Source organism: Sarcophilus harrisii, chromosome 3, assembly GCF_902635505.1.
Source record: "Sarcophilus harrisii chromosome 3, mSarHar1.11, whole genome shotgun sequence".
Lineage (NCBI taxonomy): Eukaryota > Metazoa > Chordata > Mammalia > Dasyuromorphia > Dasyuridae > Sarcophilus > Sarcophilus harrisii.
Genome location: NC_045428.1, coordinates 518233354 through 518305442, shown reverse-complemented (window position 1 = coordinate 518305442; position 72089 = coordinate 518233354). Strand labels below are relative to the sequence as shown.

General features: G+C 35.7%; 1 protein-coding gene across 2 annotated transcripts; it reads left to right on the top strand.

Annotated features, from left to right (window-relative positions):
• The first annotated feature begins 29590 nt into the window (after positions 1–29590).
• On the top strand, positions 29591–70836 carry RUBCNL (rubicon like autophagy enhancer). 2 transcript variants are annotated; one of them, XM_012545295.3, is made up of 16 exons: positions 29591–29689; positions 36140–36245; positions 38313–38433; positions 44156–44839; positions 49863–49945; positions 50626–50836; positions 54689–54790; positions 56653–56713; positions 57314–57446; positions 57953–58098; positions 59727–59791; positions 63692–63930; positions 65304–65365; positions 67709–67862; positions 69070–69160; positions 69682–70836. In XM_012545295.3, exons 2-16 carry the CDS (start codon positions 36177–36179, stop codon positions 69792–69794), a joined length of 2334 nt encoding a protein of 777 aa, XP_012400749.1. In that variant the 5' UTR covers positions 29591–29689; positions 36140–36176; the 3' UTR covers positions 69795–70836. The 2 variants fall into 2 exon arrangements, with proteins under 2 accessions (XP_012400749.1, XP_031817776.1); XM_031961916.1 differs by lacking the exon at positions 29591–29689 and adding an exon at positions 31247–31310.
• Positions 70837–72089: the final 1253 nt, after the last annotated feature.

The following is a 72089-nucleotide window of genomic DNA, read 5'->3' as shown; positions in this document are numbered from 1 at the left end:
CCTGTGTTCAAACCTGTGTGATAATGAGTAAGTCATTTAACCCTGTTTACCTCAGTTCTTCAACTATAAAATACATTAGAGAAGGAAACAGAAAATCCTTACAGTGTCTTTGGAAAGAAAACTCCAATGGCATCACAGAGTCAGACATAATTGAACAGCAACAATGGGAAGACTTGAAACCAAGTTAAAGAAAGATTGATTGAAAGAACTGAGAATGTTTAACTGGAGAAAAGACTTTGGTGAGTGGGGTAGATTATACTAGCTATCTAGAATTTGAAGGATTGTTCTATCTAAAAAGAATCGGGCTTGCTTTGTTTAGCCTCAAAGTGAAAAAGATAAAAACCAAAGAGTGAAAGTTTCAGAGGCAGATTTCAGTTCAGGATAAGAAAAAATATCCTAACAATTAAAATACTTCAAAAATAGAGCGAATTGTCATTGAGAGCAATGAATACTCCATCATTGGAGGTTTTTAAAATGCTTATCAAGGATTGATCTATTATAAAATATTTTTTGTGGTTGCCCAGTCATTTCAGTCATGTGTGACTTTTCATGACTCTATATGGGGTTTCCTTGGCAGAGATATTTGAAGGATTTGCCATTTGCTCTTCTAGCTCATCTTACAGATGAGGAAACTGAAGCAAATAGAAATTAGAGGATCATAAAGGACCTTAGAAATCATCTAATTCAGCTCCTTCATTCTATAAATGAATAAACTGATTCTCAGAATGTCACTTCTCCAAGGTCACACATGTAGTCAGAGAAATAAAATCTGAATCAAGTACCCTGAAACCAAAGTCAGAGACTTCCACTTTAGCATGCTAACAGTATTAAGAAAATATTCAATGGTTGATCAAATACTTTATTACAATCATTTCTGTACCATAACAGGGAAGACAGGAAGAATTTTAAAATAATTCAATGGAGAACCACAAAGTTGACTGAAAGATTAAAACAATTAGACTTTTTCAAGATAAGAAGCCCTATTAATCACTTAGTAACTACTAAGTTACTTTAGACTTTCAGATTGTAAGTACTCTGCAGGCCAGGACTTTTCTGTTGTGTTCAGTTTTAAATTTCCCATTTTCCAGGCCAAGTAAAATTTATTATATTCAGCAACTTTTAGTAGTGATTTAGTTGAATTGAATGAAAAGCTTTCAAGCAAAGAAAAGAATTTCTTGCAGATAAGAGTGAGCAGCTGTTACTTGTCTTTACTTAAGTAATGCACAACTAAAGGAGGAGAAAGTAGCTTTATTTTTCTGCCTTTTCTTTGATATAAACAAGTTATTGCTGACCATAAACGTTTTTAACTGTGGGCAAAAAAAGTTGTGAATCTTGCCTGATGAGGTCTTAGAAAATGAAACTAATTCTCTCGTTTTGGGTGGTCTAAGGATGACCTTGCCTGAGTTCAAGGGAATATATTTGATGACTTCTCAGAATCTCTTTGAATCATGTGAGTGTGTGATCATAAGATGCTTGTATTGCATCATTTGCCACCCAAACAGGGAAGTTCAATACTGGTGTTTCAATAAATCCTAAATGTGTCGAATACTTTCAAAGTATCCCAAATTAAAAACCATTGAAAAAGTAATGCTCTACAGAATAGCATTCCCCCCTACCGTCAGGTGTTGTGAATAAAGTGCCTCGGCTGGAGTCAGGAAGATCAGAGTTTAAATCCCGCTTCAGATATCGCCTGGCTATATGATCCTAGGCAAGTCACTTAACCCTGTTTGCCTCAGTTACCTCTATTGAAAAATGGGGATAATAATAATAGCACTATCTTCCAGAGTTGCTATGAGGACTAAATGAGATGACTAAAGCAATTAACATAGTGACTGAAACATAAAAGTTCTATGTTAGCTATTATTATTATTAATAATGCAGTATTGCTATCCATTTAGGGTGTCTCACATCTATATGACAACTATAAATGGAATATATATCTTTTTACATTCCATTAATAGTACTTATAGCATGTGTATATATGTTTACATATATACACACATACATATTTGTGAGTGTTTCTTTTTGATACCTATGTAACATAGCATAATGGAAAGATTGTTGGATTTGGAATTAGAGAACTGATTCTGTTACTATTGGCAAATTGCTTAATGTCTCAGAGCCCAAGTATTATCATCTAAATGTTATCAATAGCTAAAATAATCCCTTTGCTGTTATTGAAAGTGAGGCTGACTCAGTGGGCCATTGCTCCTAACACTCCTTGTCATTAGTATTGAAGGAGTGTAAGGAATCTTAGTGAGTAAGGAATATTAAGTAAGTTTCAGTCATGTTTTTTATGTAACTTTTTGCTGAGAACATGAGAACCTGCTTGTAGCTATCTAATGGAATTCCAGGAAAAAGCATAAAGAAAGGTACGTCATCCTTTCTTGAGCATTAATCAATTAATGACTATCCTTTTCTTTCCTTTCCTTTTATTATAGCTTTTTATTTACAAGATATATGCATGGGTAATTTTTCAGCATTGACAGTTGCAAAACCTTTTGTTCCACTTTTTCCCCTCCTTCCTCCTACCCCTTCCCCCAGATGGCAGATTGACCAATACATATTAAATATATTAAAGTATATGTTAAATATAATATATGTATACATATCCATACAGTTATTTTGCTGCACAAGAAGAATCGGACTTTGAAATAATGTATAATTAACCTGTGAAAGAAATCAAAAATTCAGGTGGACAAAAACAGAGGGATTGGGAATTCTATGTAGTAATTCACACTCATTTCCTAGAGTTCTTTCTCTGGCTGTAGCTGGTTCTATTCATTATTGAACAAATGGAACTGATTTGGCTCATCTCATTGTTGAAGAGAGCCACGTCCATCAGAATTGATCATCATATAGTATTGTTGTTGAAGTATATAATGATCTCCTGGTCCTGCTCATTTTACTCAGCATCAGTTCATGTAAGTCTCTCCAGGCATTTCTGAAATCATCTTGCTGGTCATTTCTTACCAAACAATAACAATCCATAATATTCATATGCCACAAATTATTCAGCCTTTCTCCAGTTGATGGGCATCCATTCAGTTTCTGGCCACTACAAAGAGGGCTGCCACAAACATTCTTGCACATACAGGTCCCTTTTCTTTCTTTAAGATCTAATGAGTATCCTTTATTACAGCTCTGTGTTTACCCCCAGAAACCTGGCCAGAGTAAACACAGTCCTCCCAAAATAATGAATAAGTATTCTTCCTTGGTGAGCCTCTTACTATGAAGTATCCTGTACCTTGAAAGGTAGGGAGCTTCTTAGGTATAATTCTAGCTGTTACATCTATGACTCGCTAAGTGTAAGATAGATGATGGACAGTTTGAAGACTTTGGTGATATATTCTACAGGTTCTACCATTTCCTTATATAATCTAAGTCCAAATTCCTTGAACATAATTCATTTGTAAACTATGTCTGCAATGACCTGATCATGAATGGTGGTCATAAGCTCCTCCACTGTGACCAATAAACACAATTGATTCAGTCATTTGTTCATTGCTTCTTTGTTAATATATTGTACATTGAGTTCATGTTGATATAATTCATGGAAAGTCTTTTGTGTCTTAGCTATTTCATATATTCCATCTGGAGCACTTGAAACCATTTTTGGTTATATTTATCAAATCTAATGGAATGTCCTATTGCAACCCTTTCCTTGGAAAAATGACATTGGTGTATTCCAAAAGAAATTCTGTCTATTTAACCCAACTCTGATGATGATGATCATTAGTATCAACAGGACATCTATAAGTTCCAGAGATTTGGTCTAACTGAACTACAAAGTCTTGGAGCCAAGATTCAACTTTCTTATCAGTTCAGTTGTTGATAAAATGATGATTATTATTGTTGCAGCTCAGACTTTTTCTAGTACAAGGAAGGAGTATGTGGCACATAGATGAAGAAAACTAAAATGACTGATAAATCCAAATATATATCCCCTGAATGCCAAAGGAACATCACTAACCTTTCTGGTTATTCTTATCTAGATTACTCATGACTGGTTTATTCAAATGTATCTTTTTTCCAATTGATCCAGCTTCTTTTGGTTTCCTGAGTTTACAAGAAGGTGGAGCCCCAACTTTCTGAATTATTTGATTCCAGTCTGTGGTTAGTGGGAAGGAGCTCCTCTCTTTGAGAAAAGAATGCACTATTTGATAAAAATTGATAGGAAAACTGGAAAATATTCTGGCAGAAATTGGGTCAATCGATATTTCACACTATTTACCAAGATAAGTTCAAAATGGATACATAAAGGGAGATATCATAAGAAAATGAAAAGAACATGGAATATATCATCTCAGACTTATAGATTGGTGAACAGTTTATGAATTAACAAGAGATAGAGAGCATTGTGCGATTAAAAAATGGATTTTTTTTACATTAAGTTAAAAGGTTTTTAGAAATAAATGTAGCCAATGTAGGCCAGATTAGAAGGAAAATAGAAAATTGGGGGTAGGTAGTTTTTATTTATAGGTAGTTTTACAGATAAAAGTCTCATATTTCAAATATATAGAGAACTTTGTCAAATTTATAAGAATATATGTCATTCTCCAATTGGTAAATAATCAAAAAGATATGAACAGGACAATTTTCAATGAAGAAATCAAAACTATGTATAATCTTTTATATTTTTGAAAAAATGTTCTAAATCATTATTGATTTAAAATGCAAATTAAGACAAATTATAGATATCTCATATTTATCAGATTGGTTAAAATGATAGAAGGAGAAAATGAGAATTGGAGGAGATATGGGAAAATTGGGACATTAATACACTGTAGATGGAGCTGTGAACTGATTCAACCCTTTTGAATAGAAGTCTGGAATTATGAGCAAAGAATTACAAAACTGCATGCCCCATGATCCAGAAATACCACTGTTAGTCTTTTCCTCAAGGTGATCAGGGAAAAATGGAAAGAACCTATATAAAATATTTATAGCAACTCTCTGTGGTGGCATAGAACTAGAAATTAAGGGGATACTCATCAATTGGGGAATAGCTAAATAAATTTTTTTAAAAAGGGAAGACTTGAATGAAATGTTGAAAAGTAAAGTGAGCAAAATCAAGAGAATACTATATATAGTAACAGCAATATTTTTAAAGAGTAATTGTTAGCAACTTAGTGATTTTGAGTACTATAATATTCACATCAACTATAAAGGACCTCTGAAGAAAGATGTTATTACACTTTCAGAGAAAGAATTGATAAGTAGAAGTCCAAATAGTGTGGTTTTACATATATTTATAAATCTTCATCAAACAGTGACCTTCTCTGGCACAGAATAGGGAGGAAAGGGAGGAGACATTTTCCTACTTAAAATGTAACCCCCCAAAAATAAATAAATAAGGGATAATGACTCAGTTCTCAGGAAAACAAAATAAAACAAAATAAGAACAACAATAAAGTTAACTGGGGTGGCAGCACAGTCTCTGGGCACATTTACCATTAGTATTTTTTTGTTTATCAGATCAGTTTGTATTATCAATCAACTAATTAGAACAGAGTGAGAAATTCTAGAGAAAAAATAGAAAAGTTGATCAACAGAACAGACTTGGTAAATAAGGAGAAGCTACTAAACAAAGTGACCTAATGTTTAATAAACTCAAGGATACTAAATACTGTGATTATGACTTTCTATTCAACAGGAGCTGCTAGAAAATAGAAATAAATTTGGCTGAAATTAAGTTGAGGTAAATACCTTTACTATGCCATAAAAAGCTCCAAGTGGGCATACAGCTTAAATTATAAAATGGCATGTCTTAAATTATTAGAGAAAAATAGGAGATATCTTGCAAAAAATGCTGCATAATAATGGGAAAAACATTTTTTTTTGCTGACTTACCCAGGGTCACACAGCTAGGAAGTGTTAAGTGTCTGAAACCAGATTTGAACTCAGGTCCTTCTGACTCCAGGGCTGGTGCTCTATCCATTGAGCCACCTAGCTGCCCCTAGTTTAGTTTAGTTCTTAAATAAACAGTGATAATGATCATGAAAGATAAAACTTTCAATTTTAAGTACACAAATTAAAAGATTTTATATAAACAAAATCAAGGAAGAATCACAAGAGAAGTAGTTAATTAGAAAAGATCTTCACAGAAAACATTTCTGATTGAGAATAAGTTGGAAATGAGGCATACATTGTCAGATGTCAATGCATTGATTGATTTTGCTGCATTATATTTGTTACAAGGGAGGGTTCTGTTGGGGGTGATTGATGGAATGTTTCTGGCTTCATAATTGGTCCATTTTCTTTTTCTGTATGTAATACATGCCTTTTAATGTTATTTTCCATACATGAACCTTCATGGGTAATAAGCTGCAGCCATCTATCATCCATTACACAACTTTGCATTGCATTTTCATCATTTAAAAACAAAACAAAACATAGAAGTCAGTGAGTACTTATCAAAATGAAAATACAGTTTCCAAAATACCATCATTCACCTGAAGAAGAAAATTAAAAACATGCTACACCAAAGAATTTATATTCCAAACTTTGTTTTAATTCAATATCTTTATCTCTTAAATAGAGCTTTTGGAACCATAAAAGCCTTAACTTGAGCTCTTTCAGACAAAAGTCAAACACCTTTTCTCAAATCTAAAAACCACTGAATTGAAAATGAATGATAATATCTGGGCATCATAAGCAATATTTCAAATATTAGCAAGAAAAGAAAACGTAGCTTGTCTTACTTCTTCTGTAAACTAGTTTGGAAAAAAAGAGATTTTAGTGTACTTTGAAATAATTGTGAACATTGGTAAAAATAATAAATATTATTTTGGTTATAGTTAATAATTACAGAAATGGAAAATTAATAATAACAGCTGGAAAAGGAATTTTTAAAGAAATAAGATCTTGGCAAGAGTGAGGTAGCCAATTTTACAAGACAAATTAAATGTTCATGTGTTTCTCTACTTTAATGTTGTTAGTTAAAGTTAAGGTTTCATCTACAGAGAGCAGTGGTTAGGGTGTTTGATGCTGAAGAAAGATTTTGTTTTTTCATTTAAAAAATTTAGTTCTCAGGACTAAAAATGAAATCATAGAAAGAGAGTACACAAAGACTATCATCTCTTCTCTAATTCTTTTTCATTATTGACCAACTATTTTGATCATAGAAATTTTCTTTAATTTTTTTTCTTTCTTTTCAATTGACATGCATTTATTTTTTTTTATTTTTTCCCCCTCATGGACCAAGAGTTGGAAACTTGTAACAAATATACAAAGCCATGCAAAAACAAATTCCCATATCAGCCACCCGCAAAAAATATATGTCTCATTTTGTATCTTAAATCTATCACTTGTCAGTTCACGGGTAACATTCTTCATTATTGGTTATCTGAGATAATGGTAGGTCATTGCATTGATTAGCATAATTAAGTCTTTCAAAGTTGTTTGCCTTTACATTGCTGTTGCTATTCACTTCACTTTGCCATCAATTCACCTAAGTTTTTCCAGGTTTTTCTGAAACCATCACTTTTATCATTTCTTTTTTTTTCTTTTTCTTTTCTTTTTTCCCCCTGAGACGATTGGGGTAAAGTGATTTACCCAAGGTTACCCAGGTAGGAAACGTTAAATGTCTGAGATCACATTTGAACTCAGGTCCTCCTGACTTCAGGGCTGGTTTTCTATCCATAGTGCCATCTTGCTGCTCCCTTTTTGTCATTTCTTAAGGCAAATTAATAATCCATTATATTCATGAACCTTAATTTGTTCAGCCATTCCAAAATTAAGACATTCCTTAAATTCCTAATTCTTTATCATAATAAAAGAGCTTTTATAAATACATTCATATATATGTATATATATATATATATATATGTTTTTTTCCTCTTTCTTTAATCTCTTTGAAGTATAATCCCATTGCTGAAATGGTTGGATTTTCAAAAGGTATGAACACATTAATAACTTTGAGGCACAGAATTTTTCAAGTATTTTCTACTAAATTATAGAGATGTGATATATAGGGCATGTTCATCCAAATGAAATGGTTAATCCTTCAAGTATTGAACTAACATTCTGTTTTTAAACAAAAAGAACTTAGCATTTGGGTAGTATATACATAATGCATAATAAATATATTATGTTAGATATGAATGCTACATATTACATAAATATGTAATATATAGTATGTTATATATAAATTCACCAATATTTTCTCAGGTTTTGAAACAAAGTGCTATTTGATAATGCTGATAAGTTCTGAAGCTTTTATATCATATATCTTCAAAAGATACATGTTAAGTGGTTTCTTGGCATTGATATGCAAGGAGATACAGTATGAGTTATGAAGATTATAGGGTCATGGATTTAGAATTAGAAGGAACCCCAGAACACTCTCTCATACAACCTCTTACTTTTTTCAGATAAGGAAAATGTGGCCAAGGGAGGATAAATGTCTTGTCCACAATTTATGATTGGTAAACATCAGAGATTGTACATTATGGGGTGAGAAAATCATGGGAACAGTTGGATATTCTAAGGCTAGAAGGCCATAAGATGTTTAGAGAAGTTTCAGGATGAGACAATGTAGTTTTAAAGTTTGAAAAGTCAGGAGCAAAGATTAAAAGGGGATGAAAGATTGGCTGCCCTGGATCCCTTCCTAAAATAAAGATTCCCAAAGAAATTTATCAATGGAAAAAGAACGCTAGCCTGACCGAGGGATGTTTCTAAGTGAGAAGACTTGAGTTAGCCATAGATGGGATGTATAATAATTAATTATAATTAATTGCTAGTATTATTTTGAATTTATTAATACATTTTTTATTCTAACACTCAAAACCCCTACCTTACAAAGTATATTGCCTGAGGGAAAATAAATTGTTGAAAGAAAGGAATAACTTCTCCTTTAGATTTGATTTTATAATACTACCATTGATCCTAACCTTTGATCATAATTTCGTTGCTTCTCAATACACACTTTAAATACACACTATATAGTAGCAGAGGGAGGAAGCAGCCAAAGCACAATAACAAAGTTCAGAGTATGAACAAAACTGATCTTGACCCTTTCTTAAATGGAAGTTCCCATAAGAACTCACCAATGGGAGGAGATGACTGAAGGAGTAGAGGGAAGAGAGAGGGAATCAATTACTTCAAACTTTTATTATAAAAATTAAGTGTCCTTATAAAGCAAATAAAATTCTGCTTTTTAAGATATACTGAAAATTTTATATACTACAGTATTTATATTCCACTGAGCCAAAATTTTAAAATAAAAATAACTTAGTCTTATTATCTTGGTTTATTTTTCAGCAGAAAGTTATGTAGAAAACTGTTGGCAAATAACAACTTATACAACAATTTCTGTCCCCTAGTGGAGTATGTTAACGTGAAGTAATATGATTCTTGCTAAGCCCTCCTACCAAATTCAAATGCCAAATTCAAGTATATATAAGTGGCGAAGTCTCTTCTTAGAGAGAATATGGAATTAAAATTGAATCATATCAAATAGTCCTTCATCCCATAGTCTTGAAAGGGAAAAGGAGAGATACATAAAGGGCTAATATATAGGCACAAGGGGGTAGGAGTGTGAGTATATATGTATATACATGCCATGTGTATAAAAGTAGGGGTATCTATCATGGTTGGGCAGGTTAAATTCATCACAATCTAGTCAGGTGACTGAACAGACATAAAGAAGCAGCTTAGTTAATGAAAACACCAAAGGAAAAGTGTCTATAGCTTAATCTCAGGGAAAAAAATCTGAAGTGGTTGATAGGATTAAGAAAAGTTACTGTTAAATGTGATGACCCTGTTTTTTAAAATCAGCCAGAGTCAGGAATTCAGGTGAAGGGAAAATCTTCAATTTTTATTCTCAATAGAGGTGAAGAAGGGGGATTGCAATAGCAATGTGTGCAGCTGCGACAAGAAGCCAGCCAGCAGTCTCTCCCTACCTCTCTCCCTGCCCCTCTGCCTCCACCCACCAAAATCATCATTTCCTATATAACACATCAGGACTTGCACAAAGAATGGGAGAGGGCCATTCTTTCTCCAAGCATATATATATGTATATATATATATATATATATTTTTTTTTTAATTTAATAGCCTTTTATTTACAGGATATATACATGGGTAACTTTACAGCATTAACAATTGCCAAACCTCTTGTTCCAATTTTTCACCTCTTACCCCCCCCCACCCGCTCCCCTAGATGGCAGGATGACCATTAGATGTTAAATATATTAAAATATAAATTAGATACACAATAAGTATACCTGACCAAAACGTTATTTTGCTGTAGAAAAAGAATCAGACTCTGAAATATTGTACAATTAGCTTGTGAAGGAAATCAAAAATGCAGGTGTGCACAAATATAGGGATTGGGAATTCAATGTAATGGTCTTTAGTCATCTCCCAGAGTTCTTTTTCTGGGCATAGCTAGTTCAGTTCATTACTGCTCCATTAGAAATGATTTGGTTGATCTTGTTGCTGAGGATGGCCTGATCCATCAGAACTGGTCATCATATAGTATTGTTGTTGAAGTATATAATGATCTCCTGGTCCTGCTCATTTCACTCAGCATCAGTTCATGTAAGTCTCTCCAGGCCTTTCTGAAATTATCCTGTTGGTCATTTCTTACAGAACAGTAATATTCCATAATTTTCATATACCACAATTTATTCAACCATTCTCCAACTGATGGACATCCATTTCCAGTTTTTAGCCACTACAAAAAGGGCTGCCACAAACATTCGTGCACATACAGGTCCCTTTCCCTTCTTTATAATCTCTTTGGGATATAATCATTAATAGAGTATGGTCCAATTACTATTTAGCCTCACATGCTTGGGACCTCAGTGCATCAATTCGAGCTTCAGCCCATTACATTTCCTGCTTTTTTTGTTTTAGAATACAGGTGGTCATGCCATCCCTGACTCCTCAGGGAGGTCAGAGCCCCCAAGGGGAAGTGATCACACCTTCCATGACTTCTCAGGAAAGGAGGTGAAAGCACCAAAAAGGAGATGATCAGGACCCCCCTGACTACTCAGGAAGGGAGATGAAAAGCACCAAAGGGAAGTGGGGGTTGCTAGTGGGTTTCTGGGCTGAAGGGTCTTATTATGCACAAACCCAACAGCATGGGAGGTATTACATAAGCTCATAGGAATAATGCAGAGGCTATTAGTGATGACCCTCCCCTCAGTTAGTGCAGGCTCGATGTGGTGTAACAAACATGAATTGTACACACAAGTAGCAGTAGAACAAACAATATAAATTAGCATGGTGTTGCAAAAGATTTCCATAAGTGCTAGAAGGAGAGTATGTAAACAACAGTCACACATATGCCTTCTTCAGCAGCAAAGAGATAGTCCAAAACCAATCTGTTGTCCATTGCTTCACATGTCAGGGATTCCAATGATTCCCCCCAAGTTTTTGAAGTCCTGCAAAAGTCTTTTTATGTGTTAGGGAATCCAATCATTCCAGCAGATTTTGAAGTCCTGTAGCAGTCATTTCTCAGAGAATCCAATGATTCCTGAGGGCTTTCAAGTCTTATGTTTCAGAGAATCCAATGATTCCTGAGGGTTTTCAAGTCCTACAACAATCTTATCATGTTTCAGAGAATCCAGTGATTCCTGAGGGTTTTGAAGTCCAACAATCTTTGATGTCCATGAGTCAAATGCCATAACTGTCATGCTCTTTCAGTGGTGGGCACAATCAGCAACAGAACCACCCGATATTTCTTGGGTCTTCTCCTTCGTTTCAAGGGTCTGCTCCGTCTCTCTGCAATGGACAAGGCAAATGCGGCTCCTTGGCACCCATCTGATTCCTTCTCCACCTGTAGAGATACAAGCAAACACTCTCCCCCAAGCAGTTAACCTATCTGGTCCCTTCCATTTACCACTTTCTGGATCTCTTCACATCACCTGGTGAGCAGTGGAGCTGCTCGCACTGGACACTGCCCTTCCAGCGGGTAATAAAACCTGTCTGCTGGAGCCAGTGCATCTTTGTCAAAAATCAAGAAGTTAATAGTATAAAGGGTTAGATTTAGAAGTTCTCTAGGATTACCTGTGGCTCCCCCTTTCTTTTGTTTTTGGAGGAGCATCTTGATGTCTTTGTTTCTCCTCTCTACTATTGCCTGTCCTTTAGGTTTAAAAGGTATGCCAGTAGTGTGTAAAATCTTATACTGTGCACAAAAGTGTGCAAAATGTTTGGAAGTATATGCAGGACCATTGTCTGTTTTTATTGCTTGTGGCACATCAATAATGGCAAATGCTTGTGTGAGGAATTAAGTGACCACTCGGGCTATCTCTTTTGCTGCTGTGCAAAAGTGAATCCTGAAAAGGTGTCTACCACAACATGGATAAAAGACAGATGACCAAAAGATTTATAATGGGTCACAGACATTTGACAGATGTCACTGGGTCTCAAACCATGAGAGTTCTTGCCTGGAGGCTGTGTAGGAGCGTGGAAAGGAAGGCAAGCCGTACAGGCTTTTACTATTCTCCTAGCTTCCTCTCTTATTCCAAATTGTATACGTAAAGCTCGAGCAGCCTGATGATATTTAGAATGAGATGCCTGGGCTTTTTGGAATAAAGGAGTATTGACCAACATAGTTAGAAGGCTATCTGCCTTTGAATTGCCATCAAATATGGGACCTGGAAGTCCACTATGAGAATGGACATGTAATATATAGATCTTACCTGGATGCTTTCTCACTTGCTCTTGAAGTTTCTTAAAGAATATATATATATTAGAGGCTGCAAATTTTATTTGGGCTGTGGCAATTCTTCGTACCACACCTACTGAATAGGCTGAATCAGATATTATATTTATGTCTCCTGGATAATAAGTAAGAGCTAGAATGATCACCTACAGTTCATTCTGCTGAGTGGACTGAAAAAGAGTTCTGACTACTCTCTTTATAGTTAAATCATGAGAGTATGCAGCACAAATATTATGTTTGGATACATCTGTGAAGATAGTTGGTCCTTTAAGAGGAACTTTAGGAACTTTTTCTTCAAGAATCCATCGCTAATTATGTAATAGTCTCATTATCTTTAATGGAGACCCATGTGTAAAATTTGAAGCCATGGATAATAAAATTTGCCACTCTGGGATGGTCTCACAGCCCACATTAATTTGTGTATTGGTATAAAAGTTGTATATCTTGTCAAGACTTGTCCCAGATAATTGTACTGCTCGCTTAATGGCCTTTAATAAAATTCTAGCCACAAGCACTGGGTAAGGAGTGAAGCTTTGTTCTGGTTGTGCCGGGAGGTTCACCCACTCTACCACACTGTCTCCTTGATGAAGGTCTGCTGTGGGTGCCTCTTGTGTGGCAAAAACTGATATTTCTAAGGGTTTTTGAGTGACTCTTTCAACCACATTGGATAAAGCCAGTTCAACTTTTCTCAAAGCCTCTTGAGCTTCTTTTGAAGCTGGCATGGTGAGTTTAAAGCACTGTCTCCCCTTAAAATGTCATATAATAGTTGCAATTGATAGGTAGTCAGGCCGAACACTGGTCACATCCATTGGATATCTCATCAATTTCTGAAAATCATTCAATGTTTAGCTTCTCTGTTCTTAAGGACAGTTTTTGTACCGTAAGCACCTTAGGATATACTTTACCCCTAAATATTGAAAAGGAGCATGTCTTTGAATTTTTTCTGCAGTTATGTACAATATGTGATTCTTTAGTGTTTCTATGGTCTTTTGTAGACATGCTTCTAACATTTGTTCCTCAGGTGCACATCCCAATATATCATCCATATAATGTAATAGCATAACTTTTGGAAATGCTTTTCTTACTGGAGCAAGAGCAGCAGCAACATACATTTGACACATAGTGGGGCTGTTTTTCATTCCCTGTGGCAAAACTGTCCATCCATATCTTTTATAAGGCTCAGCTAAGTTAACACTGGGTACTGAAAAGGCAAATCTTTTCATATCCTCCTTATCCAGAGGGATAGAATAGAAACAATCCTTAATATCTATGACCCAAAGAGGCCATTCTCTAGGTAATTGAGTAGGAGATGGAAGTTCAGGCTGAAGAGTTCCCATAGTTTCCATCTGTTCATTCACCTTTCTTAAATCTGTTAACATCCTCCATTTTCCAGATTTCTTTTTTACAACAAACACTGGGGAATTCCAAGGACTTAGAGAAGGTTGTAAGTGTCCTTGGTCAAGTTGCTCCTGTACTATATCTAATAAGGCCTGAATTTTATTGCTACTTAAGGGCCACTGTTCTATCCACACTGGTGTATCAGTTTTCTATTGGATAGGAACAGGTGAAAGTGTTGGCAGGTCTTCAACAGCAGCCCTGCTTAAAAAACCGAAGTACTCATTTTTAACCCTAATTGCTGTAAAATGTCTCTTCCCCACAGATTGATGGGGATTTTTTCAACTATAAAAGAGTAAAAACTCCTGCTTTGCCTTCAAAAGTCCATCTCATAGGGGCAGCATTAACTTCAGCTGCTATTGATCCTCCTACGCCAGACATGTAGGTGTCTGCCTTAATCTTTGGCCAGTGATTGGGCCAATTGGCACCTCTAACGACTGTACGATCTGCACCTGTGTCTACCAATCCTTCTAATGGTATGCCATTTATATAGATCGTGAGCATAATTCGGTCAGCTGTTACAGCTGATGTCCAATATATTCCTGGATTTTGTGGTCTGGAGTCAGAATCTAGGCGACTATCACCAGGCTGCTTATTAGGATTCTATATGAGTAAACCTGATGCTACTACTTCTCCTGGGTGATAAGTCACACATTGTCTACCCGTATTAGTGACTGGGACATTATGTACACATTCCCCAGTTTTCCACATCAGTGTGTGGATGGACACTGTTTTGTACGTACAAAAAGGAGGTAAAATGGTCAAGCCTACTGTGTCTGGAGGCAAGGGATCCATAGGCTGAAGAGGAACAGATTTCACGTTCCAGGGGGTATCTCAGTTGTCCCAGCTGCATACAACTCTATTCTCCCTAATTGTAATCCTTTTCTCCCTTCAGGGTGCTTCCTGGCTGATTGATTGTGTAATCCCTTTCTCCCATCATATAGCTTCCTGGTTGATTGATCATGTCTGGGTACTGGACTTCTAGGCACTCTCTGGGTGCATCATTGGCTGCCATCATTCCCCAAGTATTTTTTTGCCTTGGGCTCTGGGGTTGGGCCCCTCATCCTGTTTCCCTGAATCTGTCTACATTCTGCGGCCCAATGGAAGCCTCTGTTGCATTTAGACATGGGGTATTGGGTCTTGTTCTCCCACCTTGTTCTCTCACTCTGTCTCTATACCAACATTGAACTTTCAGATTCCCTACTTTACCACACTGACGAGTCTCTCTGGAGTCTCTTGTCAGAATAGATCCTGTCTTCCCATGTTGGGATCTTGGGAAGTCTGCATCATAGCCTGGCTATAAAAGGCATTTGTGCCCACTGTGCATCTCATGAACTCTTCTAAAGGAGCATCCTTGCACAGTCCTAGTATAATTCTTCTGCAAACCTCATTAGCATTTTCCTTAGCAAGTTGCCTTATCAAAATGTCTGTTACTGCATTTTCACCATTACTTCTTGTGATAGCTGTCTGCAAATGTCCCACAAAGTCAGCAAAGGGTTCATTTGGCCCTTGTGTTATTTTTGTGAAGGCCTCACCCTTGTAGTCTTTATTGTGGAGAGAAGCCCACACTTTGATAGCATTAGCAGCAATTTGCTTATATGCTGCTATGGAATAATTAATCTGTACTGAGACCTCTGCATAGGAACCTACACCTGTTAGTAGGTCACAGGTGATTGCAACATGAACTCCACTTTGTCTGTTTTGTTGGGCTTGTATCCTACAGAGCACACTATATTCAGAAAGACACAAGTAATTTTTCCAGGTTCTAGGCATACTCTTGCTATAGATTTCCAGTCATTAGGAATCAAGGTTTCAAAAGCCAAATTCTGTAATAACATCTTAACATAAGCTGATGTAACCCCATAAACAGTGCAAGTCTTTTTCAGGTCTTTGAGGATTTATATATCAAAAGGAGCGTATTTTCTACTTTCTTGTCCTGAAAAGTTAAACTGTTGTATCACAGGAAAAATGTGAGTTTGGAGTTCCGTTACATCTCTCCCTTCCGCCTTGGCCTTAATTAGTCCCTTTTGCAATCTAGTCATAAGAGTGGTTGGATGCTGGGGGGGAGGTGCTGGTGCTGTCACTGCCCCTCTACTACCCCTCCTCCCTCCATCCCATAGGGTGGAGTTGATGGAGGAGAGTCAATTACCTGCTCCTTAGGTGGGGCTGAAGCTGCCTCCTGGGGTGGAAAGTCACCACACCCTTGAGCCTCACTTAAGTCTTCATGCCCTATGGGGATATGGTCATTAATCTGTTCATTGTCTTCTTCCTTTATCTCAGGCTTCCCCATTTGGCTATTTCTAGAGCTTTTTTTCTTTCTTCTATAAATCATAGGATTCTTTAAAGCTAACTGTATTATATTGTATATATAGAATGCCTCGATGGAAATTGAATGAGGACTGCTTTCATTGTAATATGCAGAGAGCTGTTGCCCAATTAATGTCCAATTATCTGGAGAGATTTGCTCTTCCTCTAAGAACCAAGGGGAGGTGTGTTTTAATGTACCCAGAAGTCTAGCTATCTGTTCCCAAGTTATAAGTAGCCCTTGTCCTTCTATCAGCTTAAGCATGCTTTCTATAGTGCCATTCCTGGGTGGTGGTGAGGGGTTGGGGGGGGGGGTGGAATGGAGAATCTTTAGCTAGCATATGTCCCATTTCAGCCAAAAAAGGTTACTAGTTTAGTCTTTAAGAAAATAAGTTCCCTGTTTGTCTATTACAATACTCACCCAAGTTCCTGGTCACTGGAAACTTCTTCAGTGAAAGTAGGATCTTTGGTTCCCACTCTTGGGTGCCAAATGTGATGATCGTGTATTTTAAAATCACCCGGAGTCAGGAATTCAGGTTAAGGGAAAATCTTCAATTTTTATGCTCAATAGAGATGAAGAAGGATAGGAGGTGAAGGGGGATCAGAGGTGAAGGGGGATTGCAATAGCAATGTGAGCAGCTGCAACAAGAAGCCAGCCAGGAGCCTCTCTTCCTGCCCCTCTGCCTCTACCCACCAAAATCATCATTTCCTATACAACACATCAGAACTTACACAAAGAATGAGCGGGGGCCATTCTTTCTCCAAGCATATATATTAATAGAGTATAGTCCAATTACTATTTAGCCTCATGTGCTTGGGACCTCAGTGCATCAACTTGAGCTTTAGCCCATTACAGTTAAACACTAAAATTTGCAAGAATAGAGGAATAAGTTTTATTCTGAGCTATTCAAATTCGGTATCTAGATTGTAAAGATGAGGATATACCTTTCAGTGTCTGCTTTTTTGGATTCTGCCTGACCTTAGACCATGCTTACCTATTTTGTCCTTTGGATTCTGAAGGTCCTGGATTTCCGATGTATATCTTTAGATGTTGTCATCTGTCACTGGTTGACAGTTGATAATCCATATTTTGACTTGATCTGCTCCTTTGCTTTCCTGACGCCCATTCCATTGGGGTTATTAACACTAAAAACAAATATCTTTATATAGTCAATAGTAAGCAGAGGACATGTGCCTAGTGATGACAACCTGTCAATTGGAAAGGGCCATGACAGTCAAGGCTTGTCCCATCCTGCTATTATCCAGACTCAAATCAAGTATAAATGAAAAGGCCATAACATCTTGAAGAGTTTTATGAAAACAACTATATTCTATCAACCAGCCTCTAATCTGTGGATGGCTAGAGTCAAACAAAGCAGGCCAGAAATAGAAGCCAAAGGAATCAAATAGGCATTTAATTTCAAAGTGAGGGAAACAGCTTGCAAATGAAGTCTACCTTCCAAAGAATGGAGGCTCACCCACTCATACTAGTAGTACAGTTTTTAATTGTGAAAACCACAAATGACTAGATCACAACACTGGTATTCTTAGGTCTTAAACATTCTAAGGCCGTGGCTGGACCACAATACAGGCATTCTCAATCTTGAGTGAACAATCTTCAAGTTGTTAGGGTTATTCAACCTCATGATTGTTCAGTGGGGCATGGGACCAGGGTTGCTGTGGCTGAGAGCAGAAGCAAAGCCCCTGATTCAGTTTATTTGTCAATAAGAAGTGTGGGGATTATTAACATGTCAGGGAATCTGAATGATTACTTTGACTGCAGCATGTCAGCTAATAGCTCAATTTCCAAGTCAGGGTCCCTTGGAAAGAAGGGAAACTCCAACAAATCTAAGTAGTTAGTAAATCATTATACACAGATTATATTGATTAATAAGAAAATTATAAATCTCTATATAATACAAACAAGATATAGAGATATGAGGCAAAATGGACAATCTCAGGAAGCACTGGTATCAAGTTGGGACTGGGAAAGACGTGGAGAGGGTAGGATTTTAGTTGAGACTAGAAGTTAGATTTGGGCTCAAGATATGGGAGAACTTCCTAATCATTAGAGTACAAAGTAACATGAAATGCTTTTTATAGTGGTGAATTCTTCTTTTTTACTTCTTCCTGTTAGTGCTGTGGCTGTTTGGGAACATAACCATTGTTGGGAACACAGAAGTAGAGATATTACGATTTGGGTGGGAAGTTGTACTATATAGACGGCTTTTAAAGTTTTTTTTTCCAAATCTAAGATTCTATCTTATTAAAAACAAATATGAAAGGAGGAAGGAAGGAAGGGAGGAAGGAAGGAAGGAAGGAAGGAAGGAAGGAAGGAAGGAAGGAAGGAAGGAAGGGAGGGAGGGAGAGAAGGAGGGAAGGAAGGAAACAAGCATTTATGTACTTCACAATTAAGATCTGACTTGATTCTCACAATAACCTTGGGAGGCAGATGCCATTATTATTAATCCTATTTTACAGCCAAGAATGTTGAGACAGACAGATTTAAGTGACTTGCCTGAGGTTATATGGGTAGTGAGGGTTTGAGATGGGATTTGAACTCAAGTCTTCTTGATTCCAGGCCCAGCAATTTATGCACTGCACCACTTTGCTGACAATAAGAGAGCCTAAAGCATGGTTATATATAGCGCATCAATAGGTTTTGATTATAAAATAGAGAGAGAGAGAGAGAGAGAGAGAGAGAGAGAGAGAGAGAGAGAGTTCAGACAAGGTGCTAGAATATCAGCTTTGAGGAAAAAACAAAAAGAATTGTCCTTGGACTGGATTTTTCCTAGATCTTAATAGCACATATGAGCTATTTGTCATTCATTGTTCTCTCAACCTCCTTTTCTATTTACACATCTCTCTGATAAATTTTATGTATGTATGCATATAATTCATCATTTGTAATATATTGAAGCTTCTTTATGGCCACCATCTGACTCCACTGGCCTTTGGATAACTGGCAATACTGATGCTTTGGTGAAGGAAATAATTAACTGAGGGAAGAACCAAAATTGAAGGGTTGGGGCTGGCTACCTGTAAAAAATAGAATTTAATTGAAGCTTAAAAGAAGTCAGGGAGGTCAGTAATCAGAATGAAAAGAAAGAACATTCCAAGCATGGGGAGTAGCCAAAGAAAATTCCTGGTGTTTATGTCCAATCAAGAAACCAGTGTCATTGTATTAAAGAACAGATGGCAGGGAGGAAGGTGTGAGAAGACTGGAAATGTAGGGAAAGGGCTAGATTACGAACGACTTTGAATGCCAAACAGCATTTTGTATTTCATCTTTGTGATAATAGGAAGCCAGAATTTTCAGATGAAGAAATTACTATTTCTAACCATATGAAAAGATGCTCCAAATTACTATTGATCAGAGAAATGCAAATTAAGACAACTCTTAGATGCCACTACACACTTCTCAGATTGGCTAAGATGACAGGAAAAGATAATGCAGAATGTTGGAGGGGATGTGGGAAAACTGGGACACTGATGCATTGTTTTTTTTTTTTTTTTTTTTTTTTTTTAATAGCCTTTTATTTACAGGATATATACATGGGTAACTTTACAGGATTAACAATTGCCAAACCTCTTGTTCCAATTTTTTACCTCTTACCCCCCCCACCCCCTCCCCTAGATGGCAGGATGACCAGTAGATGTTAAATATATTAAAATATAACTTAGATACACAATAAGTATACATGACCAAAACATTATTTTGCTGTACAAAAAGAATCAGACTCTGAATTATTGTACAATTAGCTTGTGAAGGAAATCAAAAATGCATGTGTGCATAAATATAGGGATTGGGAATTCAATGTAATGGTTTTTAGTCATCTCCCAGAGTTCTTTTCTGGGCATAGCTAGTTCAGTCATTACTGCTCCATTAGAAATGATTTGGTTGATCTTGTTGCTGAGGATGGCCTGATCCATCAGAACTGGTCATCATATAGCATTGTTGTTGAAGCATATAATGATCTCCTGATCCTGCTCATTTACTTCAGCATCAGTTCAGAATCTCTCCAGGTCTTTCTGAAATCATCCTGTTGGTCATTTACAGAACAGCAATATTCCATAACTTATATACCACACTTATTCAGCATTCTTCACTGATGGACATCCATTCAGTCCAGTTTCTAGCCACTGCAGGCTGCCACAACATCTGTGACATAAGGTCCCTTTCCCTTTTATATCTTTTGGGATATAATCCTCAGATGTTGGATCAGTAGCATAGCTTGATATCTTTGAGCATAGTTCCAAACTACTCTCCAAAATGGTTGGATTCGTTCACAACTCCACCAACAGACACTGATGCATTGTTGGTGGAATTGTGAATACATCTAACCATTCTGGAGAGCAATTTGGAACTATGCTCAAAAAGTTATCAAACTGTGCATACCCTTTGATCCAGCAATGTTTCTACTGGGATTATATCCCAAAGAGATCTTAAAGGAGGGAAAGGGACCCACATGTGCAAAAATGTTTGTGGCAACCCTTTTTGTAGTGGTTAGAAACTGGAAACTGAGTGGATGCCCATCAATTGGAGAATGGCTGGATAAATTGTGATATATAAATGTTATAGAATATTATTATTCTGTAAGAAATAATCAACAGGATGATTTCAGAGAGGCCTGGAGAGACCTACATGAACTGATGCTGAATGAAATGACTGGGATGATCAGTTGTGAATGACCTTGCTATTCTCAGCAATACATGATCCATGACTACTCTGAAGGATGAGAATTGTGTCTGAATACACATTGAAGCACACTCTCTCTCACTTTTTTAAACTTTATTTTTCTTGAGGATTTGGTGTTTGTTTATTTGCTTTACGGGGAGCTCTATGTTTTCTTTCACAACATGATTTTTATAGAAATGTTTTGCATAACTTCACATGTGCTTTCTTAAAGGGGGCTTTGGGTATGAATAAAGGACAGATTATAGAACTCAAAGTTTTAAAAATAAATGTAAAAATTGTTTTAAATGTAACCAGGGAGGCAAAGGCGGAGCCAAGATGTCAGAGCAAAGGTAAGAATTTGCCCAACCTCTCCTTCAAACTGCTTCAAATTCCTTTGAATAATGATTGAACAAATTTTAGAGTATTAAAACTCTAAAGATGGAGTAGAACGTTTTCTAGCCAAAGGCAACTTAGAAGGTCAGCAGAAAAGGTCTGTGATGCCAAAGTAGAGTGCAGTGTGCAGCCCCAGCCCTGCCCAAGCTCTGAATTAGTGGCAGTGCTGATGGCTTCCAGATCTTTCAGCCCAGAGAAAGCAAAGAGGAGCTGGAAGATCTGTAGAATCAGTGTGGGGTTCAGCATGCAATCCTAGCACAGACCTAGCCGGCCCCAGTCCCCAGCTTCAGCCAGGTGGAAACTGAATCAGCAGCAGTACCAGAGGTTTCTGGACCTCTCATCCCACAGACACCTGGAAGGACTCAGAAGGTCAGTGGAGAAGGTCTTTGGCAATGAAGTGGGAGTATGGTGTGCAATCCCAGGGCAGCCCCAGTCAGCAGAGCCCCAGCCCTGGCCAGCACAGTAGATTTTACAGTTACAGTTGGGCATGAGACACCTAACAGTTCCAGGGCAGAAAAGCATGTTTGAGGTCAGATTCCTAGAAAGATTTCTGCACAAAACTGCACAAAACCCTTGAAGCTTGGGACAGGGTACCCTCCACCCTGGAAATAGAGCCCTACTTTAACAAAAAGTTAAAAGCAGAGTGATAAGCTAGGAAAATGAGCAGAAAACAAACAAAAAAAGTTCCTGACCATTGAGAGTTATTATGGTGACAAGGAATATCAAAACACACACTCAGAAGATGATAATAAAGTCAAAGCTCCTCCATCCAACGCCTCCAGGAGAAATAAGAATTGGACTCAGGTCATCAAAGAGCTCAAAAAGGATTTTGGAAATCAAGTAAGAGAGAGGAAAAATTAGGGAAAGTATTGAGAGAGCTTATGAGGAAAAAAATGCCTTAAAAAGCAAAATTGGTCAGTTGGGAAAAGTGATACAAAAGCTCATTGAGGAAAATAATTTAAAAATAGAATTGAGCAAATGAAAGCCAATGATTTTATGAGAAATCAAGATACAATAAAGCAAAATAAAAAATTAGAAAAAAGTGAAATATTTCATTGGAAAAACAACTGACTTGTAAAATAGACCCAGGAGAAATAATTTTAAATTTTAAAATTTAAAATTAAAAAAAATTTCAATTATTGGTCCAGCTGAAAGTCATGATCCAAAAGAAGCTGGACATCATCTTTCAGGAAAGTATCAAAGAAATCTGTTCTGATTTGAAAGAATCCACTGATCACTTTCTGAAAGAGATCCCCAAATAAAAACTCCTAGGAATATATAGCCAAAATCTGGAACTCCCAGGCCAAGGAGAAAATATTGCAAGCATCCAGAAAGAAACAATTCAAGTATGGTAGAGCCACAGTCAGGATAACATGAGATTTAGCAACTTCTACATTAAAGGACTGAAAGACTTGGAATATGATATTCCAGAGAGCAATGCAGCTAGAATTGCAACCAAGAATCATGTACCCAACAAAACTGAATATAATTCTTCAGAAGAAAGGTGGTCATTCAGTGCAACATGATTTTCAAACATTTGTGATGAAAAAATCAGAACTAAATGGAAAATTTGATTTTCAAATACAGGACTCTGAGAATCATAAGGAAGTAATGAGGAAAGTGATATCATAAAGAACTTAATATGATTTATCTGTTTACATTCCTGTATAGGAGGATGATATTCGTAACTCATTAGAATGTTCTCATTATGGCAGTTAGAAAGAGTGTATGTAGACAGAGGGTATCAGTGTGAGTTGAATATGAAGGGATAATATCTTTTTTAAAAAATGATAAAATTAAGGGGTGAGAGAGGAATATACTGGAAGAAAGGGGAAGGGAGAAGTAGAATGGCACAAATTATCTACCATAAAAAAGTGGCAAGAAAAAGCTTTTATAATGGAAGCTAAGAGGAGGAAGAATGAATGAACATTACTCTCATAAGAATTGGCTCAAATAGGAAATAACATACATATTGAATAGAGATATAGAAATCTATCTTACTCTACAGGAAAATAGGAGGATAATGAGATATGGGAAAGGGGGATTGATAAAAGAGCAAGCATATTGGGGGAGGAAATGGTTAGTAGCAAAACACTTTTGAGTAGGGACAGGGTCAGAGGAGAGAGAGAATAAATGGGGAGAAAAACAATTAGCAATAGTAATTATATTAAAAAAAAAAAAACATTTAGAAGCGAGTTTACCTGATGTGTTGCTATTGTTCTTTGAAAAAAAACCTGGAAAGTCTTCCATGAACAAAGTAAAATATACTCTATTCAAAGTAATAGCAATATTCTGGGATGACTAGTTGTAAATGATTTTGTATTCTCCGTAGTACAATCATCCACATAATTAGTCTGAAAGATTTATGATGAAAAATCCTATCTATACCCAGAGAAGCAATTGATCCAGTCTGAATAAACATCAAAGCATTCTCTATTTATCTCTCTCTCTCTCTTTATTTTTAACTTAATTTTTCAAGTAGAGGTTTTATTTTCATTATGGTGAGAGATCTGTTTTCTTTCACAATTTGACTTTTATGGAGATGTTTTGCATAACTTCACATGTAGTTTCTTAATTGTGGGTTATAGGAGAGCGAAACTGGAACTCAAAAATCTTAAAAACAAATGTGAAAATAAATTGTTTTGAATGTAATTGGGGTTAAAAATTAAATAAATAAATAAAATGGAAAAATGGAACTGGGGAAAAAATTTTAAAAGAAAAAATGTAAGTTAAATAAATGAGTATTTGTTTCAGGAAGATCAGAGTCACTGCACAGTTTCATAAAACATTTCTCTCTTACTCCTCTTTCCATCTGAACCCAGTTTATCCATCTATAATATAATGTCTATATGAGTTACTTCTGCTTATAGACCAACCAGCTCTATGGGATACCCATACAAGTGCATATCATAACCTGTACAGTTGTAATTTTTCATCCACTTGATTTTCCCTCGATTGATCGTTAAGTCAAAGTATTTTCAGTAAGCATAGATCTCATTTAGAACACACTGCAATGTACAGGGAACTTGAGGAATTTTATGCAAAGTGATCTGCAAAGAAGGGAACATTTTGATAATTCCAAATTTCCAGGAAATCTCTCTTCAATTTGAATAGTCACTTCCCATTACAATGTCTAACAATATTGGCATTTTTTTATATTGTTGAATGTTGTTGCATCTTCTAAGGATCCAAATGATTTTAACGTGTATATATACATATATATGTATATATATATATATATATATACATACATATATATATATATATATATATATATATATATAAACACTTCGTTGGAGAAAAGCCTCTAAAGCTGGTTTCTATTCTACCCTATCAAATACTTAAAAAAAAGAACCTAGTAGGCAAACAATAAGCAAATCATGCATTTGATGCACCTTTCAGACAATTAAATAAACAAAAGCAAGAAATGTGGGTAGGTAATTATATTTGTTGTTTTGATTGTCTTTTTTTTTTTTTTTTTTTTTTTTAGCAATAAGAATATATGTTATTTTTTCCAGTCATTCTTCAACTTCCCCTTTCAGAATTTAAGAATTGATTCCTCAACACAGTTAACTCAAGATCTGTATGTACTTTGGTCCAGCTGTTCTTTTTGTCTTTGTTTTTCTTTAGTGTCCATTTCTACTTCCTCAAAATGTAGTGAATCCACTGTAACTAAGGAGAAAATAGGTTAGTAAAGTAGTGGATTGTGTTTTATTGTTAGGAGTCAGCATATATTGCCTAACTACTCTAAAATTACTCTTTTGCTAGTTGTACAATCTTAATCTTATTAATTTTATTAATTTACTGATCTTTCTTACCCTCAAAATTTTTCTATAAGGGAAATCAAGTTTAAATGATCATTATGTTCAGATAATTAGCATGTGAGGAAAATAAATCATAGGATCATAGATTTAAATCTGGAAGAGACTTTGGATGTCATCAAGCCATATTTGTTCATTTCACAAATGAAGAAAATGAGATCTAGAAAGATTAAGTGATTTGGCTGGGGTTCAGTGAGTGTCTGAATTTGGGATTTGAATCCAGATTTTCCTGAATCTAAATCTAGTACTCTATCTGTCATACATTACTGCTTTTAGAGAGAGGGAATTCTATCCCTGTGGTTTGGGGGAATTAGGAGAGAACTGTATGGATATATCACTGCTGGTATTTTAAGGTAAGTAGTAAGAATCACATTTTCTCTCCTCTTGCCAACCATTACTGCCTACTCAACAGCATCAAGGCCTAATCATTTACTCTAATCTGCCCACTCTCTAAAATACAATAACAGTAGAATGAATATTTTGTCAAGACCTACCATGACTTCTGCTTGGAGAAGAAAAAGAGAATCCTGAGAATATTTGCCTGCATCAGATGGAAGACTGCACTTTATCCAGAACATCCAGAACATATTTTATTATAGTTCTTTAAAATACCCACATTTCTCGTTTTTCATTTCTATGAAATCTGTGTGAAAATAATCCATTCACTTATAGAAGACATCTTTGATTAAAACAGAAGACTAAAACTATCAGGCTTTTGAAAAAGAATAAAAAAGAATATTTTTGGGAAAATGTTCTAAGGCAAAGCCACTATTTTAGGCACAATTTTTATTTATTTATTTAATTAAAATAAAATTTTTATTTAATTAAAAGAAAACTATGGAGACTGAATGTGGATCAAAGTATATTGTTTTTATCTTTTTGTTATTGTTGAATTTTTTTCTTTCTAGTATTTTTTCCCTTTTGATTTATTTATCTTGTGCATCATGAAAACTATGGAAATGTATTAGAAGAGTTGCACATGTTTAATTTATATTGGACTGCTTACTATCTTGGAGAGGAGGGTAGGCGAGAGGGAGAGGAAATTTGGAACACAAAGTTTTGCAAAGGTGAAAGTTGAAAATTATTTTTGCATACATTTAGAAAAATAAAAAAAAAAACAAATATACATACTACTTAAATAAAAAATTGGCAGGACATACCTGAGAAGCTGATGTGCCTAACAGCTAAAAAGTTCAACTAGGGGACAATAATACAGTAAAACGAGCCCTATGAAAAAGTTGTAGGATCAAATCTTTGCTTTACTAGGTGAGTGCTTAAGCTAGATGATTTCTTAAATTCCATGATTCTTTTTTTTGGCTTTGTCTTTAGATATATGACCACTCAGGATTTCAGTTTCTTCCATTGTAAATGAAGGGGATCGGGTAAAATCATCTCTAAAAGTCCCTTTGCCCTTTAACTCTATGATATTTTGTTCCACCTTTGTAGTAAAAGATTTGCATTGTGGGTACATGTAATGGATTTTTAGAAAAAGATAAGTTTTTGGATTCAGAAGAAAATCTTGTTGGATTCTGGTCTGTTAAGAATACCTGACTGAGTCTTCTATCTGCAAACACCAATTGCTAGGTTCAATCTTTTTAGCATAGAAAGAATCTACTAGAAGAACAAGTGCTACTTGTCTGACATAAAAAGTGAGCCTTGTTAATCTTTATCTTTCCTCTTTTCATGAATTGACCTCTGTCTGATCTTCTCTAGAGACATCCTTAGCAGTACTAGGCAAGGCTGATATTATTCCTGTTCTGTGCCTGTTTTAAAAAAAAATGATTAAAATATATCGCATGATAAATTTTAGTTTCCTTACAGGAAAAGAGTCATACCTCAAAGTAGGCATGTAGGAGCTTGTGGGGATGCACAACTGTTTATACTGAAAGCTTCAAGCTAATTTCAGATGTTTAGGGTTACAGCTTTGGGTCATAAATAGAAAAGAAAAATCGCTTCCCTAATGAAGAGTAAATCTGTGACAACATTATCTCCAAAGGCAATCAGCACTTCTTGAGAATTTCCTTCAAAATTTTGCTTAAAACAAAAATTCCACTATACCCATGAAAAGAAGCGAATATTGAAAAAAATGAGCAAAGAGAGCTATATGGTGTTGGGCAGCAGTAGAAATGATGGAATAAACACTGTACTGAGAGTCAAGGGATTTGAAATCCTAGCGGCAAGCTAAGTGGTACAGTGAATAAAAGCTGGAAAAACCTCAGTTCAGCTCTAACCTCAGATACTCACTAGCTTGCATAACAAGGGGCAAGTTATTTAATTTTTGTTTGCTTCAGTTTTCTCAATTGTAAAATGAGGATAACAACAGTACCTATTTTGTGGGATTGTTTTGAGGATAAATAATGGGATAAATTTTGTAAAGAACTTGGCATATATGTAAATGCTAGCTATTATTATTATTAATTTTAGGGATGAGGAAAACAAAATTCCCATACAAAATTTAAACATGCATTGACAAACACAAGATAGCACCTAGAAAGGCAAAAAAAAAAGAAATACATCAGTGATCCAAAAATATAACACCAATAGGACATATTCTGTTGAGATCTTAAAACGGTGTTATTTGGATGGTCTCTGGATGCAGATAGCACTTTCCATCTCAAGTCTATTGGAATTGCCTTCAATCATCTCATTGTTAAAAAGAGCCAAGTTCATCAGAGCTAATCATCACATAATCTTATTGTTACTGTGTATAATGTTTACTTGATTCTGCTCAATTCACTTAGCATCAATTCATGTAAGTCTTTCCAGCCTTTTTCTGAAATTAGCCTGTTTATCATTTCTTATAGAACAATAATATTCCATTATGTTTATATATCATGTTATTCAGTCATTCCTCAATAAATGGGCATCCACTCAATTTCCAGTTCCTTGCAACTACAAAAAGGACCGCTACAAACATTTTTATGAATATGTACATTTTTATAGCACTTTGGGTATAGTTCCAAATTATTCTCCAGAATGATTGGGTCATTTTATAACTCCACCAACAATGCATTAGTGTTCCACTTTTCCCACATTACCTCCAACATTTATCATTATCTTTTCCTGACACTTTAGCCAATCTGAGAGGTGTGTGAGGTGGTACCACAGAGTTGTTTTAATTTTGCATTTCTCTAATCAATAGTGATTTAGAGCATTTTTTTTCATATAATTAAAAATGGCTTTAGTTTCTTTGTCTGAATAATCCTTTGATTATTTATCAATATCAATTAATCAATTTATCAACTGATTGTCAATGTATGCCCTGCCATTCTAAAGTGCAGCAGAGTAAACACAGCTTTGATTACTTATGGGACAGTGAGGCTGCTCCCCTACTTCCCAATCAAACCCCCCTTTTCTAGGCCTATTAACATGCAGAACAATTCAGTTTAGGGGTTGTGGTAAATGACCTCTTGATCAGAGAGATATAAGACAGCAGAGTTAGAGATATCAGACATCTTTTAAGCAATTCATCTTAGATGATAGACTGAGACCTAGAAAATCATTCATCCAGCATTTATTATTAAATGCTTTCTACGTGCCAATCACTGTGTTAAGTGGTAGAGAGAGAGAGATACAAAAAGAGGCAAAAGGAAGCCAATTTTCTTAAGGAGTGCACCCACTTTAAGGGGAGACAATATACAAACTATACACAAGGAAAATTAGAAATAATTTTAAAAGAATGTAGTGTCTTGCTCATATATGTAATAAGTAGGAGGAAAAGGAATAAATATTTGTTAAATTTCTACCACATTCCCAGCATTTACAAATATTAAATTTATAAATTAATTTACAAATATTAAAATTAGATAGGTATTATTATTCTTATTTTACAGCTGAGGAAACTGAGAGAGAGGAAGGTTAAATGACTTGCCTAGGGTCACCGTTATTAAGGGCATTTTTGAATTCAGATTTTCCCCTAATGACTGACCCACCCTGCTCCTAGAGCTCAGATTTGAATTTAATTACTTTGCTGCTCAAAGGGTCATAGGCAGGCAGGGAGAAGGGCCAAATGAAATTTTGCTGCTTTCATGACATCAGTGCTGCTATTCTTCCCCTCTCTATGGCTACCCCCTTTCTTCTCTCTTAGCTAGAGCCCGGCATTGAGATAATTTCTCTCTATGTTTACGTCCCTGGTATCCTCCTGCTCTTTCCTCTGGGCTTGCTTACTCGTTGCTCACTTCCTTCCCTATTTTTATTTTTTTTTTGCACACATTGATTTCCCAGCTGCTGACTTTGTCATCCAAGTTCGCCAGCGGGTCATCACTCTGCTCCCGGCTTACTCATTTTCACTTACAGACTCACTTTTTGTGAAATTGGCTCGGGACTGGTCTGGCAGTTGCTCTCCAGAACCTACTCTGATCACAATGGGCTCCCTCTGTGTTTCAACAGACATTTGGAAGTAAGCCATTCTGCACTGAAGTGGTAAGTTATTTGACAATGCTATTGCTTCTTGGCGCCTTTTATATGTCAAAGGTTCTGTTGACCTTGATCTATAACCTTTTCTACTTAAAACAAAGAAACAAAACAAAACAAAAAAAAAACTCATGTGGAAACTATAGAAGGTTTTTTATTTTTGTTTGTGTGTTTTTGGTTTTTTTTAGGGATAATGAACCCAAGGTTACCAGGAACAAATCTACCCTTATCAGAGCTTCTTTACCTGGTGTACTCGAAATTGTTGCTGTTTTAAAAAAAATTTTGTAACTATTTCACTGTGTAATCCTATGTGTTTTATCAATTTAAAAACATTATTTTGGGAAATTGTTCATACACTTCAGATTGCCAAAGGGTCCATGTCTCTCAAACAGTTAAGAATTCTTCAGATCCTGGAAATATAGCAATATGTTTATAAATATTCTTTCATTTAGTAGCTTGTTGTGAAATTTCTTTTCTATTCAATTAATCCTTATACTGGGCATTAAGAATTTCTACACCCTTCTGGTCCCCAGATTTTGGTGGTCAAATCTTTCTGAAACTTTGAGAATGCCAGAGAGAATGAGAATCTGGTCCCTGCCCTTCATTGAGATTTGAAATCTATTTTTGTGAGAGAAAAATATTGGGCTGTATTTAATTTAATCAAATTAGATAGAAAGAAACTGTTCAGATAGAACTTAGACTAGGAGACCATTAAAGTACTATTCATCTTGGAGATTTTGTATGTATTGGAAAGAACATGGGAGTCATACAGATAGTAGTAGACTTGGGTTTCAAATCTATATAGCTGTATGTCCCTGGGTCAATCACTTAATAAGTGAACCTCAATTTCCTCATCTGTAAAACAGTAATAATAATGTATACTCAGCCTTCTTCAATAGGCTATATTGGAAAACTAAATGAGATTATGTATTCAGTCAATGCACAAGCATTTATTAAGTACTTCACTTAGCAAGCCACTGTTATTGAACTGTGAACTAAGAATATTCTATTGGGTTGGGTTCAGTGTTGATCAGCAGCTGTTTAGCAATTTATAATCCTAGAGTTGTTTGAGATAGAGTTTAAATGATTTATCCAGGGTCTGGTAGCCAGTATGTCAAAAACAGAATTTCAATTCAAATCATTCTAACTCATGGACTCTATGAATTAGTCCACTCTCTCATGTTACCTTCTAATAAAAAATATTGTTTAAATAAGATATATAATGTTAGCTCCTTAAGAGCAGAAAATGTTTTCCTTTTTGTCTCTCTTCTTTGGTGTAGAATAATTCAGGGGTCCTCAAACTTTTTAAATAGGGGGCCAATTCGCTGTTCCTCAGACTGTTGGAGGGCCGGACTATAGTAAAAACAAAAACTTTGTTTTGTGGGCCTTTAAATAAAGAAACTTCATAGTCCTACCTTTAAATAAAGAAACTTCATAGCCCTGGGTGAGGGGAATAATCGTCCTCAGCTGCCGCATCTGGCTTGTGGGCGTACTTTGAGGACCCCTGGAGATGTTTATTAAGTGCCGTTGAATGAAAGAATGATTGAAAAATGACCTAGTATCTGCCATGAAAGGAGTTGACCATTCTAGGAGGGATTGATGAAAATAGAGGGATGCTCAGAATCATGAGGTAATCCTAGTCTTACAGCTAGAAATGACCTTTAAGGTGTAAAAATATTGAAATTTAAAGGTGAGGAATGAAACTCAGGAGTGACTTCCTCATGGATATTTATATGAAGTACTTTACAAATCCTAAAAATCTTTTATTATATTGCTCCCAAGATCGATAATCCACACTATTATTAATGATTTCATTATTATTACACACTTTAAGTGTGTATGTTCATAGAGGGAGTCTATGTGATTTTCAGATGTCAGGAAGACTATGGATTGAGAGTGAAGAAGACCTGGAAAGATAGAATGCCAGCCTGAATTTTGCTGTTGAAGTGGAGTCTGTAAATGGTAGAGCAAAAATAAATTTATCCCCAATCAACTATTAAGGGTTATTCTTCTTTCAGTGGATAAAATTGAATTTTAAACGTATTTTAAAACGCTTTTCTCGTAACCTCTACAACGCTGAAATTATTATATTCATTTTATACGTAAAGAAACTGAGGCTCAAAGAATGCTGAGGGACTTGCCTCCTAACACAGAGATATGTAAATGTAGGAACTGGAGTTGGAACTTAGGTAATAAGGTAGTGTAGCGTAATAAGGTAGAGGGGCTGTCCCTCACCTGCAGCGCCGCCCTTACCTGGACACGCCAAACTCTACCCTGAGGGAACCTGGAGCTCCCCTTATTCCCTAGACCGGGTCGTGATGGACTAGGACCCTAGCAGAGGAGCTTCTTTCGCGCGGTAAAAGCTGGCAAAAGTGGGGGACTGGTGTGTGGGGGGTGTCTCGAGGCTGTTAAGTTTCGCCACTGCTGGGGGGAGGATGGCCGCACCTCCGCCCTCTCCACTTCCCTCTGCCGCAGCTTCTGCCTTTTATTGCCCGAGTTCTCCTTAGCCCCTCGGACCGGACTGTGAGCCGCATTGGCCGCGGCTATCAGGTCCGGTCCTCTGCAAGGTAGGGCCGTAGCTCTTGTCCAGGGGACAGAAGGTCTGGGAGGAGAGGAAAAGAGCTTTTTTAGAGGACGCACGGAGGCAGAGATGGTGTCCCCAGAGAAAGAGGGTGGGTGAGGGAAAGGGCGAAGGCAGCCCAGGATGAGGTCAGAGACCAGTGAGTTGAGAAATTAGCGACAACACCGTGAGGTCACGGGTTCGTAGAGCTGGAAAAGACCTTAAAGATGATCTGAGCCATTCCTCTCATTTCCCTCACCCAACACTGAGGTCCATCTAGGGCTAGTGGCTTGCCTGAGGTCACGAATATATTGCATATGTTGTACATACATGAAAGCGATAGAAGCCAGATATCTTGACAAATTATGTGCTGACAGTCCTACCCTGGAATGGTACATTGGGATGAATTTTTTTTTTTTCCCGAGGCAAAGAATATTTCAGGAAACAATTACCGAGCACATAACAATGTGTCTAGATCCGTTCTAGGTTTATTCTCTTTCCTCCAAACGCAAACATATGTATTATTTAAATGATACATCTAAGTGGGGAAGTCTCCCAATACATAAAATAAGGTATTAGTGGGGCAGGTTCTTGCTTAGTCAGATCTATAACAAATGGTTATGTCTAGGCTGGTTGCACTGCAGGAAAGAAGATCCTGACCAAGGATTGTAGTGAAGCAGCCCAGAAAGCATCTCATTTTAATTTGAATTGATTCTCCCGCCCTCTTCTACCCCAGTGTGGCTGGAAGGACAGCTCCCTGAGACAAACCTAACTTTTCTTCTACTTTTAAGAATACTTGACAAAGATTTCTCCTTTCAAAGTTGTCTGAGGGCTTCTGGATTAGTCAGGAAATTAATTATGTCACCAGAGAGAATGAGGAATAAAACCACCTGGTTGCTGATTATTTAACCAGTAAGGATTTAATGCCCCTAAAGAAAAAATAAAGCTGTACAATGTTTTCCAGAACATTTTTTTACCCTATTGTTACAACAGAAACATTCACAAAATTTCAGAGTTGGAAGCCACGTTCCCATAGGTAAAGAGTAGACAAGTACCTGGTCTGTGAATCTGGATTAAGACATGTTTAAAAAAAAAAAAAAAAAGCAACAACAACAACAACAACAACAACAAAAAAAAACTTACTCTCTTCATCTGTTTAATGTTGATGAAAATCTTTCCTCAAATCTCAGATGGGGCAAGAATCTTGTTGATACCTTAAAGGTGGTATTATAAATAAATAAAGTGTTAATTAAATGCTAAGTATTCCTCTCTAATCTGTTCTCCTTTTCTTTCCAACCAGTCTGGTAAAATCAAATACAATCCATTCTAGGTAAAAGAGAATTCAGATTCTTTTAAAAGAAATTCAGAGAAGAGTCCTTCAGCCTTCCATGTTGAACAAGCTCTCAGAGTCAGCTGTTTTTGAAATACACAACCTGTCATTTTATTTTCTTGGGAATAATTTTCCTTCATGCATTAACTGTTGATCATTTTTGTAAATTAACAGAAAGTCCAATGCTATTAGGGCTTTAAAGGAGTGTTTTGGGTCGAGATACTAGTTCAATTGGGTAGGAGTAAATTAACCCCTATTGCTCAGGTCCAAACCACTGTTTCATTGCTCACAATGACAGTGAATTGATATGGTAAGAGTATTTCCCCAGACCCACCCGTCCCAAGTCAGCGTCCTGACCCTATAACACAAATGTGGCACTGCTTGTAGTGGCTGTCTGCCCCAAGGCTTTCACATATCCAGCCTTAAGTTAATTAATTCTGTTTTGCATATATTATCCTGGCACAAATCTTAGAGTGTTTTTTTTTTTTTTTTTTCTGACTCAGAGATTGTATACGTTTGGTTATTTCTGTTTGGTTAATTCCATGTACTCGTTGGGGTCGTTCAATATAATTGTGATGAATCCTAATAGATGAGAGGTATACTTTATTATTGTACCTGTTTTCTTCCTATGACTCTTTAAACACAAAAATATCTATTGGTCTTCCAAAATGGATTAGATTACAACCATTAGGGTTAATGGTTGTAAGGGAAGTAACATCAGAGATAGGGCATAGAAGAATGAGAAATTTCCTTTGGATATTTGTTGTGAAAAAGGATGATTGGAAAGTAAACTTAAAAACCCCTATCGTATAACTTGGGGACATAATTTTACTACCCATTTGCTATAGATATGTAGCAGCTATATGGGTAAGTTCTCTTGGATCTTATGTACTATTTACAATATAGGAAAATTTAATTTTGGCATATGCGACGTAAATTTCAGAAGGCAAAAATTTTCACTTTATATTTAACAATTTGTGAATTTATGTGGTTTATTTGTAATAATTTGTTTTTGATCCTGAAATGAAATAAAGGTTTTAAAAAAGGCACTGAGTATAGGGTAAAAACCTGAACTTGCAGATGGAAGATTTGGGTTTGAGAATGAGCTGGGGTGGTTTCTAACCAGTTACCAAATTGCTGAGCCTCAGTTTCTTCATCTAAAATGGGGAGAATGGTAATGATGCTTATACTTCTTCCAGAAAAACATATTATGAAAGGATAGTTAGTGACATATGAGCTAGATCTAGCTTTAACCAACTTGCAAGAATTAGTGGTAAAATTTTCATTGTATTTATAACTCAGAAATTGGCAGTCACTACAAATCAGGGCCTTTTTTGTTGTTTGATGATTGTCTAGATGCAATAATGTATAAATAATGTAAATTAAGTTTGAAAGGATGTGTGTGTATATTTTTTTCTTCTACAGAGCCCAGTTGCTAAACTCTAAGCAGCACATCTATGAATTGCTCTATAGACATTAAGCTCAGCAGGAGTATAATAGAGTACTCGAGGACTAAAGTTATCACCAGACTAGATGCCAATCAGACTGTAGGCTAATTATAATTGGCATTTATATAGCAATTTTAGCCCACCATCCTCCCTATGATACAATATTTAGAGGATTGTCCTTTTCTCTCCAGAACTTTTATAAGTTTCCTGAATATTTCCCCATTTTTATGAAAAATATTCCCTACAATGGACAGATATCAATCAAGGCATAGGGAAATAAGATCCAGGTTTCCTGAATTGAGGTGTCTTGCTTGAATCCAGAACTTTTATCATTTGAACTTCTTTCATTTGACTGCTGCTTGGGGAGAGTGGGAAGAGATAATTCTCTGGATGGGTTTGAATCTTACCTCTGACATTTGTTGGATGGCAAGTCATTTAAACATAGGTATCCTCATCTGTAAAAAGTGTCCACTGCAAAAGTTATTCTTGAAATGAGTTAATATGTGTAGAGCACATAGCAAAACTTATAATACTATGATAAATAGAAGCTATTTTTAAATCTTATAAGTTTTTAATTAATACCCAACTGCTTTTACAATTGGACTATTTACTATTGCTAACTCTAGTCAATGGAACTTGAAGTATTTTTTTGTGATTTGTGTTAATTTGGAATAATATCTTTTAAAAATGATATTACAGATGGGAAAGAGGGAAAATTGTAAAAATGAACAGAATGAGTTCTGGCAATGATATGCTTGACTATTTACTAATGATATTGAAAAGATGATATAAATATGCTTATTTTAAAATAATTGTATACTTAACTCCACCTTTATTGAGGGATGAAGTTTAAATTTCAGAAAATGATAGTAAGAAAAGTTCAAAATAATGCTGTCTTCCCTCTGAGATTCTTCCCAGTTTATTCTGTAGATTTTTTTGTTCATTATTATTCACATGCTATATCCCCCCTTTAGACTGTGAGTTTCTCAGAGACTGTTTTGCCTTCTTTATATTCCTAGCGTTTAGCAAAATGTCAGGTACATAGTAAGTGTTTAAGAAATGCTGGTTGACTTGACTTGAAAATCACCCACTTGTATCATATTCTTTCTAATTGCTTTCAGATGGTAAAGAGGGAAAAAAAATCAAGTCTTTTCCAACATGTCTTCTCTTCAGTCATTACCACTAGCAACCTACAGCCAAGTCACAAATCAACTGAGGCCTCCAAGTGTATGTAAAGCATTTTCTTCTTTCTCCTTTCTTCATTTACAAATCATCTCCTAAATCTAACTGGTAGAGAGAATTTTTCCATTAAAATTTTTTTCTGGTTGATAGGAATATTTCCTTATCTCCTCACCCTCACCCTACTTCAGGAAAGATGTTTGACTAAAGAACTTGTTTGAGTCACACTGTAATTTTTGTCTAGGTTTGATTTTATGAAATTCTTGCAGGCAAGCAGAAGTAATGTTTAGATTCAGATTCTTAAAAAGTTGCTTTTTTCCTCTTCTTCCCACCTGGTGTACTTGGATTGTAGAAAGAAACACTATTTTAGTAATAGAACAACTTTGCACTATGGACCCTATTCCTACAAAGAGAGTTCATGAGATTTTAGTCCTTAAATATTAAAAAATATTTAATTAATTTAGCATATCTTTCTTCCATGATGCTCAACAAAAAAATTTTTGATTAATGTTCTAATATCAGATTACCATTTTCTTAAACATTTTCCTCATTAAGAGTTTTTGCTCCCACTTTCTCCCATCTCTTTATCATTTCCACTAATAAGCTAAGAAGTATAGTAAAAAAAAATTGGAAGCATCTTTATAGGTTTCTGGCATATTCCTCATATTGTTTAGAGGTAAGAGAAAGTAACAAGGGTAGAAAGAGAACTAATATTAGAGGGGCTTGATGTGCTTATTGTCCTGAAGAGAAGTCTCCTTGCTAAACCTAGCCCCTCTAAGGTGGTGGTCTTTATTAGTTTAATTTTTATGGTCTTTTCTTTGTGACTACATTGAATGAAAAGAACTTCCAACCTATCCTTGAGACATGAGAAAATCTATTTCCCTTTTTTCTTTGCAAAAGTGAGCTTCTGGATGCAGAATTGAAATATGACATCAGATAGCATTGATAGGTTAATTTACCGAACTGGATTTTTTCCCCATTTCTGTTGAAAGAGGTGCCTCATTGGATAAGGAAGTGATTATTTTGGAAATGAAGATGATAGAAAAACAAAAGATATCAATATAGGTTTTTAAAAGAAATATTTTTACATTTTTATCTCATAAATGTAAAAATGCTGCTGAAAATATCTTACAGAAAGTTGCACTAGGTGTGAAAAATAACTCTTAAAGTTTTCAAAACATTTTCCTTACAACCACCATGTGAGGTAGATTGAGATAGATTCAAAATGAAGAAATTATCCTCATTTTTCAGATGAGGAACTTGAATCTCAGAGAGGAACAAAAACACATTGTAGTTGTAGTCCATTGCCAAACTATCAACATACTAGGTGTGAGAGTAAATGGAAAAAACTTATTTCCACTTCCCAAAACTTAAAATGCAACTGTAAAATTTCAGCAAATTTATTATACCAAAAACTGAAAGTCTGTGTCTACCCAGAATATCAATTAGCTTCTACTCAAGATCCATACACATTATCTGTGAGCCAAATTCTTTTACTGGCAATCCGAATGACTTATCTGTATACCCCAAACAGAAATAAAATGAGTATGACTGTCCAACAGGAACCTGTACCTTCAAGCTACAAGTTCGTGTTAATGTTCTCACCTCTTATACCACTGCTTTCATTTCCTTTTTGGTCAACGAATTCTTTAGGGCTGGATCAATAAGTCCAGATTGATATAGTGAATGAGAAAATTGAATTCCTTCTTTTTCTTTCTGAAATGCTCATTGACAGTTTTTATTTCCTGAGGAAACAAAATATTATTTGAACGAGAATTTACACTTCTGAAATTTGGAGTGCACTGAAACTTTTATTAATTTTTTAGTCTCTGCTCTAAAGGTTAGTTTACTCAATTATAACCCTCAGGACTTTCATTACCTTACTATGATTTCTTTGGGTGTAATAAAAACAACAAAACAACTCTGAATATTCCTTGTGACACAATTCCCTTAATCTTCCTTAGTTTTTCTTCTAGCTCTACATAATCTTAAATAATTATATATTCTCTGATTTTTTTTTTGCAAATTTTCTCCCAGTTCTACAGAACTGCAGATTGTGGGTTGTGGTCTCTGCTAGCCAGCTAGCTAGCTATTTTCAATTTCCTATTCTTTCAGTTGCTAAACAGAGGCAAACTAATGTGTGTGGAATCAGTGAATTCAGGACATATTCCTCCATCTCACACCTCACCAAGGACTAGCTGTCTTACTCCAGTGGCTCAAGTCTCCAATCAGTCAGGTATGAAACTTTCAACTTATTCATGTTCAAATCTGACTTCAGATACTTTCAAGTTATGTAACCTTAGTGCTAATAGTTTTTACCTGTTTTCTTCAGTTTCCTCAGTTGTAAAATGGAGATAATAATAATGCCTACCTCATAGAGTTATTGTAGGAGCAAGTAAGATAATATTCATATCTGAGCATAATGTCTGGCATATAATAAGTACTATATAAGTGTTTAGTTCTTTTTTCTTCCCCCTTCTCATGATTATTGCCATGAACCTAAAATATCAGTTTGGCCTATGAATGCTTCCTTTGCTAGTAAAGGGCAAACTATTCTCATTGCCCACTTCTCTTTCAAGCAACACTTCTTAAACTGTGGGTCTTGTAATTGAATGTGGGGGTTGTAAAATTATGATTTATTATCAGTGATTTGTAAATCTATTAAATGTTCAAGGTTTCATAAAGACCTCTTGGGTGAAAGGGACTCACAAGTGAAAAAAAGCTTTAGAAGATGACATCTATTCCAAGACACTTAACCAGTTTTTGAAATTTGAAATTTACTTGATGGAAAACATTTTATCAGTGATTTCATCAATTTTGCAATGCTATATGCCATTCTAATGCCATGTTAAGGCAGATAACGCCAGCTTTTAAAAATTAGAAAGTGCTTTAAGGAATTCTGTATGAAACATTTTTGGTTGTTGAAATAACTTAATATCTTGGATTTTTCCTCACATATTTTAATCTTAATAATATATTTCTTAACTTTTAAATCTCCCTCCATATTTTTTTTATTAAAAAAAGAAACCAACCCCCCCCTTTACTTTAGGTTATTGAAACTATTTCACTCTATTTCAGGTATCTCTGCTAGTACATCTTGGACATCTTTACTTCTCCTTCCTTGCCTGTTTTTTTTTTTTCTTTTTTGCTTCATCCATTTATTCCATTCCTCCATTCATTTGGACATTGCTTCTTGAGGCAGTATGATTTAGAAGAAATAGCACTGTACTTGGAGGTGGTAGAGATTTGTGTATTGTTATATCTCTGATACTAACTGTGGGAGAAAATCGCTTAAACTCACCAGACCTTTGTATATTCATCTATAAAACAAGAGCATCTAACCTTGATGGATTATCTTAATGAATTAAGTCATTTGTAAGCCATTAAGAACTGTATCAATATCAACTATTATAATTAGCTATTTTTTTTGTGTCTTCTCATATGCTGTGCCTTAGACCCACAACACATCCCAACAATGGCCATTGCTTCATCATCCAAGGAATTATTGAAATTCCCTATCATCTTTCTTGCCTTATTAAACTAATTGGAGCAAATGAAAACTCTGTCATATCACATTTTTTTCATAAATGAAACTCTAGCAATTTTTCAACTTAAGTACATTGGTCCTTGTATACATACAAAGTAGACAAGGAATTCTGATTAATTTTTGCATTTGTAATATACCTTATTCAGTTGCCTGATCACTTTCCCTTTATCTATAGCAATGTGATCTTAATTATCCAACTTCTAAATACTTGGGATCTTTGTGTTTGATCATTTTGCACTTCTCTGTATAAACTTGAATCTAAAACTAAGATGATAAAAATAAAAGATTATTTTTTTCATGCTATGTGTCTCTGCAAAACATTTAAGGTTTTATTTTGATGTATAACATCCAAAAGTTCAAATGCTGACCATTTGTTAACATTAACACTTCTGGATCTCCCTTTTATTTTTCATGGTTCCTCTATTTGTCTCTGCTGGCTTTCTTAATTCCTCTGACTGTTGAAATAAAGGCCATTTTAGAAATAAAGTGTCAGTGCCTAGTCATTGTCTTAGCTAGCTAATGTTATTTCCTTCCTAGTGCTTACATTTTGGGAATAAATAGGGTAATATTTTGTAAAGTGTGGCAACTTTATGCAAAATGTACAAAGCTACACTATGTGAACGCTGACTTTGGGGAACAATTTGGAAAGGGAAAGAATCTCATTTGGGAGTTTTAAGATTTTTCCCCAAATGATAGTACTCTGAACCAATTTACTGGATTTAATATATTTTTTTTTTTTTTTGGTTTTAGGTTGTGACTTCTGATACTAATGAGTTTGCTTTCTTTTGTATTACCTTCAATACTGTGATGTAATCTAGTCATTGCTGAGTACCCTGAGAGAGCAAACTCTATTTCCTTTCACCTCTGATATATCTGGTCATGATATTTTGCATCAAGAGTTACTAATTTTATCATTATATGCATATCTTCCCACTATCACCATTTGAAAGCCTTCCTTATCTTAATAGATAAATTTAGCCAATACCTTTGGCTAAAAATAGTCCCCTGCTGGTCAGCATTTTGGTGCCTTCATTACTTTCAGTTTTTGGCCATTAGACAAGTAGATTTGCACTTAAAGAGCTCACCTGTGATTTTATTAATATAAGGAGCTCCCCAAAAGGTATTTGTTGCTGGACAGGGATCTTCAGTCATATCTGATTATTTATGACTCCATTTGGGATTTTTCTTAGGAAGGAAAGCTATTTGAGGGGGCATTGATGTTTAAATGAATGTTCCCACGCATGAGGGCAGGAGGATATGATTTGGTGAAGCAAACTAAAAATTGAATATGAATGAAATGATTCAACAACAACAATAAATAAACACTGTTAATCTTCTACTGGTGCTATTATGTCTTTCAAGATAGACAAATGGGAAGGGGAGCTTCAAGAAAGTCCTTGGAAGCAAATAAGAGAGGTCTGACAGGCAGCAAAAACCCAGCAATCCACCCAAACAGATTTACAGTGAATTTTATTTATTCCTCTTTGTAGTACTTAAAGCTGTTTAGCTCTTCCTAGTTCCTTTCCAAGTTTAATTTTTGTTAAATGACAAAGCAGCGACGTGGTAATGACTTTCAATCACGGGATCATAAGATTTAGAGCTGAAAGGGACTTTAGAGATCATCTAATATAACTCTCATGTTACAAATATGAAAACTGAGACCCAAAAAGGGTAACTGGAGCCATTTGAAGAAGTAAATGCAGAGTTGTGAAAACAAACCCTACTATTAGGACATCCTCTTTAAAAGGCTCTGTTAATTGTTACCAGCATCCAGGGTCTACTGTGTGCCTTTGTTTGAGGTCTGAAATAACTGGTTTGACGTATTGATCAGAACCGCGGAGTGACCATGTCACCACTTCATTCCACTAAGAGACATCTCGGTGATGGGCTACAGGTAAAACATCTCTGACCAGTCTAGGAAGGGCAAGTTCAGGTTCTTCATGTGCATGAGTATGGATGTATGGGTGTGTGGGGGAGATGTGTATAAGAAGATTGTGGATGTTGGGGGGGGGGGAGGACATTTGTGTTAGAGCTCATTTAGGTTCTATAATCCTCTGGAGCCTGAATTTATGTTAGTCTGCTAATGAAGGCTAGGTTCACTTTAAAGCAATCCGACTCAGAGTGGAATTGTCTAGTGCCACAAAGAACTCTTTTCTACAGTTCTTGTCCTTATTCTGTTTGGATCTGCAGATAGGTTATAATTAAAAGCAGGACTCTTAGAACAATTCAATCTGAGTTAATGAAACTTTAATAGAAACATTGGCAATTTTAATTTAGTTATAATCTTAGTTATGGTTATGAGGAAAATTCTAACCTATATCAGTTTTAATTTAATTAAATGCTGCTATACACTGAATGCTGGCTTTCTAGTAGTGTGACTTCAACTTTCCTGCTGATAGCCCATATTAGCTTTATGAACAGGGATAGGGTGAATTCTGATGAATAAAGGACACAGATGTGTCCATAGTAATTAGTATGCAATCATCAGTCATTCTCATTAATCTTTTTGAAACATCTCCCATCTCAAGATTTTTCTTTCTCAAACCCTCTCCCTTTCCTGACCCAGATTTTCCCATTAATAAGAACTGATGTGGAATTAAAATGATGGGGACCTTGTTGATGTTCTTATAACAGTAAGGGGGCTTATCACTACAATGAGAACTAAGGATAGGAAGACCAGAGCATCCAGAACCCTTGCTCTTTTGGAGAGGGTTATTTGGCTGACATATAAGTTGGACAACCTGATTCATAAGATCCTCTTCAACGTTAGGATTATACAATTTTTTTTTATTGGGAGGGGGACAAGGAAAATGTCTTTAAAATGCTTATCACTTCAAATCACTGACAGAAACGTGAGGAAAACAAAGGCTAGATTTTATCAACAAATAAAATTTTGTTTAAATATTTTTGTTTAAAAATAGTTATTGCTGAAGGAATACAACTACTTAAGGACTATTAGGTAGCTAAGTGGCACAATGGATAGAGCTCTGAACCTGATGTCAGGAAGGCCTATGATTTTTAGCTGGTCAATTTCATTATACTACCTTACGTTTCTATTTTACTATAAGGCCTACAAAGCACATTCAAAATTACACCACTCATATAAGTAAGGCAGGATTGTTATCTATTTTATAGATCAAGAAACCAAGTTTTAGAGGTGTAGTGGCTTGCCCATGGTCACACAGCCAATAATTACCAGAGTTGGGACTTAAACCTACGTCCCCTAATTCCCATCTAATGTTCTTTTTCACTACAATAAATTATACCTGTTATATAAACCTAAAAATAATTGTATGATATAAAGTTTTGAAACAAAATTTGGATATAACAGCAATCTTTGTTTTTAGCCAAACTCTTTAAAATGTGATCCTTCAACATAGTATTTTCACTTTTTAGCTGTTGTTTGCTTGCTTTTTTCTTTCTCATTTTTTCCTTTATGATTGGATTTTCTTGTGCAGCAAGAAAAATGTGGAAATATGTTTAGAAGAATTGCACCTATATAACCTATATTAGATAACTTGCTGTCTAGGGGACGAGATAGGGGAAAGGGAGGGAGAAACATTTGGAACACAAGATTTTGCAAAGATAAATGTTGAAAACTGTCTTTGTATTTTGAAAATAAAAAGCTATTATTAAATTTAAAAAAAGAAAAGAAAAAAAGAGGAAACAAAATAAAATGTGATCCTTATTCTTTTATAATTTCAAAATTTGCCAAGAAGTGACCTGTTTTCTTAATAAGGAAATGGGAAGCACAAGCTTGTGATTTTATCTCAGGTCAAATTCTTTCAGTAATATAGAGCAAAAGTCTTGGCTTGGGTAAAAAGTAAGACTGTATGTCATGGTTTTTATTTTCTTGTGGTATGTATGTAATGATGGTATTTGAAGGGAGTAGGCCATCAAAATTACTGTGAGATAAAGGTAGGGCTAAGGATTTTTTCTCTCTATAGGTACACTTGTTTTTGGTTCTAGCCTTTGATCTACATCTTGCTGCTAAAGCTAAATCTTTTTCAGCAAGCATGATGCTATAGGATTATAACTAGAAAAAAAATCAATCTAGTTGTCCAGGTCCTTCATTAAAAAAAAAATGGGACTCAATGAAATTAAATGACTTGTCCAGGATCTCACAGATAATTAGTGCTAGAGCTGGGATGCTATTATATCCTTTAACTCCAAATTTAGGTCTCTTTTCATTATATTATGGAGTATTCAGGCTTATAAATCAAGGAATCAATCAACAAATATTTATAAAGCACCTACTGTGTGCTGGGGATATAGTAACAAATCAAAAATGAATTTCCCTTTTCAGGTAGAAATTCTAGATTTGAAATAGATGTTTTTTTAAAAGCACAATTTAAATGTGTTTGATGTTTACCTGTAATGACTCCGAAAAACCCAATATCTCTTTCAACAGATCATCTCTCCAGGTCAGTAGTAGATGGACACGAGAGGAGAAGTAAGTCACACCCAAGTGGTATGGTGGCCATCAGAGAATTCCTCCTGTCTGTTTTGAACTTGTCCACATCAAAACCACTCTCAAAGCCTGAAAAGATGGTGTCGCAAGCTGCTGGATCGCAGAAGTCTCCTCTGAATTCCTGGAAGAGGAGGAGTGACGAGTCGGAAGACACAGAGGAGGGACTCAGTCAGTGCAACGTTGCTTACTCTCCTAGCCAAGTTGATATTAGGTCCATGCGACACAAAGCTGCCTGGATTAATTTACCCCAGTGTGCTTCAGAGGAACAGGTTCAGTTGCTGGATTTGTGCACCCCTGTTCCAGTATGTGAAAGCAACAAGGCCCATTTCACAACCAACCACAAACCCTTTCCTTTGGGATGTTCGCCTCCTCCCTCTGATAACTCCCTCACAGAAACCCTATTGCTGGGAGATAGTGTTGCTACAGCGGGCAGCTCCCTCACTTGTTCAGAAGAAATGGATATACACTTGTCTCTATCTTCACCAGAACAGCATGTTATGCTTCCAGAGAGCCTGCCACCATCAGCCATCAGTACAAGGTCTAAAATTCCAGCCCCCTCCCCATGTCCTGTGAACACCAATGCTTCCCACCATCCCCTCGAGCCGATGACCCCTACTGAAAAAGGTATTGTTGGGTAATCACATCTGTTCATGTAAAAGATTTTCCTTAGTGATGTCTAAATCTTGTCTTTGTTGTTCAGTCATTAAGTTGTACCTGACTTTTTATTATCCCTATGAACCATACTTTACATAGAGTTTTCTTGGCAAAGTTATTGGAGTGATTTACCGTTTCCTTCCCAGATTTGCCCAAGGTCACATAGCTAGTAAATGCCTGAAGCTGGTCTTGAACTCAGGTACCCCAACTCCAAGCCCAATGCTCTACCCATTGGAACCCTCAGTTCTTGGCTTGCTGTTTATAATCAATCAATTATTAAGTGCTTATTGTGTGCTCGCATTGTCTCAGGTACAGGGGATAAAGTTGTCTCGGGTAGAACTAAGTTTCATGTTTTTAAGGTACTTATATTCAACATAAACAGCATACACATACACACACACACAATGATTGTATATTAGTTAAAATGGAGATCTCATAGCAGGAGATAAGGTGGTTGGTTTTTCCTTTTGGCTAAAAAGCAAATTCTTAGCTCATTTAGCAGCTTTGGGGTCTTCATCCCGGGAAAGTTAGAATCTCTCCTTTTTTTATCCTATGCCAAAAACACTGATTTTTTTGTGGCTAAGGAATATCCTTTCTATTGATTCACTTTTTAAAAATAAAGAGGGTTAGTTAGTTCAAAAGCAATTACTATGTGCCAGGGATAGTGCTAAGTGCTGAGAATACAAATACAAGCAACACAATGGTAAGAAAGAGATTTATTGAGCAATAATAGTTGAAAGGATAATAATGGCCTCTGAAATCTTTGGACAAGCTATTTCTTGGTGCCCCTAGACAATTAAGACCAGAGTTTTTAAACTATTTTTGTATTATGGATTCCTTTGGCAGTTATAGTAAAGCCTATAGACACCTTCTCAGAATAATGTTTTTAAATGTATAAATGGAATTACATAGGATTGTAAAGGAAACTAATGCTATTAGAATAAGCTTAACAAAATATTAAAAAGTTCCCAGATCTCAGGTTAAGAATCTTGTTCTAAGTTTATAAGTTGCAGAGGTACTGATTTTCAGTTGCTCATTAGGAGTTTCCTTGCACCAATGAAATTGGAGATTTGCAAAAAAAAGAAAAAAGAAAGAAAAAGGAGAAATATGTTCATGCACACATGTGCACACACATTATCCCAAAAGTCAATGTCATTTTAAAATTTCATAGCATATATATTTACACATATGTACACATACACATAGACACATAAACATGGACACTTTTCCAATGTCTATATGATTGGTTTAAAAAAAAAAGGTTCCAGAAATGATAAATAGATTTGGGAAAACATAATTGTAAAAGAATATTATGAAATTGACCTGAAGAAATCAAGTCAGACATCCATCATCGGTAATAGAGATTTTGCTATTTATTTTATGTGAAAATAGCTTTATGGGCTCAAGCAAATGCAAGTAGATAAAGACAGTCATACTATATGAGCCATTTGCTCTTGGGGGAACATAATCTTTTATAGCTCATGAGTGGGGGAAGTAAGGGAAGAAGATGCTAGGGACTCATAAGGATGCATATTGTGATATTGAGACTAGCCCAAAGATAGTCTGGGAAACCTGAGTCTCCCATCAAGGTTTAAGTACTAACAATGAAAAAGCCAGGATGAGTTCCAGCTTCTTATCATTCTATGCTTAATAGGATAGTCTGGAAAATTCCCTAAAGGTTGTTGTAACTGTTTTTAAAGATGCTAACTCTAGACATCTCTGGGAGAATGGCTTGACCATGATACTTGCTTTAGCAATTCTTAAGGCAGCTAGGTGGTACAGTGGATAGAGCACCAGCCCTGAAGTCAGGAGGATCTGAGTTTATATCTGGTCTCAGACACTTAACACTTCCTAGCTGTGTGACCCTGGGTAAGTCACTTAACCCCAAATGTCTCAGCAAAAAAAAAAAAAATAATAATAATAAGCTAGTTGAGGATTTACATAGGATATATCTATCTAGACCAGATGTTCATATATATATTTCACATTCACATTGTTTCATATGTATATATATATAAATATATATATATATATATATATATATATATATATATACACATACATATATATGCCCCTTGTCTATATGACTTATATGTTTGTGTGCATGTCCAGCTGGGTTTTTTTGGTCAAACTTTTTACATTTATTTTCTCATTTGAACCTTTTAACATCTCTGTGAGGTAGGTTACTACAAATATTATTCTCCCCATTTTACAGATGAAAAAAATGAGAGAAGTTAAGTACCTTGTTCATGGCCACAAAGCCATTAAATGAGAATGGATTCAAAGTTACATCCAGCATTCAGTCCCCTCTGTCATGTTGACTTTTAACCTTTAATTACCTAACAACACTATCCTGAGCATTGTGGAGTTATTAAAGGTATAAAATATATAACCTCTCTTCAAGGATCATAATATCTAGTTAGATTTATTTGTGAAAGAAAAGCAGGATATATTTCTATCAGAAAACTTCTGGACAGTGAAAAATAGATGTGTAACCTTAGTACCCAAGTGTGAGAACTCAATTCATTCCAATTCAATAAGCATTGCTGGAACTCTGTTGGCTGCAGGGATAGAAAGGGAAAAATGAAAAATGAAATCTTGTTCTTATGGAGCTCATGAAGTCATTTCCAAAGGGGGAGTTACATATGTCTTGAGCAGTATTTCTAAGCAATTGATGCCTTATTGGAATAAATGAATAAGCTCTTCCAGTGACTGACTACTTGTGAAAGTACTTTGACAACTGTAAACTGATGTGCAAAGCTGACAATTGCTTTTATTATTATTATTTTAAAAGTTACAACATATGATTATACACGTATTTTGTTTTATGTTATCTTCCTTCTATATCACTCTTCCTAAGAATCATACTATATAACAAAGAAAAAAAGAGAAAACTCAAGAAAACCAATTAATGTACCCCCAAATTGATAATATAGGTAATGTTTCACACCATTGGTTGCTCCCAGCATCCCTAAAAAATAACTAGAGAATGTGTCCTTTTGTATCTTCTCTTTGGGGCCATCCTTCTTTGGAATTTTGCAACAGAATTTTTTGGTTGTTTTCTGGTTGCTCTTTCTGTTTATATTGTTGTAGTTATATGATGTATATTGCTTTCTTGATTATACTTCAATCTGCATCAGTTCATTTAAGTCATTTGATGCTGCTTTGTATTCATCCTATTTATTATTTCTTCTAGCAGAGTAGTAGTATATTCATGTATAATTTGTTCAGCTATTCTCCAGTTGGTGGGCACCTACTTTGCATCCAGTTATTTTTGTTATATATGGGAACTTTCTTTTTTATCACAGATTTCCCCTTTTTTTTTTTAGTCAATGTTATTATTTTAGATTCTGATCTGAGAACATTTATCCATGGGCCACTTTTCAATTAGTTCATTTTTTAATTTGATTTAAAACAATTCTAAAACCTGGAAGAGGGAAGCAAGAAAATTCCCTTGAATCACAATGAATGAAGTTTATTTGCTATATTTGTGACGGGTGGTAGAGTTCTCACACTGACATATAAAGATATGTATTTGATTTGTAGAAAAGTGGAAGCAGCCAGTTCTGTAGGTATTAGTGGTTGGCTCATGATTAACTGATCCTTCTGGCATTTTCTATTAACTTATTTCTCATATGTTTTGTTGTTTTCAATATTAAAGAGTAACTTTTAAATTTGGTGGTCATTCTCTAACAAGAATGCAAACTTATCACTGTACAAGGATAAGGAAAAGAAAGGAAAAGTCCTTCTTTCCCACAAATAAACCTGTCTGTCTCTCACTTTTCCCTTAGCTGAGAAGTTTTTGTCAGGAAGTAAATGCTAGAGCCATTCCTGTCCAACAAAAACCTAAGTATCTTTGTTAAAGATGAATATTAGCCCTTTGCTAGTGTTTTTTGATTTGTGAGGCAATTAGGGCTAAGGGACTTGGAATCACACATTTAGGAAGTGCTAAGTGTCTGAAGCAGCATTGGAACTCATGCTGTAGATACTTTTCCAGAATAGGGGTGCATAAGGATTAGCTTTGGGAATTTCCTGTTTTCATTTTTGCCTAAATTTGAGGATGCTAAATGATTAACTAAATGAACTTTCTACTTCATGTCCCATGATAGCTGTGGGGATTTCCTTCTTACGTGGGTGATGGTAAGGCAAAGAGACAAAGAATTCTAGCCACTGGAATATTGTGCTACTATGCAAAAAGAACCAAATTTCTATGGAAAAAACCATGAGAAGCTACAAAATACCTAACCATTGTTTTCTTACTAATGATGTATGTGTGTTTAATCATTTCTGTGCCTCTGATTATATTTCTTTTGTATCTTTGGAAAGGCAAGTAATGGACAGAGAGCTTCTTTTGATCTGTACATAGTGAACTCTGTCCTTATGTACCTGGTTCCTATTCTCTTATCTCTTCTTTCCTGGCCTTGGGCCCCAAGTTAATGGTTCTCACATGAAAATCATAGATCTCCTATTGAAGAGCTTAAAATATTTACTTAACCGCAGCCAGTTTGGGAAATCACATGATAGAAATAAAACAGTGTATTATATTTGTGGCCACTAACATTACTCATAATTTGTAATTTTAGTTCCTAAAGCTTTTAACATCAGAAACGGAGTGCTGTAATCAACAGAATGCACTTTCTCCATGTTTTTCTTGTTTTAGGCCAGAGAGAAGCTATTTGTGGCTCCCTTTACGAGCCACAATTGTGGAATGATTGTATTAAAGCAGCTTTTTAATTGGTAACAGTCACTAAAAGGATTTTTTTTAACCAAGGTTAGCCCTGGAAGAGAATAGAGAAAATGCATTTCCTTCTCCTCTTTGCAGATGTGAGGGACTAGGACTTTAGAATATTGCATATATTCTCTCACACATGTGCTGGTTGGTTTTGCTGAACTGAAAATTACATTGATACCAAATCAAGCTAGCTTTAAACAGTATCTTTAAACCACTCCCTGGGAAAAATCTAAACAGGTGTTTCTAACTTTATGTTGGCAGGTACCATCTCAGCCAGCAGAAAAATCCTTCCTCTGAATAGCTTCTCCCCTGAGACATTGATGCTTCCTGCTGATGTAGAAAAGGTGAAAAGAATCTCCATCTTTTGTTAAATGTGGCTCTTTAGATTCCTTTAATCTGTCTCACACTGATTCACTTTATAATGGACTTAAGTTCTAGAAATACATTTTGGGTCATATGCACCCACTCACTCAGTCCTTAAGCATTGTGCTTTTAAACTCCATATTCAATGACTTGGGTGAATAATTGAATGTTTTGAAGATCATTGATTTCAACAGTACAGGTACTCTGTCCATTGATGTAGATTGCTACTCCATCATGCTTTAGTTGAAAGTTTTCATGAATTTCTTTGTCCTTTTGAATTTCCCCCTCTCCCTCTACCCCTGCTCCGCAAACTACAAGCTAGACATAATCCACTGGCCGAATCTCTGATGATGAATTTCTCAAAATTTAGATAGGTGAAGACTCAGACAACAAACAGTTCCTTGGTGGTAATGTGCTTAAAGCCTCTGAAGACCTTTGGCTCTGGTGTCATAGTCATTGGCAATCTAGAGCTGTCTCTCTGTCAGGATGTGACATTAGAGCAGGACTATAGTAACAGACATTTTTTTATCAGCTTAGAGTTATATTCAGTCCTCTTCCCCTAGTTAAATGTACCTGCTTGGGATTTTTTTTAAAGGATATCTCTTTTTCAATTAATACTTGCTGTTATGTTGTATTTAAATTCTTATGTGTTTTTCTGCAGGAGAATGCCCATTTTTGTGTTGCAGATATCATCATATCTTCAATGGAGACAATGAAGTACAATCTTTTGAATCAGCAGCAAGGAGAGAGCCGGGAAGAATTGGAAACAAGCTGCTCTTTTGGAAGTGATCAAGTTGACTTTGAGAGAGGCTTTTACCTACCTGAAAAGCAAAACTCTTCATCTGCTACTTCATCTGACAGTGGCTATGAAGGCAAGTTGGCAATGTGGGAGCAGTTTATGACTCATTCTTCATGCTATTAAATTTCTCAGAGGAGAAATGTACTTCTTTTATCATTTATTTTGTTACTTAATCCTTTGTCAGCTGTTTTTTTTTGTCTGTGTCAGTGTGCTGAAATGATTTTTTTGAAAATTACCAGTAACCTCAGTGATCAGAGGAACCAGGCCTAGAGACAGGAGAACGTGAGCTCAAATATGACCTCAGATACTTCCTATCTTTATGATCCTGGGCAAGGCACTTAAACCATATTGCACAGCCCTGCCTCCCTCTTCCCCAAAAGTTACCAGTAACTGGAGAAGGAAATGACAAATCACTTTGCCAAAAAGAAAAAAAAAACCCAACAACAAAAAACAAAACCCAAATGGGGTCATGAAGAGTCAGATACAGCAGAAATGACTTAACAACAATAACAACAAAAATCAATGGGAAAGCTAACTTTGGATTTAATCTCTTTAAACTGCACTTTCTTCCTCTGTAAAATGGCATCCAGATTTGGTATGAGGATCAAATGAAATAATGCATGTAAAAATATTTCCTAAATACTACAGCCCTATACATATATCAACTATTAATAATGATTATAATACTAACATGTAAACTCAGATTTTGACCCTACCTTCATGTCATATAATGTCTCTAGGCTCAATTTCATTATCTGTTTCTGCTAAATGGGGGTATGGTCCCCTCTTATATTACACAATTGTTGTGTGGAAAATGCTTTGCATACCTTAATATCAAAACTAGATTGTACTTTAATAAGCCCTTGGACCAGTTCAGTTATGAGGCTATGGATAGACTGCTCATCTCCAGCTGTGCTGAATACCACCTAATGCCAAAGACTAGTTGAATAATTGCCAAGGGTTCTCCTACTTTCAGAGAACTGGTCATCTCTGTCTATTGTGGGTGGTCAGGCTCCTCTCTCTAATCTCAGAATATGCAGATCATTCCACCTTGATGTGGATAGCTACTGGGAAAAAATCCTCTCCCTCTTCTCAATTTTTGCTGTGTGCTTCATTGTTTAACCTCACCTTCTAGAACAGTGGTCCTCAAACTTTTGTTCTCAATATCTTTATTCTGTTAAAAATGATTGAGGATCTGTCCAAAGAGTTTTGGTTTATGTGGGTTATAGTTATAGATATTGATCACATGAAAAATAAAAACCAATTATGAATTTGTAGACTCTCTGAAAGGATTTCAGAGATTCCGAGGATGCTCTGGACCAGACTTTGAGAACCACTGTAAGAATATATCCTGACACACTATTTATTAGGAATAAATTTCAGCTAAACTAAATAGGAGGTCTCAGCATGTGATACAAATTTACATTAACTCACTTGTTCCCTCCTCCTATCAAGATAGAAATTGTTTGGGGGATGAAATCTGTTGTTTCCAGTTAGCAGTTGAGCATGCACTCACATTTTTGGAGTATACAAAGTTAGCTTTTCCTTTGATTTTTGTGGTTGTTATTGTTGTTGTTAGGTCATTTCTGTTGAATCTAACTCTTCATAAACCCATTTGGGTTTTGTTTGTTTTTGGCAAAGACATTGTGCCAAGGAATGGCTTGCCACTTCCTTCTCCAGTTCATTTTACCAATGAGGAAATGGAGGCAAATAGGATTAAGTGGCTTGGCCAGGATCACATAGCTAGTAAATGTCTGAGGCCAGATTTGAACTCAGGAAGATGAGTTCTCATGACTCCAGACTTGGTATTTTATCTATTATACTACCTAACAGCCTGTTCCAATAATACATTCTTTATTATTATAATTATTACTACCACTCTATTATTATTCTTCTCTTCCTTGGCAGTCTCATCTATTAATTCAGCTTCAGTGATCCCTTTTTCGTAGATTACTCCCAAACTATATAGCCTCAATCTTTTCTTCCAAGCTTTAGTACCATATTTATTATAATTAACATTTACACGAACCTTTATAGTTTGCAAAGTACTTTCTGAGCAATGTCTTAAGCTAGTAGACACTGAAGTCCTTTCTCAAACTAAATTGCCAAGCATTCCAACTCTAGCAGAGAGCACAACCCTGTTGGTATGGCCACATTATTTAAATACTGAATGTACACTGGCCAAAAAGAGTATCTTATGGAGAAGTCACATGGGGCAAGCACTCAGAAAAAGTGAAACAAGGACACTTTCATGATCTCTCTTAAAAACTTAAAAAACTAACCATTTCCTTCTCCAGTTCATTTTACCAATAAGGAAATAGAGAACTCGGGAAGATGAGTCTTCAGGACTCCAGACTTGGTATTCTATTGTACCACCTAACAGCCTCTTCCAATAATAAGTTGCAAAGTACCAGAGGCATCAGCCTTATTATATAGATGAATGGCTCAGAGCCTTTAGATGACTTGAATATGGTCTCATTACTAATAAATGTCAGGAAGGAATGAAGTCCAGATCTTCCTACCCTCGAAGTCTATCACTATTAGTAAATCAATAGATATTTAGTCATTATCTATGTGTTAAGTACTATGAGGTACTTAAGCACAAAGAATTAATTTCTATCCAGTTATCTTTTAGCCATCTTCATCAGATTCAACACATCTAAGACCAAATTTATCAGATTCAGTCCCAAACTTTTCTCTCCTCTGAATTCATTATTTTTGTTGATTGTCCAACCTTTTAGTCAGTCAAGCTCAAAACCCCACAATTATCTTTACTTCTTCCCTTTCCTTTTCCCTCTATATTCAAGCACTCATTAAATTTTCCTAATTCTTTTCAATGTACCAAATTGAGCTCTTTATATTCTGATTATTCTCATCTTGTATCTAGTGCTAATTAACTGGATTATTCTGGATTATTCTAAGAATCTTCCAATTTCTGTTGATCTTTCTTATCAAAAGTTCATTCTTTATGCCTCTGCCAAATTAGCCTTCCTAAAACACTACTTCAATAACTTTTTACCATAGTCTTAATAATTAGTATTTATGTAGTGCTTTAAGGTTTGCAGAGCACTTTATAGAAATTGTTTCATTTGATCTTCACAACAATCCTGAAAGATAGGTACTGTTGTTATCACCATTTTGCAGATGTGAAAACTGAGATAGACATTTTATATTTTGCCCCACATCACACACTTGAGGTGTGAGAAGCTGAGGTTACTTTGAGGTTAGTCCAGATCTAACACTTTATCCAGCTCATGACCTGGCTTTTCTATCTTCAGCCCCAACTCTAGGTAAAAAAGTCTGGCATCTCTTACTTCTCCAATCTGGTTTCCAGCTTACCCTTTCAGAAGTTCTAGTATTAAAAATTAGATTATTATCTATTTTCCAAACAGGTCTGGATGTTGTCCATCTATGGACTTTTACTCAAACAGTACCCTTCTTCTAAATTATTTTCCATTTTGCGCTCTTGTTCATCTGTTGAAATCTTCCTTGTCCTTGAATGCCTAACTCGATGCTGCCTTCTCCCCCAATTGTTTCTGATTCCCTTTAACCCCCATAGAAGTATTTTTTTAATTTCTTCAGAATTTCAGTAGCTCTTCACATCTCTCATAGAGAATGGTGCATAATCTAGCCATGAAAAATACTTATTTCTGTACAAATTTTATTTTCCTTGGTACACTATGAGCTCTGTGAATGTCATTGACTGTATCTTATTTTTCCTTCTATCTTTGTGTCTGATTCATCTTTGTGTGAATTCATAGGCTTAATTTAAGTTAGACCTAAAGCCTTAGGTTTTTATTTTTATTTTATTTTTTTAGATCCCACTTAAGTAAAATATAATTTCTTGTCAATAGTGTAGCATAGTGTCTGCTCCTTTCCCCTCTCTTCCCCACAGTTTAAGAAAATTATTTTTTTCCCTTTCTAGGTTGTTCTGCATTACAAGTAAACCCAGTAGTTGAAACATCTATTTGTCAAAACACCCTGAAGGAGATCTGTGAATGTGACTCTGATGATTTTGTCCTTGTGGGTAAGATCTGAAAATTCATATGGTATATTTGTGCCTGTGTGTTTTAAAAAGAGGCCAGTGGATTGTTGTCCTAACTGGCTATGTGACTTTGGGTAAATCAATTTGCTTCTCTTCCTCATTTTTCTCACCTGTAAAAATGAATGACTTAGATTAGGTGATTAGATTAGCCTCTAACAGCTCTATAAAGAATCTATATTTAATCTATAAAGAAAAAGTATTAAAGTCTTAGAATCAAAGAAATTTCTAAGACTTTAATACTTTTTCTTTATAGATATCATTTGTACTTGTAGAAAGGACAAGGAAAAGTAGATATTCATTGTAGTGATCAGTGTAAGCAAAATAAACTCATTTTGTTCACTGACTTTTTCAGTGTGTAGTATCACAATAATTTTGTCAACATTTCAATTGTTAACAAAAACTTTCCCTTTTATTAAATTGTTATTGATATGTTGTTTTTACATCACTGACATTTCCTAATATAGTCATTCCCCCAACATCTCCCAGAGAGCTATCCCTTATAACAACATTTTTTTTTTAAAAGAGTGGTCTTCCTTCCTCCAATTTAACACATCTAATCACCAAATCAAACATGTGGCATAGTCCATATCAATAGTCTGCAAAGAAGGGAAGTAGGTGCATTCTCATATCTCTTCTTTGGGGGAAGCTTGGTTATTATCATTTCTTTCTTCAAAATAGATTTTATTGATATATTTTGTTTTAAATTTCCCTCTTAATTTAGGGGAACTCTTGCCTCTCCCAGAGTACTATCCCTTATAACTAAGTTTTTTTTTAAAATTGAAATATGAGAAAGAAGAAAAAATTAGTAAATCAATCAATACTTAAAAGAAAATCTGATGTTTGGACAAAGACCACTATAAAGGAGCAGAGTGTGGGGGACGTGTTTTCTCTATCTCTTCTTTGGGGTGAAGCAAGTTCTTCATTTCACAGCATTCCTTTTCAATTGCTTTATGTGGTTATTCTTTCCATTTATATTGTTGTAATTGTGTAAGTTTTACCCCTGTTTCTGTTTAACTTCACTTTGTATAAGTTCATGTAAGCTTCCCATGTTTCCTATATCTTTTTTTTAATCATTTTCATTATTTCTTACATCACAGAAATATTCTGTGGTATTCCCTGTACCATTATTTGTTTAGCCATGCCTGAAATGATAAACATCTGCTTGTTTCTAGTTCTTTGCTACCACAAAAAGAGCTGCTTTAAAATATTCAGTATACACTGCATTCCTTTTTACTACTGCCTTCCTTGGACATATATGCCTCATGTTAGAGTAGTGATTAAGGGCATTTTAATGACTTTTTAAAATATAATTCAAACTGTTTTCCAGAATAGTTGGACTAATTTACAATTCTACTCTATGTATATCTATTTTTATGTATATATGCATATATCTATAGTTCTACATGTACATATGTCTATAGCCACATATATATATTCTCATATTCTTCTCTATGCACATATTTATACATGTATTCATATATATATATATCCATCCATCCATCCACATATACCATACATGCAGATATATTTTATATACATATATATATACAAACACACACACATATATATATAATATATAAACATATATTATATATATTTTTTCTCACAGGTATTAAAATGACTACATTTTGTGGAATTGTTTTTAAAATCACTTTCCTGAGAGTTATCTCTACTTTTTGTAAAAAGAGGAATTTAGAGAGACTGAAGTCCAGAGATGTAGAATAATTTGACTCTTTTAGTTGTATCATTTACCAGTGTTAAATTTAAGGAAGTTTGTTTGGGATTCTTTTAATGTGGTCTATGAGTATGTGAGTTTAATGTCTCTTTTCCTTGTCTTTCTAAAGAACTTGAAGACTTTGACAAAATCACAGAGACTTGTGAATGTTTCCTTGACCAGAATAAAAGGTAACTAACTCCCTTACCCATGAGAAATTGGTCATTGGATATTGTCAGGATTTTCCTTGAAAGCCTCACTATTCAGCCTTCAGTAGCATGGGCTAAATTCAGCTAGGCGGGATAATAGGGATTCTGCCATAGGTGAAATACATCTAATTCAGGGAATAGGGAAATTTATGGTAAATAACAGTCAAGGTCAAGCTAGACCAAAAATCTTTCTAGCAAGTTGCCCTGGATTAATGCACTATCTTTTTTCCCTTCTGCCTCCTTGACAAATATGGGAGGGATGATAAGGGAACCTGGAGAATTGGGAGGAAGTCAGTATGTTTGGTAGCAGGGCAAGGTAGAGAGGTTCACCAGAGCAGTATGGTATGGTGAAAGGAGTGATGACTTTGGAATCAGAGGAACTGGATTTAAGTATTGTTTGTCTTTGTCATTTATCTTTTGAATGATTTTGGACACAACCATTTTGGGCCTTAGTTTCCCCATGTGGAAGGAAAATGAGGAGGGATATGCTAGGTAATCACTAAGGTCCCAACCGGATCTATGATTTGGTGATTATACTTAGCAAATTAACTTAGTATGGAACTTTATTTATCTGGCTTTCAGATGCATTGGAGAGCCAGGTTACAACTCGGCTGAACTGATAGCAAAGGACCTGTATCAAGCTTTCTGCAGACGATGTAGGTTGGCAGAGTCTGACTTTCACCTGGCAGGATCCCCCCATGCAGATGGGTCAATAGTAAGTAAGAGGGCCCAAAATAAATTGACTTTACCTTGAAAATTTTCTAACATTATAACTTGAATGCTTTTTTTTAAACAAAAATTTGCCAAGTGGAAATGACTTCCTCAGGTTATGTCAATTTGTAAGAAAACAAAACATTTAAAAATACCAAGGAAGGAGAATATCAAGCTGTAATATTTGTGAGAGAAGGGAAAATTTGAGGCACTCAACCACCTCCATTAGAGGGGATAGCTTTGCAGGTGATTTTAGATATATTTGAGATTGTTCACTTTTATTTTTTGTCCAGAGTCTAGCATGTTTCGTAGCATATAATAACCTTAGTAAATGTTTACTAATGCTACTTTTTTTCAGAGGTAAAGTATTTTTGTTGGGGAAATAATTTTTGCCAATTTAAAAAAGTGTCTTCCTTTGTTGCTTATCCTAAATTTCCTCCTAAATTAGAATTTAATTTGATACTTAAATTAAGACTTGATACTCAAGTCTTTGTCTTCTATATTTCTCAGGCTGTAAATGAAGACAGTTTTCAAAAAGACTTTGAGTCCAGTTTGGATGTAGTCGAGGAGATAAAGTTTAAGTCCAGGATTAGAGGAATTAAAGACTGGGCTCCACCTAGATTTGAAATAATATTGACTATTCATCCACCATACAAGTAAGTTGGGTTGATATGTTCATCTCTTAATTGTTCTTCTATTTTCACCAATCAATATTTAACTAGTTGGAGATCTTTCGAAACTAATCATACCAGAAAGAAAGTGTTTAGGGTTTTTTGTTTGTTTGTTTGTTTGTTTTTGTTTTGTAGCTTAAATAGCTTGTTGCTACCCTATTTGTCATAAGACTTTTGATTTCCAAATGAACAGAAAAATGAAAGTTTTTTTCTGTCACATAAATATATAATTTTGGAGAATTCATATGGAGAAAAATAAAAAAAGATAAGATGTTAACCTGACCAGGATTATTTCAATCCTTTTGTATCCTACCACAGTGACACTATGTTTGGCTTGTATTTGCTTCTGGATGTCACATTTTAGGAATGAAAATAACAAAATGGAGAATATCCAATGAAGGTTATACTAGGATAGTGAAGGAATAGGGAAAAAGCATGAGGAAGAAAAGAATTTTAGGGAGAGAAGGAAGGTGAATAAGAATTGTGTTTGAGTATTTGAAGGGCTCTCATGTGTAGAAAGATAAACATTCTACTTGGACCCATAAAATAGAATTAGGAGCATTGGGTAGAAGTTTTAAACAAGCCAATTTGATTTTGGGAAAAACTTCCTAACAATTAGATCTATGCAAATTTGGCATAAATTTCTTCTGGAAGTGGTGGATTCTCACTCAACTGAGGTCTTTAAACAAAAATTAGGTGACTACATATTAATTATGTGGGAAAGGGAATCCCTTTTCATGGTAGTGTTGGACTTTTTCTACTTGCAGCCCCTTTCTACTGAGAAATTTTTACATAATCCTGGCTATAAAGGTATATAAAATAGGTATACAAGTCAAAAATTTACTGATAATAAATCATAATTTTATGACCCCCACATTAATTTATAAGATTCCATATGAGGTCATGAACCACAGTTTAAGAAGCTAGGGACTAGATGGCTTCTAAGTCCCTTTTTCCAACTCTGAGATTCCATAAAGAGGCTTAGTAAGATAGTCTCATCTTCTGTTTTTTCTCTGTCTCTGAAGTAATTCATATGTAGGGCTAAGTGAATTAACTTTATCTACAGAATGAATGACTGTCTCTAGGATCTAAAAGTAAGTCTTCTCTAAGGGAAAGGGAGGGGCATTGGGTGGGGGAAATGCACTATATTTTTGTGAGGGCCATTTCTGCTAGAAATTAGACACTAGCCTTAGATAAGCTTTATAACATACTCAGAATTCAGAATGATTCAGTGTTAGACACAGCTCTATAAAGCAAGATGATCTTTCTCTATGAATGTTGGTTAGTTCTGACTATTTGCCCTATTGAAGGTCTTTTTGTAAATGTTTCATATTCATGTCTTTTGTGCATGTGTGTTTGTGCATGTTATTACTAAGATGCCTTGGAATGTAGTCACTGAATGATGAGCTTTATTTTATGCTTCTTTATGCCTTTATTCATTGTGATCTTTTATCTATATCTTGAGAAGTTCCTTAAAGAATATCTGTGGTAGTTTCACAAGTGAGTTGTGCGGACTTCTTTCAAAGGCAAAATCATCCCAAAGTACAAAAACAGTAAATTTTATTCTATCCCTTCCATTCTCTTCAAATTTAACTGTTTCTATTTTGTCACAGGAGGGATTTTGTGGTCTCCGCCCAAAACTTTTCCTGTGCTGGCTGTGGAACACCAATAGAACAGAGTAAGTCTGACTTAGAATAACTGACTAATTAATCAAAAACCTAATTAATCAAAAATAACAATAACCTGCAGTTGAAGTTCTTCTATAATGTTTTCTTTATGTAACAAATACTATTTTCAAAGTGGAAATCTTTTAAGAGAGCTCTTTTTCATTGTTCTCCCCATATCCCCTAAATCCAGTAGACATAATTCTTAATGAATTATCTACATTTGTCCATCTCCATACCATTAATATATGTAAAAAATAAGCCTGGCAGCATTTTCATACTAACAAACAGGACTGTGTTTGTTTACTGGGGCTACTAGGTAGCACAGTGCATAGAGCAGTGGGCCTTGAATCAGGAAGACCTGAATTAAAAAATTTCCTCAGATACTTAACTTATGTGATTCTAGGCAAATCACTTAATCTCTATGTGCCTCACTTTCCTCTGTAAAATAAAGATAATAATAGCACCTCTCTCTCCCACGGTTGTTTTGAAGTCCAAGTGAGATAATAAGTGTAAAGTCCTTAGCACAGTAGCTGGCCCATGATAAATGCTATATAATACTAAGCTATAGTAAGGCGATGACTGCGTTTGTGGTATGTGTGATAGAATGAGCACAAAATGGGTTCCAAGCCCCGTAATACTTGTCTTATTGTAGCCTGCATTTCTACCATTTAATTGTTATTACTCTAATATTTAATATCCCTGTAAAGACCATAGGATTTTTACTAAGAGATACTTTTGGAGATTATTTATTTCAAGTTCTTCATATTACAGATGAGGAAAATGAGACCTAGAAAGATAAAGTCATTTCCCAAGCTTCATATACTAAGCATCAGTGCTAAGAGTCAAATATAGCAGGTCGGGAAATAGAGGGGAGACACAATATCTTATTGTCACCTTAATTAATTATTTGATCACATTAGCTAACCAATCACTTAGCTAGTCCTGAAGGGATGAGATGTGAGCTGCCAAAGTTTTCTTAGGGGTCTGGTTCATTGGAAGACAGGTTCCATCCTCAGATAAGGCAAGGAACACCCTGAGGAAATAATGGATGGGGTAGGGTAGTGGTTGGGCTTTGAGGAAAATGAAGGAGTCCTAGGAGAAAAAAAGACTTTGCCTAATCAGTGATTTTGCATGGGTTGTCTTGAACATTAGTTTGGTCTTGAAAAATGTTTAACTGATGCTTCCTTTAAAAAAATTGAACCTTACCAGTGACTGAAACCCACTCCTCTTTCCTCTTTCTCACAACACCTCCCCCTCAAATAGAACCCTTCTTGTCTGTCTGTCTGTCTGTCTCTCTGTGTGTGTGTGTGTGTGTGTGTGTGTGTGTGTGTGTGTGTGTATGTAAACAAATTAGTTTGGGGAAGGAATTCACTTGCAGTTGGAGAAACAAAAAAAATCTTCATGTAGGAGGTGGAACTTAACTCTTGAAGGAAATAAGGGATTCTATGAAGTGGATGGGGGGAGGGATTGAATATCAGGAACTGGGGGACAGCTAATGCAAAGTCAGGAAGACAGGATGAAGTGTCAAGAACAAGAAACAGCAAGAAGGAACTTTAGCTGGATTGTAGAATCCAGGAATGAGACCAATATATGATTATTGGAGAGTAGTTTGAAGCCATGTTTTTATCTATTTATTTATTTATTATAGCTTTTTATTTACAGAACATATGCATGGGTAATTTTTCAACACTGACTCTTGCAAACACTTCTGTTCCAGCTTTTCCTCTCCTTCCTCTACCCCCTTCCCTAGATGGTAGGCAGTCTCATACATGTTAAACATATTAAAGTATATCTTAAATACAATATACGTGTACATATTTATACAGCTTTCTTGTTGCACAAGAAAAATCAAATTTAGAAAGGTAAAAATAACCTGGGAAGAAAAACAAAAATGCAAGCAGTCCATACTCGTTTCCCAGTGTTCTTTCGCTGGTTCTGTTCATCACTAATCAATTGGAACTGAATTGGATCCTCTCATTGCTGAAGACAGCCACGTCCATCAGAATTGATGGACTCCTCATGTAGTCTTGTTGTTGCCATGTATAATGGCCTCCTGGTTCTGCTCATTTCACTCAGCATCAGTTCATGTAAGTCTCTCCAAGCCTTTCTGTATTCATCCTACTGGTCATTTCTTATAGAACAATAATATTCCATAACCTTCATATACCATAATTTACTCAGCCAATCTCCAATTGATGAGAAGCCATGTTGTTAAGATCTTTAAAAGGCAAAACAAAAAAAGTTATTCTTTTTCCTAGAATCAAGGGAAGCTAGATGGCACAGTGGGTAGAGTGCTGAACCTGAAGTCAAGAAAACTCATTTTGTTGAGTTCAAATCTGGTCTCGGACACTAACTGTAGGATCTTGAGCAAGTCTCTTAGACTTGTCTCAGTTTCCTTTTCTGTTAAATGAGCTAGAAAAGGAAATGGCAAACGAGTCCAGTATCTTTGTCAAGGAAACCCCAAATGGGGTCATGAAGAATTAGACATAACTGAAATGACTGAACAACAACAAACTAACTTGAATAAGGGAGTGACATTGTAAGATCTGAAGAAAGACTTTGGGCCTTTTTGGCAATGTAGGTTATTTTTTAAGTGATCGTCCCCTGCCTCCCCATTGAAAATAATGAAGCTTAGTGCATTGTCCATTCACTAAAGTCATGATTGGCTATTTCATTGATAGGCTTTCTAATGGCTAGCTTGGCTATTGTGACTTACTCCTCATATCCAATACTTGCACAGCATTTCTTCTGTACATATTCTTTTCTCATACACCCATGACCTTTGTATAAATCCTTATTACCCTCCCTGTGGAGTACTGAAATAAGTTTTCAATTGGTCTCCATACCTTATGCTCTTCCCAATCCAATCCATCCTTCATATGACTACAAAAGTGATTGTCCTAAAGCATAACTCTGACTTACCCCCTTTCCCCAACTTGGTAAATTTTAGTGGCTCTTTATTACCCCCAATATCAAATTAAAAGTTCTTCCCCAGCTGAGCTCTTCCCATTTTTCTATTCTTGTTTTCTTTTTTCAGTCTTTTCACTTTTGCCTCATCTATAAAATAAAGAGATTTACACGCATAGTACCTACCTCACAAAGCTGTTGTGATTTTCAAGTAAAATAGTACATGTAAAGTACTTTGCCAGTCTTAACGTATTATATAAACATCAGCTGTTGTTTTTTAAATTTTAATTTTTTTTCCTTGCTGGAGACATGTGTAGATCAGGGTTTCCTGCCTGTGTTAGATCTGCCTTTTCTTGGTGTCTTAAGGCCAACTCCAACATTTCACTTCCCCAGTTATCAGCTGGGATTATAATTTCCCTGAAAGCCTTTTTTGCTGACTCTATTAGTCTTTGGACATTTAGTAACAGTTGAAGAAGAATGCAGTTTTGGAGATAATTACAATTTCATGTATGTGACAATAATGGTTTACACATTGCTATTTAATTATAAAGCTATCTGGTGCAGCGGATAGAGCCTGTCAGGAAGAAGTGAATTCAGATCTGGTCTCAGATACTCATTAGATATGTGACCTTGAACAAATTATTTAGTTTGTTTGCCTCAGTTCCCTCATCTATATAATGAAGATAATAATAGCACCTATGCTGATGTGAAAATTAAATGAGATAATTTTAAAATGTTTAGCAAAATGCCTTGCAGATAGTGCTGTATAAATGTTAGCTATTGTTACTATTATTATCTCATTTTATCTGATGTGGAGATAATATAAGTAGCTTTCTCTCCATTTTACAAATGAAAAATTGAGGTTTAGGTAAAGGGATTTACCTAGAACCACACAATTTATAAGTTTTACAAGTAGGACCTGAAACTCTAAACCTAGTGTTCTTTCTTTTATACCATAATATTACCTTTCTGAACTTTAGTTTACCTTTATGTGTTTATTTCAGAATACATCAAGAGACTACGCTATTGTGATTACCTGGGGAAGTATTTCTGTGACTGCTGCCACAATTATGCAGAATCTTACATCCCTGCCCGGATCCTCATGAAATGGGATTTCCGCAAATACCACGTCAGTAAATTTTCTAAGCACCTCCTGGACAGCATATGGCATCAACCCTTGTTCAATTTGTTGTACATCAGTCAAAACCTATATTCCAAGGCCAAGGAATTGAGTCAAGTCAGGGTAAGCTTTTGGATAAGAAGAGGGGTTATTGAAAGCTGTTGGAATCTCCAGAAACCGAGGACAGTGGATTTAGGCCTTTGATTTTTTTTTTTTTTTTCTTCTAGGATGTTACTACTGTATTTCTCATTTCCATTCACTTCTCTCTCTTCTTGAAGTTCATGGTCCTAGTTCAGACTTTTGTCAACCCTCCCCTAGGCTGCTACAATAGCCTCCTAAGGAGACTCCCTGCTCCCAATCTTTTCAGTATCCTGTATAATTATCAAAACAATCTCCTTAAAGTGCAGGGCTGATTATGTCATTCTCTAAACTCAGAACCTTATGTGGTTTCCCACTGGTTTCAGAATAAGATATAATTCCTTATCCTGACACTTAAGGTACATGCATTTCCATTTTCAGCTTTGCTTTCTGCATTCTGTATTCCAGCTAAATAGGCAGAATGCCAGCCTTGGAGTCAGGAAGAGAACTGAGTTCAAATTTGGGCTGAAAATAGCTGTGTGATCCTGGGCAAGTCCCATCTGTCTGGCTCAGTTTCTGTAACTGTAAAATGGGAATGGTTATTGTGAGATTCAAATGAAATAATAATTTTAAAGTGTGCCTAGCACACAGTTAAGTACTATATAAATATAAATTATATATACTAAGCTGTTTCTCAAACCCAGTAATCCATTTCCCAGCTCCATATATAGTCTGTCTTCCATGTCTGGAATGAACTATCAGAATCCTTGTCTTTTGTCAAGAATCAGGGTCCAGTGCCACCTCTTCTATAAAACAATATAGTCCCTCACTTCCAGACCCCCAACTTCACCCTACTTGTGGCCTTGCTATTTAACTTGTATTTATTTATTTGTTCATAAATTAAATTTCTCTAGTAAACTGTATGGTCTTTCCGGGGAAGGGACTGTTTGTATTTTTTTCTTCAGTACTTTGTACATAGTAGATACTTAATAAATGCTTATTGAATTGACATTATAACTTTTCAGAGCTTTCAACTGTAAATATCTAATGTTTATTAGCACTTTGATGTTTTACAAAGTATTTTGTATATATTAACTCTAGATCTATGGCAACCCTGGGAAGTTAGGGTTATTCTTCTCTGCATTTAACAGATGAGAAAACTGAGATTGAGATAAATTAAATGACCTGTTTAGGGTCATACAGCTAATAAGTGCCTGAAGTATGATTTGACTTCAGGAATTGAGCTCTTCTCGTAATCACCTAGCTGAATATGAAAAAAAAAATGACTATATTTAAGTGGGCAGGGAAGTGTTAAGATTGACTTTTAAATTGTAGTTCTTTGCTGTCTGTGCTCACAGTCTGTGATTTCCCTCTCACTATCATTTGAGTAATAATGCCTTTGTTGTTTTGGACCTTAGGAAATCCAAGAGAAGCTTGTTCAGATTAAGAAGCTATTAAAGACCTGCAGATTTGCTGAAAGGTACAATTTTGAGTAGAATATCCTCAGGAATGTGAGGTGGGGAGACTTAATAGCTGGTCCCTGCCCTTTAACTGGTCTTTCATCTCATTCTATTCAACCTATTCATTCATTCATTCTGTTTGTTTTAGTAAAAAAAAAAAAAAAAATTAATCATTCTTTCAAAAAACATTGAAATCCCTATCATATGCAAGGCATTGTACAGAGTACAAGGAGTGAGATGGAGTTGAGGATAAAGATAATAGAAAAAGCCTAGAGCTCTTTTCCTCAAAGAGGTTACAATTTAGTAGGGGGAGATAATAATACCAAACAATTTGGTAAATGCATGATAGATTTCTCTGTCTCTCTCCCCCTTTCTTTCTCCCTTCCTCTCCTTCCCTTTCCTTCTTGTCTTCCTAATCTCTCTCCCTTTCTCTCTGTCTCTGTGTTTCTGTCTATCTCTCTGTCTCTGTTTCTCTTTTCCTCCCTCCTTCCCTTCCTCTTCCCCTTTTCTCCTCCCTTCCCTTTCCCCCCCTTTCCCTTCTCTCTTTTTTCTCTCTCCCTTCCCCCCTCTTCCTGTCTGTCTCTGTCTCTGTCTATTGTCTCTGTGTGTATCTATCTCTCTGTCTCTGTCTTTCTTTCCTTCCCTCTCTCTCTCTCCATTCACACACACACACACACAGTATAGTAAATGCATAAAAGGGAAGGATCTCTTCCCAAATGTACAGAAAAGATTTTATGGAGGGAGGTTGTTTTTTAAATTAACATTTAATAAGTAAGATTTCATTAGGTAGATATGAAATAAGGATTATTTTAGTCATAAGAAATAGCAAAAGTTTGAAGATGGAAAGGTGCAGAATTTCAGGGGACACAGAAGTGAAGGTATATTTGGAGAAGGAGAAGGAGAAGCACTACTACTAGTGCTTCACAAATATTATCTCACTTGCACCTCACAACACTGTGACCTGCCCAGAATCACACAGCTAGTAAATATATGAGGTCAAATTTGACTCCATACTTCAGGGTGCCACCCAGCTACTAGAAGCACAGATTAGGATAACATGAAAACTGTTGCAGAAACATTTTTCTTTAGTTAGTGTATTTCTTAGATGGAGGATTTCTCAGTCTCTTTCCTGAAGTATCCACATCAATGTTTTGCCAAGATTGACTTGAGGATAAAATATCTTTCTCTTTACCAGACTCTGCTCTGCATTTTGGTTTCCCCTTTTTGGAGGGACACTCTAGCCTTATTCACTACTTTCAATTGCTTTCTTTAGCTCTGCTGACTTTTCAACCAAAATAATGTGGGTCACCAAAATGAATTTAGGGATTAGTACCGAAGTTTCATTTTGTACTTGGGCCACACCTTGTCTTTTCTCTTTGATCTTTTTCTTTGACAACAATATTTGAATTAATTTGCTAGAATGATTTCAGTCTCCTTACTATGTGATCAAATTTGATGGTCAATAGTTTTATTTGAGTAAAACTTTTTAAATCTTCCACAATATATTTTTGTGATGCCTGAGTGTTCTTCTGTCTATCTCTAGGTCACTTTGTGCCTTTCTCTCTCTCTCTCTTTCTTCCCCTTGCCACTGTCTCTGTGTCTTCTCTCTCTCTTATCTCTGTTTCTCAGCCCCTTGTCAGTCTTTTATCACTGTCTCTCTGCCCCTTGTCTTTGTCTCTCTGCCCCTTGTCACTGTCTCTGTGTCTTGGTCTCTGTCTCTCTGCCCCTTGTCACTGTCTCTGTGTCTTGGTCTCTGTCTCTCTGACCCTTGTCTCTGTCTCTCTGCCCAATGTCTCTGTCTCTCTGCCCCTTGTCACTGTCTCTGTGTCTTGGTCTCTGTCTCTCTGACCCTTGTCTCTGTCTCTCTGGCCCATGTCTCTGTCTCTCTGCCCTTTGTCTCTGTCTCTCTGCCCCTTGTCTCTGTCTCTGTGCCTCGTCTCTGTCTCTCTGATCCTTGTCACTGTCTCTGCCCCTTGTCTCTGTCTCTCTGCCCCTTGTCTCTGTCTCTCTGCCCCTTGTCTCTGTTTCTCTGCCCTTTGTCACTGTCTCTGTGTCTTGGTCTCTGGTTCTCTGACCCTTGTCACTGTCTGTGTCTTGTCCGTATCTCCGTCTCTTGTCTATCTCTTTGTATCTTGTCTCTGTCTCCTTCTTTGTGTCTCTCTGCCTGTTTCTCTGTCTGTACACAGAATCAGTGTACTCAGTAGTTTACCTGGGTCTCTGTTTATATTAGGGAATTAGAAGGGTGAACTAGAGCAATACAAGGTAAACTAGGATTTTTCTCTGTTTCTTATTATTTAGAATACTAAACCAACTTGTAAAATGACTTGGAATTCTGTGCTTTATCTCCTCCCCATTCTCTCTAGGGTATTAAAAGATTTTGAGCAAGTGCCAGGACACCTGACAAATGAACTCCACCTGTTCTCTCTGGACGACTTCGTCAAGATCAAAAAGGGACAATTGGCTGCTGTTCTGAGAGTACTTTTGAAAGCTTCCCTTGTTCATGTGGACAACTGTGAAGTAAGAAAACCCACCTCCACTTACAAATATTTGTATGGTCTGTGGTCAGTACTCAAAGCCCCAGGAAAGCCTGGATTAAGGGCATAAGGTTTTATCTTCCCTCACACAGGAGAGGCAATATGGGATGTGGAGAAAGTAAGAATGTGGAAATGGGGAAATTTTGGTTCATATACCACTCTTCACACTTGCTAGGTGTATATACCTTGACATCATAAAGTCATTTAGCATCTCTGAACCTTAGTTTCCTCATCTGTGAAATGGATATAATTCTCCCTATAGAACCTTCTTCAAATGTTGTGAGCTTCAAATGAGATTGTGTATGTAAAAGATTTTTGCAGGTTTTAGGATACAAATCTTAGCTGCTTAGTATCTTTTTTTTTTCATCTTTATTTTTTAAATAGAATTCAGATAGAAAGAGTCTTGGGACAAGTCCTTATCCTGCCATAGTTATTTTATCCTTCATGTTCTGTTGAATATAGAACAGGTAGATAAAGAATTGCTTTTTGGAAGAGTAAGTAGATAAAATTTTGAAAAGTAAGCTCCTTTTCTTTTGGTTTACTGAAAGTACACTCCAATGGTAGACATGCTGGTGGGATAAAATGTGGCTCTTCCTGTTCCTGTATGGTTTTGATTTCATCAGCAATGTTTTTATTTTGAAACATTTTCTTTTATCGGAAAATGTAGCTTAGAAATTCTGAGTATTTGTTTGGTGAAGCTGACTAAAGTTAAATCAACTACAGATCAAAAACATTAAGAGATTCTATAAGTATCTTAGTTGAAAAACTTCTCTGTCCAAATAGAGAAATATTCTTGCAAATGAAAAAGTACTTCTCTAATTCCTTTAAGCTTCCTTGTTCTTATGGATCATAGATTTAGAGCTAAAAGTTTAAGAGGTCATTGAGATTGACCTCATCATTTTAAAGATAGGAAACAGAAGCTGGTTAAATGAGTTGCCCAATGCTACCTTGGAAGAAATGGCCAAGGTTCTTTTCATGATATCCCATTGACCATCTTCTTGGGAAAGATAGACCCTCTTCTTTTAATGATCAATTTATTTACCACTCACTGGAGGACAGGAAAACGGGTGTTTTTAAAATGGTCTTTTTCAGTCCTCCTCATAGTGAGACCAGTGAATAGCTACAAATTTTCTGGATCTCAGATAGCATCAGAAATGAGAATGATAGTTCACTGAGTTCTTCTTTTCCAGCTATGTCAAGGAAAGGGGTACATTTGTGAATTTTGTAAGAGCCCAGCTGTCATCTTCCCATTCCAAATGACGACATGCAAAAGATGTACAGGTATCTTTGAATACACAGCTATTTCTTAAAATGTAAAATAGTGCCTTGGGATATTGCATATTTGTGTTGGGCTGCAGAAAATAAAATAATTGGGTTAAATGTGGGTCAGATCATTTTGGTACACAGTGAACCAATAGAATTTACATGGGTAAACAATAACAGCCCTCTTAAGGACTGAGTTTGACAAAAGGGAAGTAAGTAGTTGGTATTTCATCCAAATTTCTTAATGAACTGGGAGGATGCTGGGAGGGATCTTGGGCCTTTCTCCCTTCATCTGAGACTTATTTTGGGTGCTCCTTTGGAATTTTCTCATTGCTCTTTGTCCTCTAATGGAACTTTGGGGGTATGTTTTTGTGATCCTCTGGATCTCCCTTTCCTGGACTGTTTGAGGATCATGTTGTCGTTGATTAAGGTGGGAGTAGGAAATATATTTCATTGATTTCTGGGATATAGTTTTTGGTTTCCTGAAGAACCCAAATGAAATCTCACTTTTAATCTATTGATGACTTTCATGTTTTCAGCTTGCAAAGCTTGTTTTCATAAACAATGCTTCAGATCAGCAGACTGTCCCAAGTGCTTGAGGATCCAAGCTCGAAGGAAGCTTTTGCAGAGTTTGCCCTCTGTGACAATTTGAAATTAAAAGTATTGTCTGGATGACTGCAATTCCTCACATATATTAGAGAAGCTGTTGGGCTTTCCTACTACTGGTAATGTTGTTTTAGACATTGTATATTGTGTATAAAGAAATGAACTTATTGAGCACTGTATTCTTTTGTATATATTTAATTTAAAAAATACAGATACTTGGTTTTCCAAGTGGGACTTTGTAACTACTAATAACTTGATTTAAAAAAATGAATGTTAAGGAGAATTTCATATGGGATTGACTTTTTGCTGCTAAAGGTTTTTTTAGAGTGTTTTGATACTTTATAAGTTGTATTTGAAAAATTTTAGTTTTGCTGTTTATACAAAATACAGTTTCAAAATGATTGTCTTTTTAAAAAGCAGGTTTTAAGTGGTGGGATAAATTGCTGAGTTTCTCTTCCTTAAAAACTTGATTGTGTGAAACTGACTAGATAATGTACTTTCATTAAAATAAATGCCATATCAGAGTCTGTTTTTTGTAATCACCATCATTGTTATCATCATCATCATCATCATCATCATCATCATCTTTGATCATTGCTAGTATTAAGCATCGTCACTAGGACCTGGAATCTACATACAAGTCCTACAACTGAGAAGACTTTTAAGTTTGAATCCCAGTTTTATTACCTGAAACTTTGGACTTCAGTTTCCTTTTCCATAAAAATGAAGGGGCTAGATTAGATTATTTCTACTACCTACCTCATAATCAATGCACCTTTATTTCATTATCTGGATCAGATTCTTGTGTTCAAAAGTGAAGTGCATATTTTCCCTAATCCAGGCTTTTAGGATGTAGTGAATCCTCCACCTGCTTCCCCAACATTCCTGATATCTAGGCCAATTTCATGTCATCCAGCCAACCTTTCAAGGGACAATGGAAACTTTGGACATTTGTCAGTAATTTGAAGCAGTTACCACAAGATGGCACTCTTTTTATAAGCACAGATCAGCAGCCTGGAGTTATTCACTTGTATGGATGGAGAATATAATTAGAAAAGCTGAAAGAAAATAAAGTCTAGTGAATTTAATAATCATCGCACTCATTTTTCCTATTCTGATGTTTCATATAAACACGTCTGGGTTATGAAATTTGCATAATGTTTTAAATTTAATGGATTACTTAATTTATCACATTTAAATCTCAAATTATAGATTCTATTTGGGAGGAAGAGTTGGAAGTCTGAGCATGGGATTGTATCAATATGGGGAATAACTAATCTTGAACAATTCTTAAAATTAAGGACTATTTCATTTTTTCCCTTAATACCCTCAATTCTTTCCCGATTATTAATATTTAGTCTCAGAAAATTGCTTGGGGAAACTGAGTAGCTGTGAACTACAATAGCCACTATAAAGAAGTCTGACTTGAATAGAATTCTATACTATTTTAAGACTAGCCTTCTACCCTTATATCATGCTTCTTCTTATCCCATTTTTACAAATGAAGAAATGAAGATTTAGAAAGGTTACATGATTGGTTCCATGATCACATGACACAGTCAAGTCAAATCAATAAGCATTTATTAAGTGCCTACTATGTGCCAGACACAATACTAATTTGCTGAGGAAACAAAGGCACTCCCTGCCTAGGATCCTAATCTAGTAGGGGAAGCAGCATGAAAGCAATTGGGTACAAAACAGACATAAATAATAAAATAAAAATAATCTCAGTTGTGAGAAGGCTCTAACATTAAAGGGAAAGCCTTCTTGTAGAAAGGGCTTTTAGGTGAGATTAGAAGGAAGCAGAGACACAGAAACAGGGAAGGAGAATATTGCAGACACATACGACAGCCAGTGAGACTGAACAGTTGGGATATGGAAGACCGTATGGGTATGTGGAAGGGAATAAGGGGTAAGAAGATTGGCAGTTGAAAGGAGTCAAGTTATGAAGGACAATAAATGCTAAATAGGATTTTATATTTGATCATAGAGAGCCACAGGAGTTTGTTAAATATCATTAAATGATAGTTATACCTGTGCTGTAGGAAGATCAGTTTGATAATTGAGAGGAGAATGATAAAGAATTGAGATGGAGAGATCAACTAAAAAGCTATTTTATAGATCTAGGTATGAGGTAATAAGGGTATGCAACTTAATGATGGCAGAATCAAAGAAGAAGGGACAGATAGGACAAATGTTATGAAAGTAAAATCAATAGGATTTGACTACAGATTAGACATGAAGTAGGGTGTGTATGAGTCACAGGAGTCAAGAATGATGCTGAGGTTTCAAGCTTGGGGGGATTGAGAACATGGGCACAGGGAAGCTAGAGGGGTGGACT

Excerpts from the sequence above, each read along its gene's own strand:
- RUBCNL (XM_012545295.3), top strand. The coding sequence starts at position 36,177 with ATGTCTTCTCTTCAGTCATTACCACTAGCAACCTACAGCCAAGTCACA. Across the intron at positions 44,840-49,862 it reads GATGACCCCTACTGAAAAAG|GTACCATCTCAGCCAGCAGA; the intron begins GTATTGTTGGGT and ends TTATGTTGGCAG. Across the intron at positions 65,366-67,708 it reads ACCTGCAGATTTGCTGAAAG|GGTATTAAAAGATTTTGAGC; the intron begins GTACAATTTTGA and ends CATTCTCTCTAG.